The following is a 72,089-nucleotide window of genomic DNA, read 5'->3' as shown; positions in this document are numbered from 1 at the left end:
ATACAGAGAACTGATGGTTGCCAGAGGCGAGGGGGATGGGGGATGAGCAAAATGGAGGAAGGGGAGTGGGAGGCTTCCAGTTATGGACTGAGTAGGTCCCAGGGGTAAAAGGTACAGCACAGAAAACATAGTCAATGGTATTGTAAGAGTGTTGTATGGTGACAGATGGTAGCTACACTTGGTGAGCACAGCACATTCTATAGACTTCTTGAATCACTATATTATACCTGAAACTAATGTAACACTGTCAGCTATACTTCAATAAAAATAAAAAAATAAATTAAAAGTTTCTTTAAAGTTGGGGGTGAGGAGTTTGAATGAAAAGTAAATGCTGATAAGCATTGACACTTTCTTTCCTCTTTTTGCATGATTGAAAATTATTACAATAAAAAAAATTAAAAAGAAAAACCACAACAAAAAAATTGATCTGGTCTTGGTTTTTACCTTGTAGGACAATTTTATATAAATGATTTATTTTCTTTAAAAAAATTTTTTGACTATTACTTTCTATTTCCTCTTGAAAAAGTTTTGGTAAGTTATATTTTTCTAAGAACTTATCCATTTCTCTAATTTTCTTTTTTTTTTTTAAGATTTTATATATTTATTTGAGAGAGAGAGAGATCACAAGCAGGGGGAGTGGCAGAGGGAGAGAAGCAGGCTTCCCGCCAAGGAGGAAGCCCGATGAGGGGCTCAATCCCAGGATCCCGGGACCATGACCCGAATGGAAGGCAGCCGCTCAACCGACTGAGCCACCAGGTGCCCCAATTTCTCTAAATTTTCAAATTCATAGCCTTAAAGTTGTTCATAATCCTTCTTTTTAACCATTTAATTGTCTGCCTCAACTGTAGTTATGATCTCTCTTTTGTTTTAATACTTATCTGTAAAAGGCTTTTCAAAGGAAGAATTTGGGGCCTTGTTAATCCTTTTTTGTATTTTTTCTCTATTTCGTTGATTTCTGCTGTTAAATTTATCATTTCCACTTTTTTCCATTCTTTTATTTATTTCTTTACTTCATTATTGTTTTTCTAACTTCTTAGCTTATTGTTAGGTTTTCATCTTTCCTAACACATCTTAATTTCTAGTATTTTTGTCATCACACATTCTAAGTATTTTCTAATTTCTATAATTTCTTCTTTGACCCACAAGTTAGTTAGAAGAAGATATCTTAATTTTCCACATATAGGCCTTTTCTAGTTATCTTTCTGTTATTGATTTCTAATTTAATTGCATTATGGTCATAAACTATGGTCTGTATGATTTCAATCTTTTGATAAGTGTTGATATTTGCTTTATAACTCAGCATGTGGTCAATTTTCAAAAATACTCCAAAGTGCTTGAAAAGAATGTGTATTCTGTAGTTGTTAGGTGCAATGTTCTAAATACTTATTCAATTAGAGCGAGCTTATTAATTGTGTTGCTCTAATCTTCTACCTCCTCACTGATTTTGTCAGCTTGATCTAAGTACTTACAAGTTTAGGGAACTTCTTATATCTTCCTGTAGAACTGAACCTTTTATCCTTAATGAAATGATTCTCTTTAAAGCCTTCTGTTTTAAGGACTATTTTGTCTGATATTAATATATCAACATCAACCTTTTTTGGTTAGTGTCTGTATGGTATCATTTTTTTCACACTCTTATTCTAATTTTTCTGAATCTTATGTTTTAAATGTGACTTAAATAGAAGAATTTAGCTGAATTCTTTAGAACAGAATGCATATCGGGGCGCCTGGGTGGCTCAGTCGTTAAGCGTCTGCCTTCGGCTCAGGTCATGGTCCCAGGGCTGGGATTGAGTCCGGCATCGGGCTCCCTGCTCCGTGGGAAGCCTGCTTCTCCCTCTCCCACTCCCCCTGCTTGTGTTCCCTCTCTCGCTGTGTCTCTCTCTGTCAAATAAATAAAATCTTTAAAAAAAAAAAAAAGAACAGAATGCATATGTATACAATACATACACATACCATCTGTAAATTTTTGGCCTTATAAGTTGGGCAGGTAGTCTGTTTTTATTATTTTTTAAAGATTTATTTATTTATTTGAGAGAGAGAGAGTAGGGTTGGGGGGGGAACAGAGGGAGAGGGAGAGAGAGAATCTCAAACAGGCTCCACACCCAGTGCAGAGCCCCACACGGGGCTTGATCTCATGACCCTGAGATCATGACCTGAGCCGAAATCAAGAGTCAGACACTCAACCAACTGAGCCACCCAGGTGCCCCTATTTTTGCTTATTTTAATTCCTGATATATTTGAATTTATTTCTCCATCTTATTTTATGCTTTTTATGTGTTTTGAACATTCAATATTTTTTTCTGTTTTCATCTCCTTTTTTGGTATGGATTACTTTTTTCTTTCTACTTTTTTCCTTTTTAGTTAAAAAGTTATACACCCTTCTGGTGGTTATGCTACGAATTTTAACTTGGATACTAAATATCTTTACTGTTCTCCCAAACAATAAAAAATACAGAATACTTTAACTCTGATCATTCTCCTCCAAACTTACATGCTATAGATGGTTGTGTATTTCATTTCTAGCTACTTTTTAACTTCTTAAGAGATTATTCTTATTGTTGACCTTTTTAGCTGAAATTTACAATTAACTGCATATTTAACACTTTCCTTGATCCTCATTCCTTTAGTCATCTCTGACCTTCCATCTGTGCTCACTTTCTTTCTGCCTTTAGAATTTCCTTTAGTGAGAGTCTGTTGGTGGCAAACTCTCAGTTTCTGTTTGCTTGTTTGAGGATTTCTGCTTTTTCCTTTGTTCTTGAAAGATAATATTCAAATTTAGGTTGACAGTAATTTTCTTCCAGCACACTGAAGATTTTAACCTTTTTCTGGCTTCCATAGTTGTTAGGAAGTCTAACTGTTGTCCTGTTAAAAGTCATCTGGCTTTTTTCCCCTCTGGCTGCTTTTAAATTTTTTCTCTTTGTTTACAGTATTCTGAAATTTTGCTAGAATGTGTCCAAGTATAAATTTCCTTGTACTTATCCTTATTAGGATTTGTTGGGCTTGTTGAATCTGTGATTTGTCATTTCTTGGAAAGTCTCAGTCATTATCCCTTCACTTACTGCTTTTATCCCTTCCATCATCTACCTCCTGTCTGGAATTCCACTTAAAGGATTGTTATATTTCCTGTATATATCTCCATGATTTATAACTTCTTTTATATTTTCCATCTCTTTGGACTACATTATGTAAAATTTTGTGGATCTCTCTTTCCTAATCCATCTTCCAGTTATGGTTAGGCTGGTATTAAATCCATCCATTGTGTTTTTTATTTCAAATACTGGGCAGACCTTGCTTTATTGCATTTTACTGTATTGACTTGGCAGATGCTGTGTTTCTTACACATTGAAGGTCTGTGGCAACCTTGCAGTGAGCAAATCTACTGGCACCATTTTTCCAACAGCATTTGTTCCCTTCGTGTGTCTGTGTCACATTTTGGTAATTCTCAGAATATTTCAAGCTTTTTTTATTATTATGGTGTTTGTTTTGGTGATCTGTGATCAGCGATATTTGATGTTACTTTGTAATCCTTTTGGGGCACCATGAACCAGCAAGTGTGTTCTGACCGTTCTACTGAAGCCATTCCCCTGTCTCTCTCCCTCTCCTCAGGCCTCCCTATTCCCTGTGGCACCACAATATTGAAATTAGGCCAACTAATAACCTTACAATGGCCTCTAAGTGTTCAAGTGAAATAAAAGTCCTATGTCATCACAAGCTGGAAATGATTAAACTTAGTGAGGAAGACATGTCAGGGGCTGAGATAGGCCAAAAGCTAGGCCTCTTGAGCCAGTTAGCCAAGTTGTGAATGTAAAGGAAAAATTCTTAAAGGGAATGAAAAGTACTACTCCAGCAACACACAAATGATAAGAAAGCAAAACGGCCTTATTGCTGATATGGAGAAAGTCTTAGTGGTCTTGATAATAGATCAAATCAGCCACAACATTCTCTTAAGCCAAAACCTAATCCAGAGGAAAGCCCTAACTCTCTTGGATTCTATGAAGGCTCTGAGAGGTGAGGAAGCTGCAGAAGAAAAGTTTGAAGCTAGCAGAGGGTGGTTCATGAGGTTTAAGAAGCAATCTCCATAACATAAAAGTGCAAGGTGAAGCAGCAAGCACTGATGTAGAAGCTGCAGTAAGTTATCCAGAAGATCTAGCTAAGATCATTAATGAAGGTGGCTACACTAAACAACAGATTTTCTATACAGATGAAACAGCCTTCTATTGGAAAAAGGTGCCATCTAGGACCTTCATAGCAAGAGAAGAGAATGCCTGGCTTCAAAGCTTCAAAGGACAGACAGACTCTTTTGTTAGGGGCTAGTGCAGCTGGTGACTTTAAGCTGAAGTAATGCTTATTGCCATCCTGCAAATCCTAGGACCCTTAAGAATTATGCTAATTCTCCTCTACCTGTGGTAACAACACAGCCTGTGTGACAGTATGTTTACAACATGGTTTACTGAATATTTTAAGTCCACTGATGAGACCTACTGCTCAGAAAAAAAGATTTTTTTCAAAATATTACTGCTCATTGACAATATACCTGGCCACCCAAGAACTCTAACTGAGGGGCTGGCTCAGTCGGTAGAGCATATGACTCTTAATCTCAGGGTCAGGAGTTCAAGCCCCACACTGGGTGAGGAGCCTACTAAAACAAAACAAAACAAAAAAACCAAAAAACAATAAACTCCAAATGAGATGTACAATGAGACGTACATGTTGTTTTCATGCCTGCTAATGCAACATCCATTCTGTAGCCCATACAGCAAGGAGTATTTTCAGCTTTCAAGTCTTATTACTGAAGAAATACATCCGTAGGGCTACAGCTCCTACAGATACTGATTTCTCTGACAGATCTGGGCAAAGCAAATTGAAACGTTCTGGAAAGCATTCACCGTTCTAGATGCCATTAAGAATATTCATGATTCACGGGAAGAGGTCAAAATATCTACATGAATAGGAGTTTGGAAGAAGTTGATTCCAACCCTCATGGATGACTTTGAGGGGTTCAAGACATCGTGGAGGAAGGAACTGCAGATGTGGTGAAAAGAGCGAGAGAACTAGAACTAGAAGTGGAGCCTGATGATGGGACTGAATTGCTGCAAGCTCACGATAAAATCTGAACAGATCAGGCTTTGTTTCTTATGGATGGCAAGGAAGTGGTTTCTTGAGTTGGAACAAACTCCTGGTGAAGATGCTGGGAAGACTGTTGAAATGACAATGAAGGATTTAGAACATTACATAAACTTAGTCAATAAAGCAGTGGCAGGGTATGAGAGGATGGACTCCAATTTTTAAAGTTCTAATGTGGGTAAAATGCTATCAAACAGTATTGCATGGTACAGAGAAATTGTTCATGAAAGGAAGAATCCATTGATGAGGCAAACTTCACTGTTGTCTTATTTTAAGAAATTGCCACAGTCACCCCAGCCTTCAGCAACCACCACCCTGAGCAGTCAGCAGCCATCAATATCAAGGCAAGACCCTCCACCAGCAAAAAGATTACAACTCATTCAGAAAGCTCAGATGATGGTTAGCATTTTTTAACAATAAAGTATTTTTAAATTAAGGTATGTACTTTTTTTTAGACATAATGCTATTGCACACTTAATAGACTACAGTGTAGTGTAAACATAACTTTTATATGCTCTGGGAAACCAAAAAATTCATTTGACTTGCTTTATTGCAATATTCACTTTATTGAGGTGGTCTAAAATCAAACATACCATATCTCCGAGGTATGTCTATATTTTAAACTTCTAGAAGTTCTTTTGAGTCTTTTTCAAATCTGCTGGGTCATGTTTTATGTATATTTTCAATTCTTTCTCTTATTTCTTTAAATATATTTGACATAATTTATATTCCATGCCTCGTAATTCCAATAGCTAATGTTTTGTGGTCTGGTTGTGTTTGTTGTTTCTGCTGGCCCCTGCTCATGGTATATTATTTCCTTTTATATTTTGTGATTTTGACCATGAGCACATACTTCTTTGGAATTTACTGATGGGAATTCTTTGAAGCCTTTTCTTGGAGATGGGTTCCTTTGGGACAGATTTGCACCTGTTTCTTCCAGGTGCCTAGAAACTACACATTAAGGTTTACTTTAAATTTAATTCTTGACTTCAATTTTTTTGGACTCCCAGGTATAGTGTGAATTTGGGCTACAAGCCTGTGTGAGTGCTGGCTGTTACAAATTCTCAGTTTTTTCTCTCCCTCCATTCACAGTCAACTCTCAAGGCAGGTAATTTTCCTTGCAATTTGCTGGGGAGTGTGGGGGGATGGAGCAGAAAGTTTCTTTGTAGTTCATCTTTACACAAAAGGTGTAGTCTTTTGGGGATCCAGATTTAAGCAGAGGGGTCTATGCCTTGACTTCTCACTTTGTGCACACTTTAACCTTTGTATTCGCTCATTTGGCAAATGCCCTCAAGGCAAAGGCCTCTCCAGGTTTTTGCTTACTTGCTGGTCCCCACTTGCATTTAGTACTTGACTTCTAAGTATTTCTTACTTTGCTGTCAGCATAAAATGCATTTCAAAAGACTAAAAAATACTTTGTCAACTATTTTTAGTTGCCTTCAGTGAGAGGATTATTCAGGATATCTAGTCTGTCATATCGTAGAACAGGAATATTGGGAAGTCTGTCTCTGTCTGAAGGTTAAGAGTTGATCTCCAAGATCCCTTCTTGGGTCCTCCTAGCTCCTTATCCTACATGCTCTCTCTCCCCGCTAGATGATTTTATTCTAGGTGCTTCTTGCCAATTACTCCCTGAACTATACCTCTGTATTAGTTTCCTTTAACTGCCGAAACCAGTTTACCACAAAGCTGATGGTTTAAAACAACACATATTTATATTCTTACAGTTCTGGAGCAAAAGTCTGAAGTCAGTTTCACTGAGATAAAGCCAAGGGGTCAGCAGGGCTGACTTCTCCTGGAGGCTGTAGCAGAGAAGTCCTTCCTTGCTTCTTCTAGCTTATGGAGGCTTCCTGTATCTGTTGGATTATAACTTCTTCCTTGCACTCCAACATTTTGCTTCTGTCATTGCTTCCTGTTCCCTCTTCTGTAGTCACATCTCTCTCTGCCTCGCTCTTATAAAGATACTTGTGATTACATTTAAGGTCCACCTGGATCTCAAGATCCCTAACTTAATGGCATCTGCAAAGTCCCTTTTGCCATATAAGGTAACATTCACAGGTTCCAGAGATTAAAATCTAGATCTCTTTGGGGGCCATCATTCAGCCTCCCCCAATTTCCAGTCCTAATCTCCAGACTCAAATCACCAGTTTCCTTCTCAACATCTCCTGCTGATTGTCTCCTAGGCACTTTAAACTCATTTTATCTAAAACTGAACTATATTCACCAGCTCAGTTAGTGACATCATCATCTTCCCTAGCATCCAATTTCGAAGTTGATATACACTGCTTCTCCTTCACTGTTTACATCCAGTTGGTCACTGAGTTCCTGTCCAGTCTACGTCTAAAAGGTCTCTCAAATCCAGTCCTTTACTTTGTCCTAACGACCACTTCCAGACCTTGTTATCTACTGTAATTGTGACCTCACTGAACTCCTTACTTCTGTTTTTCTCCCACCTAAAATTACTCTGTTGTCATGAATTATTTTTTAAAAAGATGTATTTATTTATTTAAGAGAGAGAAAGGAAGGGAGGGGCAGAGAGAGAGGGAGACGATCTCAAGCAGACTCCTCACTGAGCACAGAGCCTGACGTGGGGCTGCATCTCATGACCCTGAGACCATGACCTGAGCCAAAACTAAGAGCCGGATGGTTAACCCACTGAGCCACCCAGGTGCCCCATGGATTATCTTTCTAAAACTCAAATGACTACGCTACTCTCCTGTTAAAATCTCTTCAATAGTTCCATCTTTTTCTACTCATTTAAATCCAAAATCATTCAAGGCCCTTTGCAATCTGGCCACAGTGTATGATAACAGCCTCATTGTTGCCAGGCCCTACCAAGTACCATGTGTTCTCACCATTCAAACTATACCCTGTTTCCTGAACAAGCCATGCTGCTCCTGCCTCAGGACCTTTACACATCCTCTTCCCTCTTCCTTGTGAAAGGATTCAAATCTATAATGGAACCAGGGAATATGATATGGAGAACCTCACTCATGCATCCTCAGGAAAATAAAACTTAAGGAATGAGAGACTGATTTCCCATAAATGCCTGATATATAGAAAACTGAAACTTATCCCTTGACCAATGAACATCCACCAAGAACCCCTCCCCACCTCAAGCCAATGACCTTGCTACTGGGACTCTAGCTAAACTCCCCCTTCTTTGCACTCCTTTCCCATAAATATAGCCTGCCTCAAACCCTCAGTGGACTCGCCTGTAGATTGCTAGTGTCCCAAGTTGTCATTCCACTGTTACTCCTGAATATATTCAATTTTTGGTAATTTGAGCTTGCCTTAGTTTACCTCTTTTATATAAATTGACAGCCTGGGAAATCTTTCCTTATCACCAACCTAGAAGTCTTTCCAAACCCTCAAGAACCAGTTGGATTCTTAATTTTTCTGGGAAGTATTATAGGACTCTACCACACAGTTAGGATTAGGGCTCTGTTAGCACTTTAGATCCTGATTCAATGATTCACAATATTTATTGAGAACCATCATATATGTCAAGGACACTATGGAAAGCATTGGGTATAAACTGGTGAATAAGGTGTAAATAGATCTTTCTCTCACAGGACTCATAATCTATAGGGGGATACAAGTGAATGAGTAAACAGGCAGTTATAACATCATGTAAGTGCTCTCATAGGAAAAGCATAAGATGATGTAGGATAAGACAGGAGGGGAAACATGTGCAGATATGGAGGATCATCAAGAGGTGACAGCTAATCTGAAACCAAGCCATGAGTAAGAATTAATGAGGGAAGGGGGTTGGAGAGAGAATGAATTCCATCATGAAGACAAGACACTGTGGTCTAAATGTCTGCCGCCCCCCCCCCCGTTCATATGTTGAAATCCTAACCCCTACAGGTGATGGTATTAGTAGGCAAGGACTTTGGGAAGTGATTCAGTGATTCAGGGCTCAGGGTAGAGCCCTCACGAACAGGATTGCTTTTATAAGAGATCCCACAAAGTTCCCTAGTGAAAATACAAGGAGAAGTCTGTGACCCCGAAGAGGACCCTCTCTAACCAAGCTGGCACACAGACCTCAGACTTCCAGCCTCCAGAGCTGTGAGCAATAAATTTCTGCTATTTAAACAAAACTGACACAAAAGTATCTAAACAGTTGTCGTAATGGAGGAACCCCCCGGGGATGGAAGCAACATGCATCGGCAGACCAGATTTCTTTCCAGGGTGGTCACAGGTGCTTCTGCAGGTACATAGAGCCTGCTTTCTCGAGGACTTTGGGCGGTGCCGAGGGCCCTGCGGAGCACATGGGGGCCAGGGATGTCTCAGAACCGCCATGGAACTTAGAAACACATCTCCTTGCCCTCATGTTTAAGTCTGTACAGAAACCTTCCTAGAGAGCCTTCAGAGGATTTTCTTTTTTTTTTTTTACACCATAAAGTGATTATTAAGTTTTCCTGTTTACTCTTTGGTTGTGTTTTTTTTCCCTTTTTTCTTTCTTAATTATCTCTTGGAAGACATTTACACTGATAACACCAGGCTGCTGTTAAGTCAGAACACTGGGACAGTATTTCTCCTCACAGGATGCACATGAATGAAATGTCTTAAATTAAACAAGGTATACCCACTTGTGCATCCTGTCCTAAATGTTTCTGGCTTTATGTGCATCTCCCCTACCCCATTTTATCTTACTTTTTAATTTAAGCCATTTCCAGAGAACTCTGCGTGAACCAATCGAGTCCGTCCCATGCCTGCCGTTCCTGGGCTCCCAGCCCTTGCCGCAGTGAGGGTGCCCCTGTACCAATATTTGGACAGAATCTAAATTCTTTATTTTTGGTAAGGTGTTACATTTTACATGTATTCAATAGAAATGTGTGTGTGTGTGTGTGTTGTGTTGTGTTTTTGTTTTGTAAAGGTGACATTTTCTATTATATATATATAATTATTTGACACAATAATATAATTATTATTAGATTAATAGATTAAATTAGTATCAGATTTAGCAAATATTATAATATAATATATACATACACATATATATATGTGTATGTATGTATATATATATATATATATATATATATATAATTATGTTGTTTACCAGCCACCCAGGGTGTGGTATTTCGTTACAGCAGCCCAAACAGACTAAGACACAGCATATATAAAAACCTAGATATAAAAGAAAACATGGCACACCCACAGAACTGAAGAAAACATCTGGAAGGCTGGAACCTAGACAGTGGGGTCGGGAATGTCAAAAGATGAGGATGGGGTAGGCAGGAGTCACACAGGGCCCTGAGGGCCATATTCAGAAGTTGGGTCTTTATTCTAAGAGTAAAGGAGAGTCACCGAAGAATTTTAAGCATGCCAGTAACATAATCCAATGAATGTTTTAAAAGATCATTCTGGTTGCAGCAAGGGTAATGGATGTAAATAGGACAGGAATATCAATTAGGAGGTTATTGCAGAAAGCCAATTAAGAGCTCACAGACAGCTAAGCAAGGCAGTACTAGTGGGGATGAACAAAAATCAGATGGATTTGAAAAATGTATAGGAGGGGTGCCTGGGTGGCTCAGTCGTTAGGCGTCTGCCTTCGGCTCAGGTCATGATCCCAGAGTCCTGGGATCGAGCCCCGCATTGGGCTCCCTGCTCAGCGGGAAGCCTGCTTCTCCCTCTCCCACTCCCCCTGCTTGTGTTCCCTCTCTCGCTGTGTCTCTCTCTGTCAAATAAATAAATAAAATCTTTAAAAAAAAGAAAAATGTATAGGACATTATGAAGAAGACAGAGTCAAAGATGCTGTTCAGGTGACAGGTTTGGGCTGCTGAGAGGATGGTGGAGCCAGTCCCTGAGAAAGGGATATAGGAAGAGGGTGAGCCTCGGGGGCTGGGGGGGGGGGGTCAGTTCTGTTTTAGCACTCTGTGGAGCAATGCTTTTTGTGCCCTGCTTTTGATCTCATTTTCTCCCCTCTGATTTCCATGCAGCTGGGGGGAACAGGCCCCTGCACTCTGACAGAATCCAATCTCTACTTTTCTGCCTCATGACTTTCTCCAGAGCTGGGGAAGTCCATTCAACCTGGCAAAGGTACAGCCCAGAAGTGCCTCAAGTTATCAGTTCCTGAGGGGCGATCTTCAACCAATGGGTGCTAGGAGCTGGTGGAATGCCCCAGCCTCCCTTCCTTCAGAGTGACAATTCTGATGGACAGAATTGTCCCTCAGGGACAATGATTGCTAGTCTATGCTCACAATGATTACCAGTCAGTCATTTATCAGCATTTCCTCCTTCTCTTACTATTCCTGCTCCCTCACTCCTTCCTGGAACTATCCTCCCAAATAAACTTCCTTCATGTAAGCCCTTGTCTTAAACTGTAATTGAGGGAGGGAAAGCCAAACTGAGATAAGTGACTATAGCACTTCAAAGTGAAGATCCAAGTTAGATCTTAAGGGGAAGAGATATGGAGTAGAAACATAAATGTGTGTTTTCTTCCCAACAGAGGCTGAAAACATAGCAGTAGATGAAATCATCCAATGAGAAGAGAAAGGGGCCTATGAGGGAAACTTGAGGAACAGTAATGTTTCAGGCTCAGGCAGAAGAGACAAGGAGATTGACAAAGGGATGACCAGAGAGAATGGAGAAGAACCAAGAAGGCTTGCAAACATGGAAGCCCAGGGAAGAGAAAGATTCAAGAAAAAGGGAGTGCTCAGTAGTGTTAAATGCTATTGAGAAGTCAAAAAAAAGTACAGAGAAGTAGCCATCAGATTTAGCAAACAAAGGCCAGTGGTTACTTGGTGAGAAAACAACTCTAAAGCATGATGAGGCTTAAGCTAGGTTACACAGAGTTGAGTGTTCATGGGGAAGTGAGAATATGAAGAGAGTGAATACGGGGAACTCTTTTAGGAAATTTGGTTTTAAGGGAGGAGGAGAAAGTCGAGGAGATAGCTGTTGAATGAGGTAGGGGTGAGAAACTTGAGCCTGTCCCAACTGTTTAAGCTCGTAAGAAACTAGGCAGAGAAAGAGGTTAAGGTAGGAGACAATTAGGAACAATAAAGATAATGAATTTCTGAAAAAGAAAGCTAGGATGAATTCCAAGTAGATAGATTAGATTTGGTATTGTGGTTACTTGCCTATTTCAGAGATGATATAGATAGAGAACTCCAAAACATGGCCACACTCCTTTTGTGCTAAATTGTCTTAGTGTAATAAATTTTAATTGAATTTAGCCATTGATAATACTTGATAACAAATATATATACATATATGTGCCCATCAACTAATTTACTGGATGCTGCCATGATATGAAGACTGGAGTCCCTCAGATGTTACATTGATATTTGTTTGACATCTGTGAAAAACCCATGTTTCTCAGGGAGAGAAAGGGAAGCATCGTTAAATTTCAGTCTAGCAATCTGGCATCATGTGACCACATCTGCCTTTTCTTAGGGGAAGTCAGCAAGTCATTTACTGCTTGGTGGCCTGTTCCTCATTTATAAACTGAGACTAATATAATAAGTATTTATGATACAAATTATTCCTGGATATTGGTCACAAGTTAAACTTCCTTACGTTAAACATTTATTATCTACAAGGTTATAAAGGAAGATAGTGTTCCTGAAGACCCATTTTATACTATAAAATACCAAAATCAATCATGAAAAGACAATTATAACAATGATTCTCTAAGTTTGTAAAGAAAAGGTCAAAGTTTTAAATGATCCTCTTGGAGGATTCTTCTTTATCCACTGGCTGAGGTTTCTTAAAATACAAATCCAAGAAAGTTCTTTTTTTTTTAAAGATTTTATTTATTTATTCATGAGAGACAGAGAGAGAGAGAGAGGCAGAGGGAGAAGCAGGCTCCCAAGGAGCAGGGAGCCCAATGCGGGACTCGATCCCAGGACGCTGGGATCTTGACCTGAGCCGAAGGCAGACGCTTAACCATCTGAGCCACCCAGGCGCCCCAAATCCAAGAAAGTTCTAATGAAAGGTATTTTATTTCTCCGATAAATCTCCCTGAAGCAAGTAAATGCTTCAGTGCTCCGAAGACCTTCAAACTGTGATCAAAATTAGGGCCATCTGTCTAAAAACTATCACTGCAGATTCAGTGGATAGAAATTTCTTTGAATGTTAACATTTTCCTTATTGTAGTGTTCTCTTCCTTTTTTTCTCCTCCTGCATCTCATCCTCTTCCCATCTCTGCTCCTGATTTGATCATCATTACATACCCATAGCACAGCAGCTTTCATCTTTCATAGACTTTGTAGGCGAATTATTTGATGCTACTCTACAGTAGCTGGCTTCTCTGAATGTTTTGCCAACTATCCTCTGAAACTGATCCAATGAGCTTTTACTTGCAATAAAAACTTTGATGTCTTGATGTAGCTCTTTTTCAATCTGAATGAACAATACCTTTGCAAGAGCATTGGCTAATTGTATGTATATGGATTTGCTTCACCTACACCTGCATCCATAAAATCAAATGTTTTTCTACTTTACTTCTAAGCACCAATCAACATAAAAGCAGCTTCAGTTTTCTTGTTACCTGGGATGAGAGTCATAGGCAGTCGCATGGCGAGATTTGGCCAATACGAGTAGAGTAATTTTTATAATAATAAAGGTCATAGAAGCAAAGGCCTAAAGTGAAGCGATTGTGAGACAGGAACCATCTGTACCCTTCTATCGGTGTTGATTGTGAGGATTAAGAGCATAACGTGCTTTAAAAACTACAAAGCCTCATACGAAACAGAGGAATTAATGTAATCCAAACCTGTGTCATATATACAAACACACACAAACCAAACAGCACTCGTGCGTGGCTCATACAGGTCTGTGTAGTTAGAATCTGAACCTTTTCATAAAAATCACAGGCTTCTGGGCGCCTGGGTGGCTCAGTTGGTTGAGCGACTGCCTTCAGCTCAGGTCGTGATCCTGGAGTCCCGGGATCGAGTCCCGCATCAGGCTCCCTGCTCGGCGGGGAGCCTGCTTCTCCCTCTGACCCTCCCCCCTCTCATGTGCTCTCTCATTCTCTCTCTCTCTCAAATAAATAAATAAAATCTTTAAAAAAAAAAAAATCACAGGCGTCTCGTTGCGTTAAAAAAAAGCATCTTGGTCACCACGGAAGAGGAACACCAAGGGAACAATGTCCCTATGACTAGGAAAGGAGCTGCTCTTCCTCCAGGCTCCTCCCTTGGCTCCCTCCATCCCTGTACATCAACCACCACCATCTATCTCTCCGGCCTTTTGCAGAGCTCACTGTCTGCAACTCCGGAATGACATCTCTCGCCCTGGACTTTTGGGGCTTGAAAAATTCTGACAGACACCCATGAAAGCACAAATAGCACTGTACCATTCAAATCTGAACCAGTCTTCTAGCTCAGTGACAGACGCTTAAAGAAAAAAGTGTGCCCCTCCCAAAAGCTTTTAAAGGATCAGTGTTCCCTTTGTTTAAATACAAAAGAAGGAAAGAAAAACTGAACTAACTTGCTATAAACAAAACAATTTGAAATTCTAGTCACATTCTGAAAAAAGTCAAGGGATCATTTTTCCACAGGAACCCCCTGTTAATGCCTCGTGTGACTTTCGAGAAGGCTTCAGGCAGCAGGATGCCTCAGAAATTCAATCTGGGTTTTGCTGTCCCACCTACTCCTGTAGTGCCGAAGTGCCAAAACTGGGTCTAAGAAAGGAAGCCTCAGAGCAACTGCCAAACCATTTCTCCCTTAAGGTTCCAAAAATTAACATAACAGGGGGGTGTTGGGTACATTCGTATGCATTAATTCAGTCATGTTTATTAAGACCCAACCACACCTGCATATACTGTCCCCTTCTCTTAGCCCCCCATGACTTGCTTCTAGTGTTTCTTACATCACCAGAACAACAGCTACAGTAACAACCACAGGAATTTTCATTAGAATAAACATGATCAGTAGCCCTTATAATCTTCCATGAAAGTTTAAATAAGAAAAAATAGAGAAACATGAAATATGTTTCCCTTGAGTCCTACCATGATTCATTTCCATGCTTATTTCCGTCGTTAGTTACTTAAAAGACAGTTTATATATTTTTTTGGGTTCCCACCAAAGACTAAACTATAAGAAACAGACTTTTGGACCTGACTTTGGTATGATGCTTCCTAGTTTACAGAGCACCTTTGTATTCTTGATTTCCTTTCATCTACACAATAACTGTTGGGGAGGCATTATTGTAGATGAAGAAATCGAATCTCAGAGAATTCAACTGCCACAGTTAGGAAGTAACACTCAAAATGGACCATCTGAGGCTTTCCACCGCCCCATGTTTCCTTAGGTAGATGAATGCAAAGATAATAAGACTTAAGGAGTGCTAATATGTGAGAAGCTCAACTATAAAGAATATAGAAAGATTAGAAAGTGAGAGGATCAGAAAAAACACCTTAAAAAGACAATCCTGATTTTCTTATACACACACAACACTGTTTTAGAATTTTTTTAAATTATAATCTATTTTTCTTCTAACAGCTCTGATGCTATTAATACATTGAAAAAAACTAAACAAAAACCATTTTAACTAATGTGTGTTTCTATTGATTTATTTGTGGTGGTGTTAACACTGGAGCTGCTTGTAGGCTATCTTCTCTCACATAATAATTATTATTTACTGATGGCAAAGCTCTGTGGATGCAACCAAAGTGTCAGTGACATAAAGAAAAGCCTGTTTAAATGATCTGCAGAGCAGGGCCACAGCTGTAACTTTGCCCGGGCAGAGCCTGTCAAGTAAATAGCATGATCTTTTCAAACACAGCCATATTATTTTCTTCCTGGCATTTGTAATTTGTTAAAATGCTCAGTGTACATGCCTTTCTTCCTAATAACAATGGCAAATGGCCAATCTCTGTACTTATCTCTTGCACACACACGACTTCTCTGTATATTTGATCTAGTTTCTCTATTTGAAGGAGATATGTGTACACACACACACACAGACACGAATGTACCTAGCTGCAAATTTTAAACAGCATTCTGTGACTGGTATGATATTACCTATAACTCAGTGATGTAAGTAACACTCAAAAATGCCAAATAAAAGAATTTCATTGAGATGCTATAAAAGTAGCCTAAGATCAACTGCTGGATCTGCTTAGAATTAAAACACACACACACTCACGCACATACACACACACACACACACACACACACACACCCCATGATGCTTCAAAACTGCTGATATTTGATTTTGTAAGACATACTCCATCTGATATTTATAGGCTTAATCTTATTGCCAGAGCCCCAAGAGCGTCTGTCTGGGATCCCAGCCATTGTCTACCAACTTATTTGTACCTTGGTAGATATGTGAATATCCAATTGCTTTCTAATTTAGAAATGATGGGTGGATTTTCAGTAACTTTTATTTTATTTATAACTCAGAGATTAGATACTAAAACAGGAGCCACCTAACATCTCTGCCAAAAAAAACTGATCTTTAATATAAATCCCTTTAGGCATGACTTTTTTCCACATAGAATTATACAATCTCAGGATTTGACAAAATCTTGAAGGTTATTGAAGCCAACCATTCTTCCCAGCCAATTCAGTGCATTGGTTAAGAGTTGCGGCTCTGGAAACAGATTGCCCAGGCCTGTCACATTTACCATCTATGGGATACCAGGCAAGCCTTCAGACTCTCCAAGCTTCTGTTTCATTTGTTAAATGGGAATAAAATAGAACGTCCCTTCTTGGGTTGCCATAATTAAATGAGATAGCACGTGGCTTGGTACATGCACACAGTGGGTGCTCAAGAAATGTGGGCTTTTTAGTTCCTATGACATGAGAGAATCCTACAGTTATCTTTCCACATGGCCACTCAGCCTTTGGTTGAAAACCTCCAGTGACAAAGAACTTTAGACCTCCTATGGCATACCTCTCCCAAGTCTGAATCACTTGGACTCTTAAATGTTCTGCTAGAGGGGCGCCTGGGTGGCTCAGTTGGTTAAGCATCTGCCTTTGGCTCAGGTTATAATCCCGAGGCCCTGGGATTGAGCCCCTCAATGGGCTCCCTGCTCAGAGGGGAGGCTGCTTCTCCCTCTCCCTCTGCCATTTCCATCTCCCCCTGCCCCCACTTGTGCTCTCTGGCTCTCTCTGTCAAATAAATAAATAAAATCTTAAAAAAAAAAAAAAAGTAAAGTTCTGCCAGAGCTTTTATCTCTCTTCCTCTTGCCTCTAAGTGACCCTGATTATGCTTCCTTGGACCTTTCAGGGAAAAAAAAAATCTGTTCTACATAACAATTTTCCTTTAAGTAGCTCAAGACAAGGTAATTTGGCTTCTTTTTTTCTCCTGTGAGTCTTTTCCCCCAGTTAAATATTCCCAAATCTTTTCCTCATGTGTCATGTTTTCAAAGTTCCCTCCTCATCACTACCATGATTATTCCCATATAAATCTCTTTTGGTTTACGTCCATACAATGTTCTTAAAAGGTGATAGACACAGCTAATGAAATAGCCCAGGTAAGGACTAAGTTAAAAGCATATGAAATTCTGATTCTGAATAGTGACAGCTTTATTTCTTCATTCCCAATCCTTACATCTTTTATTTCTTTTAATTGTCTTGTCTGGTTCAGTGCTGAATAAAATTGAGAGCAGGGGGCAGGCAGTAGTAAGTATCCTTGTCTTTTTTATTTTATTTAGTCTTTATTTATTTATAGTAAGCCCAACATGGGGCTTAAACTCACAACCCCAATATCAGAAATCACATGTTCTACCGACTGAGACAGCCAGGTGCCCCTGCCTTTTTGATTTTGAAAGGAAGGCTTGCATGAGCAAGCCCGACGATGTCAAGCACATTTTGGCAAACCTTGGGTTTGCTAAGGCCTACCGGTAATGGAGGTAGGACCACAGGAAGCATAGAAGTTTTCTGAAAAAGGTATAATGCCTGCGACGTTTATATCAGACAACCTCAAAAAAACAAAACAAAACAAAACCGTTGAAGCTGTATTTTTTATACTTTGTTTCGCTATGAAAATTGTCTACCTTATCTTGAGGATGAGGATGTATTTTTAATTACAGATTCCTCAACAACTGTTGAAATATGAGCTAATAAAATAAACAATCTCAAGCACATCTAAATCAAACATACACTGAGGTTTGATTCTCTTGACAGTGTTGTTGGACTATAGCTTTCCTGGTCCTGGAACCTAAGCTTTAGTAACAAAGCCTAATATTCCAATAGTTTTTTGGCAGCCAAAGCACACTGATGCTAGCAGCCTCAAGGCTCCCCCATCCAGAAATTATGTAATTAGTATTCAGAACCCAAGAGCTGGTCTGTAGTCTATTCAATTAAATATCATATGATAGAAGATGTAGGTAAATAGTTATATAATTGGAGGATATCATTGTAAGTAGAACATGAGAAGCAAAAACTATAAAGTGATTAACAGGTTTAACTTAAAAATTAAAATCTTCTTTGTGTCAAAAAAATAAAGTTCATAAACAAAATACAGATGACAGACTTGGAAGAAATATTTGCAACATGTATTTCAAAAAAAAGTTAATGTATTTAATATATAAAAGCTCTTAAGAAACATTAAGATACATACTGTAATTGAAAAATGCACAAAAGACATGAACATAAATGTCCCAAAACAATAAATACAGATGGTCAATATAGATATGAAAAAATGTTCAGCTTTACTAGTATTCAAAGAAAATAAAAATAAAGCAAGACTCTAATTTGTGCTTATAAAATTGGCAGGAACTTTGAAAATCATAATATCCAATGGTGAAGCAACAGGGAAATAAGCCAAGATTCTTATACACTGCTAGGGGCCTATCAGAAAGAAATAACTATAACATTTTTCCAAAAATAATGCCATAAGAATAGTTCTAGTAATCTTAAAGACAAGAAGTGGGGTGGTGGGGCAAGCATTCTAATTGCCTAAGGATAGCATATTGATTAAATAATAATGGTATAGTCATCCAATTGAGAGAATAATATTTAATTATTTGGAAAAATGTTTATAATTTTAAGCAAAATTTTAGCAAACAGTATTAGAGCATTATCCTGAGAGGAGATTGGGTAAATAAATGATGGTGTTTTAAAACAATATTGTAAAATAATATTTAGTCACTTGGAGATGAGTATGATTTCTAAGTGACAATGTTTAAAAAATAGTATTAAACTATTACCCTAATTATAATTTTCACAAAAAAATAGACTGTAAAAAAGAGAATCATTTTCTCAATATTTGGCAATAAGCATGTATTATTTTTGTAATAAAAAATGTTTTTTTTAATGTTATCTTGTTAGACTTAGCCATTGTTCCAGGTTGTAGGATCCTGCTAAACAATGCAGTTTTCCTCAGTGAATTTATAAGCATGCTTTCAACAAAGGTGGTGATAAAAATGTTAAATAAGAAGAAGGTCAAGGGAAGAACTTTATATTAAAAACAAAAGCAAAAGTAGAAATAAAAATAAGAACAAAAAACAACCTCCCTCAAGGCTGGAGCAATTCATTAATTAGTATCCTTTGGGTATGCTCACTTCATAAGTTTCCTATTCACTGATTTACACTCACATTTAGTGAAAATTTCTCAGTCTCGTCCAAAGGCATTACACGTCTTCATGAAATACTTTGCTGAGCTCAGATACACATTCAGCCACATTCCCTGATACATTTGCCTGTTGATTAAAAGAAAGACAAACTCATTTAGGTCACCTTAAGAAATGAAGTTTCTTATAATATTACATGTCCAGTACATAGAACTGAACAGATCCCAGGAACCAAAGCAGTTCTGGCAAAAATATGCCCTTTCAATCTGTCTTTTGCTTCTGTACAGGATTTGCTTTGCTCTCCTTTTGAAACTGATTAACCAATCCCTTCAACATTGTCCCACTCCAAATCACAGAGATAATCTGATTAGCCACCACTGTGCAAAGAATAGACCAACTCTGTTTCCCTGAGCAGGAGGCTGTGGGTGAGTCATTTTCATCTGGAAGGAAAGGCTGGGTAGGATAGGCACTGTGACTAATGTGTCTGATATTACCACTTTGCTAGTTCCGGCAAAAAAGAAAGTGAGGTTCGAATGACATGATTTGTTCATATTAAACACATTCTGCCTAATAATCATTAACTTTGCTTTAAAATGTACTCACTGACCAAAGCATAGGGAGAGGAAAAAAAGAAAGCATATTTTAAAAGCACGAGGGATATATGGAATGCAGTGAAAAAGTCTAATTTTAGATATGAAAGAAAGAAAGAGAAAATGGGAAGAAGTAATATCTGAATAAATAATGGCCAAGAATTTTCTAAAAATCCAATATATATCAGTCACAAGACGTGCTATGAACCTCAAGAGATATGAACTTTAAAAAATTACAAATTCATGGGGCGCCTGGGTGGCTCAGTCGTTAGGTGTCTGCCTTCGGCTCAGGTCATGATCCCAGGGTCCTGGGATCGAGCCCCGCATCAGGCTCCCTGCTCGGCGGGAAGCCTGCTTCTCCCTCTCCCACTCCCCCTGCTTGTATTCCCTCTCTCGCTGTGTCTTTCTCTGTCAAATAAATAAATAAAATCTTTAAAAAAAAATTACAAATTCACATCTAGATACATCAAACACTGAAAACCAAAGACAAAGTAAAATCTTCAAAGTAGTCAGAGAAAAAAGATACAATACCTTCAAAGGAATAAGAATGAGACTGACAGTTGACTTCTCATGAGAAACAATTGAATGGTACGTCATCTTTAAAGATTCTACCAACCGAGAATTCTATACCCAGTGAAATATTCTTCAAAAATGAAAGCAAAATAGACATTCCAGACCAATAAAATCTGATAGGATTTATTACTAGTAAACTGATACTGAAAGCAAAAGGGAATATAATCCCAGAGAGAAGCACAGAAGTTCAAGAAAGAAGAGCAATAGAATAAAAACCTACATAAATCTAAATGAACATTAACTACATAAAACAATAATAATAATAACATATTATGGGATTTCAACTTTTGTAGAATTAAAATATGTGACAATAATAACACAAAAGGCAGGACAGGGGCAAATATAATGCTCTAAAGTCCTTACATTATCTGGGAAGTGGTAAAGTATTCATGTGTATTAGATTCAAGGATGCTTTTTTCTTCAGGATAACTACAAAAGGAATAATAAAGAATGCATATCTAACACGCTAATAGGAGGAGGCATAAAATAATTTAAAATAAATCTAAAGAAACCAAGAAAGGAGAGGAAAGGGAGCAGAGAAAAGTGGGAAAAATAGAAAACAAATAAAATGATTGATTTAAACCCAGATATTTTAATCATTATTTAAAATGTAAATGGACTAAAATATTCAATCAAAAGACAAAGATTATCAGACTGGATTGAAAAAAGTCCTATATACTGCTTACAAGAGATATACCTTGTTGGAAGTAAAAAGATGAAAGAGGGGATGCCTGGGTGGCTCAGTTGGTTAAGTGTCTGTCCTGGGATCGAGTCCTGCATCAGGCTCCTTGATCAGTGGGGAGTCTGCTTCTCCCTCTGCCTGCCACTCTCCCTGTTTGTGTGCCCCCTTACTTGTGTGTGAGCTGTCTCTCTCTGACAAATAAATAAATAAAATCTTTTTTAAAAAAAAGATGGAAGAGGTTGGAAGTAAAAAGATGGAAAAAAAATATACCATCAAACATTTACCAAGAAACCTAAAAGAGCACACTGTAAAGCAAAAGAATTTCTAGAGTTAAAGAAAGACATTTTATACTGATAAAAGGTCAATTCACCAGGAAGGAATAACAGTTCTAAATTTCCAAGTTCCTAAAACATCATTTCAAAATATCATAAGGTACATTGACAGAACTAAAAGGAGAAATGGACAAATTCACAATCAGAATGGAAGATTTTTTAACATAACTTTCTCAGTGATTGACAGAACAAACAGACAGAATATCAGGTTTTGTTTAATAAACATGTTTAATAAACACGACCTAATTGAACTGACATAGAATGCTTCTATTAGTCAGGGTTCCCCAGAGAAAAAGAACCAAAAAGAGACATAGGAATAGAGATATATATGGAGATTTATTATAGGAATTGGCTCACTCAGAATTATGGAGGCAGAGAAGTCCCACAATCTGCCATTTGTAAGATGGAGAACCAGGAAAACCAGTGGTATAATTCAGTCTGAGTCTGAAGTAATTCAGGGGAGCCAATGTAAATTTAAGTCCAAGGTCAAAGGCCTGAGAACCATAGGGCCACTGATATAAGTTCCAGAGTCCAAAGACCTGATGTTTGAGGACAGGAAAAGATGGAGAAAAGTCACCTTTCTGTCCCCCTTTTTGTTTCATTCAGCCCTAAAAGATTGGTGAAGGTAGATCTCTTCACTCAGTCTACTGAATCAAGTACTAATCTCTTCCAGAAACACCCTCACAGACACGCCTAAAGATAATTTTTTACCAGCCCCCCAGGCATCCCTTAGGACAGTGAAGTTGACACATAAAGTTAATTAAACATCATAACACTGCATCCAACAACTGAAGGAAATACATTCTTTTCAAGTGTACCCGGACATCTCTCAACATTGAGCATATGCTGGGCCATAAAGCAAGTCTCAACAAATATCAAAGGATTGGAATAAGTAAACTGAGTATGTTTTCTGACCATAATGGAATTAAGCTAGAAATCAATTATAAAAAGATAATTAGAAGTTTCCTAATATTTGGAATAAAAACAATATACTCCCAAATAACCCATCCAGAGATCTAGATGGAAATTAGAAAATGTTTTCAACAAAATTATAACAAAAATACTACATATCAAAATTTGTAGAGTGTAGTAAAAGGAAAACCTATAACTTCTAATGCATATTTTAAAAATTTGAAAGTCTGGGGCACCTGGGTAGATTAGTCAGTTAAGTGTCCAACTCTTGACTTCAGCTCAGGTCATGATTTCAGGGTCATGAGATCGAGCCCTGCATAGGGCTCCACAGTTAGTGTGGAGTCGGCTTGAGATTCTCTTCCTCTCCCTCTCTCTCTGCGCCCCCCACTTGTGCTCATGCTCTCTCTCTCTCTTTCAAATAAATAAATCTAAAAAAAAAATAAGAAAGTCTGAAAACCAATGATTTATATATCCATCTAAAAAGTCATATCCAAAGAAAAAAAACAAAATTACAGTAAGTAGAAATAAGGAAATAATAAATAGAAAACACATATACAACAGAGAAAACCAATGTGCCAAATATTGGTTCTTTGAAAAGACAAATGCAATTCTAAACCTCTGCCAGAACTGATGAAGAAAAAAAAACAAGGTACGAAAAACAAAAACAAAAACAAAACAGTATCAAGAATAGGAGAGACATTGACATAGATCCTACCAGCATTAAGAATATATACCTTACACCTATCAGAATAGCTATTATCAAAATGACAAGAAATAACAAGTGTTGGCAAGGATATGAAGAAAAGGGAACCCTTGTGCACTGTTTGTGGGAATGTAAACTGAAAACCAATATGGAGGTACCTCAAAACATCAAAAATAGAACTATCATATGATCCAGCAATTCCACTTCTAGGTATTTATCTGAAGAAAACAAAAACACTAAGTTGAAAAGATATATGCACCCTCATGTTCATTGCAGCATTATTTACAATAGCCAAGACATGAAAGCAATCTACATGTTCACTGATGGATGAATGGATAAAGAAAATGTGGTACATAGATAGAGAGATAGATATAATAGAATATTATTTCACCATAAAAAAGAAATCTTGGCATTTGCAACAGTAAGAATGGACTTTGAGGGCATTTTATTAAGTAAAGTAAGTCAGACAGAAAAAGATAAATACCTTATAATCTCACTTGTATGTGGAATCTAAACAAATAAATAAACCCAAGCTCATGGATATAAAGAACAGATTGGTGGTTGCCTGAGGCAGGGGTGGGGAGTGGGCAATATGGGTAAAGGGGGTCAAAAGGTACAAATTTCCAGTTATAAAATGAATCAATCACAAAGATGTACAGCACAGTGACTATAGTTAATAATACTGTATTGCATATTTGAAAGTAGCTAGGAAAGTAGATCTTGAAAGTTTTCATCACAAGGAATAAATTATAGCTATGCATGATGATGAATGTTAACTTATTAACTGGACTTATTGTGGTGACCGATTTGCAATATATATATATAAGTACTGAATAATTACGTTGTACACCTGAAACTAATATAATATCAACTATACCTCAATTTTAAAAAGGAATATAGGGTGCCTGGGTGGCTCAGTAGATTAAGTATCCACCTCTTGATTTCAGCTCAGGTCATGATCTCAGGGTCCTGGGATGGAACCCCCTCCCCATTCAATGGGGAGTCTGCTTGTCTCCCTCTCCCTTTGCCCCTCCCCACTGCTGGTGTTCTCTCTCTCTCTTTCTAGAATAAATCTTTTTAAAAATTTAAAAAGAATAGAGTAAGAGGAAATTAGAAACAACTACATGCCAATGAAATGAACAAATTCCTAGAAATATACAATTTACCATAGTGAAAAAAGAGGAAATAAAATCTGAGTAGTTTTATACCTATAAGCAAAAATTAAATTCATAATTTTAAACTTTCCCACCAATAAAACTCCAGGCATAGAAGTCTTCTCTAGTGAATTCTTCCAAACACACAGGAAAAACATGGACCTTATACAAAATCTTCCAGAGAACAGAAAAACAGTATTTCCAACTATTTTATGAGATCAGTAAAACTGTGATGCCAAAAGTTAGCAAGAACATCACAAGACAGGAAAATTACTCTCTCTCATGAACATAGATGTGAAAGTCCTAGATAGAGTATTAGCAATTAAGTTTAGCAGCACTCTTTCTAATAGCCCCAAACCGGGAAAAAGCCAAATGTCCATCACCATTTGTGTAAATAAAATTCATGGTATATTAAAACAGCAAAATATTATGCAGCAGTGAAAGTGAATAGTTTTTATTTACTTCTATACACAACATGGATGCACCTCATAAATGTAATGTTAAGTGAAAGAAGAAAACACAAAAGATATATGATGTAGAACTTCATTTACATAAAAATAAAATCAGGCAAAATTAACCTACAGATACAGAAGTCAAGATAATAGAGATGTTAGGAGGAGGAGGGAGATAATGACTAAGAGGTGACTTAAGGGGGATTCCTGGGGTGTTGGCAGTGCTCTATTTCCTGATCTGGGTGCTGGTTTCACAGGTAGGTTCACTTTGTCAAACTCTACACTTAAATAATTTTTTACGTTTCTGTGTATGTTACATTTCAATAAAAGAAAAAATAAGGGGCGCCTGGGTGGTGCAGTCAGCTGGGCATCCCACTCTTGATTTCTGCTCAGGTCTGATCTCGGGGTCATGGGATCAAGCCCCTTGTGGGGTTCCACACTCAGCTCGGAGTCTGCGTGGGTATCTCTCTCTGTCTCCCTCTGCCCCTCCCCCCACACTCTCTCTCTGAAATAAATAAATCTTTAAAAAAAAAGAAAACCATTCTAGTCTCTTAACTTGAATTGGTATCAATCTCACCAGTCTGTGTTATTCCAGAATCGACCATCACACTCTCATAAAAACTATAGTGCTATTTTATTTTGTAACTATTTCTTTAAGGACTCTCAGTTCTTTGGGGTATAAATATGAAATGGCTTTATTTTTCCAATAATCCCTCCCCACTAATTGTGCTATGGCCCTGCCATTTTCTTGCTGGGTGTCAATTCTCTTAATATCACACTTTGGCTTCATTCCATGTATCAGCCTCTTCAAGTTATTAGGATCATCTCATTCTGGAAAGTAAGGTTCAGTTCTGTTCATTTTCAATTAAGCTTCAAACCGAATTAAAAACTATTTTCTTCCCTTCCCTCCAGAGAAAGGCAGACAAGTTTGTTGTTAGTGGCTTGGAGTATATGTGTGTGGGAGGAGTGACTATGAGGGCAGCAGTGCTCAAATCTTTATGCCCTTCCCTCTCCTTTCTAGTGTTTCCCTTGTGATGTGAGGGCAAGAGTAGGAACAGGGAAATAGATCTTTTATATGGCTCCCATATAGGAAGAGTGTAATTCCCTCTCTATAGGATGCTGCTGCTTCCCTAGTGAACCCTGTCAGACTTCCGATGTCTCTATACTGGAGAGTATCCATCATTGGCAAGGGTCCCTGGGGTGCTTCCCTGCTGTCCAGTTCCTTGAGGCATATCTTACACCTACTTGACCTCTTCCACAAGGGGCCCAGCTAGCAGCCTGTCTTAGAGAGGGCAATGTGGGCTACTGCCCCGTCCCTTCCCTCCTCTAGGCCCCTCTCCTTGTCCCAGAACATGAAGCTCTGTGGTCCAGGAGAGGTAAGAAGTGAGACAGTCACCAGTCTCTAACCTAGTAAAGTGGGAAGGTTGAGCATCTCTAAACTTTAAAAGCAATCTTCTTGAGGGCTTTTCTCTAGACTTTGAGAGAAAGAAGTAACTCCATCACTTCCCTTACAGTGAGAATGGAGTGAAGGGAGGGAATACAGTATTCTTACAAATATTCTACTTCACAAAAGGCTTCTCTACTCACTCTTATACTTCAGGGAGTAGGGGTGGGGTGGTTTGGGGAATGTTTGATGGTAGGGCTGTTTCACTGTACTAACATTTCTTAGTAGGCTGGCCTAACCATAGGAGGTCCCTGAATTTAGAATATGTGAACTTACCACCTTCTGGGCACAGCTCTGGGACTTAGCCAGGCCCAGGGAATATTTCTGTTGACATCCTATTACACTTGTCTCCAACCACCTGGAACTTCTGTTAATCATCACAGCATGTGTTGGGGAAAAAAAAAAAAAAAAAGAACAACAATTCTGTATTACTAAAAATACAGTAGGAAAGGGAATGGGATACAGGAATAATTACAATGATTTTCTATTTTACAAAGCAAATTTACCTTCAAGAAAATTTGGAGAGTTGTGTTATTCATCTACATAAATACAATAATTCAAATTTATTTGAAATCTTTACCTATGTGTACACTTTTTGTTTTAATACTCAACTGTCCGCTTACAGGCTCTTTTGTTTTCTGGGTTTTTTTATTTTTTTTAAGATTTTATTTATTTATTTATTTGAGAGAGAGAGAGCATGAGAGGGGGGAGGGTCAGAGGGAGAAGAAGACTCCCTGCTGAGCGGGGAGCCCGATGCAGGATTCGATCTCAGGACTCCAGGATCACGATGTGGAACTCGATCCCGGGACTCCAGGATCATGACCTGAGCCAAAGGCAGTCGCCCAACCAAATGAGGCACGCAGGAACCCAGGATTTCTACTCTTACAACCTTGATGTGTTTGGGGGTTAAAATTGAACATGACTAAGCAATGTGTAGCATGCTCTTACAGACAAGAGTACACTATGTTAAAAGCACAGAATCACAATTTATAACAAGCAAGATGTTACAATGTATCAATATTTAGTGCAGGGGGTAACATTGTATTATAGTCAACAAAAGGTAAAGATTAATTTTCTTCTATAAAGAGAAACATGATGTACATTTTACACAATGTAATATAAAAATATTATTAGTACAGTAATACTATCATTACTAAAAATGAAATTTATTACTTATTCAATAAAATGGCCACTTGCTTCTTTTTTTTTTTTTTAAGATTTTATTTATTTATTTGAGACAGAGAGAATGAGAGAGAGAGAGCACATGAGGGGGGGAGGGTCAGAGGGAGAAGCAGGCTCCCTGCCGAGCAGGGAGCCCGATGCGGGACTCGATCCAGGGACTCCAGGATCATGACCTGAGCCGAAAGCAGTCGCTTAACCAACTGAGCCACCCAGGCGCCCTGGCCACTTGCTTCTAATCAGTATCACAATTCACTTGACAGATCTGAGGTTTCCTGAAGGAGGCTTTGCTTTGCTGATCTTCCCAAGCTTGTCATTCCCATCTCCCACATAGTTTGATGCATGGAACAGCTGTTTGCCATAGCAGATGAGCAGTGTGTTTGCCTAACACAAAGAAATGCCACAGAACCAAAAAACTGTAATATACACAGCATCTTAAAAGGGAATGAATTTTCTAATAAAAATGTTCAATGGGGATGCCTTCAAAGACAAAATATTAGGGGGGCCTGGGTGGCTCATTCATTAAGCATCTGCATTCGGCTCAGGTCATGATCCCAGGGTCCTGGGATTGAGCCCCTCGTAGGGCTCCCTGCTCAGCAGGAAGCCTGCTTCTCCCTCTCCCACTCCGCCTGCTTGTGTTCCTTCTCTCGCTGTGTCTGTCTCTGTCAAATAAATAAATAAAATCTTAAAAAAAAAGACAAAATATTAAAGTCAGCCTTCAAGTATCATTTAATATGGTAAGAAAAAATCCTTTCATGAGATTTGACTTTCTATGTAATTCATAGCCTGATTCTTTCTTATAAACTTTTGAAAAATATTATGAATAGAATATACTGTACTTGAGATTCAAAAAGCTTTTGATTATCCATTAACAATTTCAAGATTATAAGATTACATTTCAGGTAATTTAGAGTAAGATTTTTTTTTTTTAAAGATTTTATTTGTTTGACAGAGAGAGAGACAGCGAGAGAGGGAACACAAGTAGGGGGAGAGGGAGAGAGAGAGGGAGAAGCAGGCTTCCCACCAAGCAGGGAGCCTGATGTGGGCCTCGATCCCAGGACCCTGGGATCATGACCTGAGCCGAAGGCAGATGCTTAACGACTGAGCCACCCAGGCGCCCCTAGAGTAAGATTTTTTTAAATGTGGATGCTGATGTAGAATCATATCGGAAGATGTTATACCCAAATATATATTTTTTGGATTTATATAAATTCTTAGAAATGTCTCACAGATCATTTTAAAGCAATAAATTGAGTAACATGTTCAATGTACAATATTGTTTCTGAAGTCTTTACTAGCATCAAAAGGTAAGACTTTATATCTTTATTATGCCAAGGAGTGATTTAAATAACTCCTCAAATCAGTTTCCTGTCACATGAGATAATACATTATTACCAGACAACTTTGCCTCTTGTCAAAGAGAGAGAAACTATTCCACTAAGCTCAAAATTTTTGTGAAAATAAATATTTAGGAAAGTAAACCATACATGTAATTAAACCCCAGTGAAAAACATTAAGCAATTATTGGAGAAGAAGCTATTACTCTGACCATCAACATTCATATAAAAAGTAAACAGTTTAACTTTATCGGGTTATTTATTAATCTTTCTGGGAATGATTCCCATGATTTTAAGAATGAAGACTCCATACTTGTCTTTAGATTGAGTAATATATCTAGGATATGGTAAACACAAATTATATTAGTCTGTTGATTCCATGAAGGTGAATTCCCTTCTTTGTTCTTCAGTATTTCACTAATGTGATTGCCTATAAATATTGTGAGCATGAAGTAACAAAATAATATTTGAAAGGTTTTCTCAGCCCTTTGGACATTTGTGACATCAATGATAGGATTCTTTTTAAACCACAATTTTTCCTCTTAAAACTCTTCTCTAATATATTTTTGTGCCATCATTGCCTCTTCCTTTCAGTTTATTTTAATAAGATTTATTTCGAACTATGAAATGCATGCTTATTATGGGAAATTTAAATAATAAATAAAATTTAAAGGGAAAATACCTATAAATCTATCAATTTTTTCCCCCACGATTTTGATGAAATAATTGCAATCTGAACAAGGTGTTCCACATCCTTTTTCAATGCTAGGAAAAGTCTTTAAGAGAATTCACTCAGGCTTTTGATAAATTCGGTTAACACACATATACTGTTTTGTGGTTCATCACATCCACGGTCTTTACTAGGAAAGCAATGGAGATATGGCCTAGCAGGTACAGTCGAATTCAGAAAATCAAATGATGGCATGATTTCACTCCACTGTAGGGGATTCCTCTTTGCAAACATCGTTTTAATAGATGTGTCAATGATAGCTATCACTAATAGAAAGCCTTTTCTATTGATACAATCTTCACATCAACCATAACAGTAAGTTACCATTATTCTCACTTTATAAAACAAAAGTCTGAAATCCATTGCACAGCTCTCAGGTGGTGAAGTGAGAATTTTAGATGATTTGAACCTGCTCTCTCTGCTTCCAGGGGTATTTTTTTTCCACTATAGCCCAAAACCTCACCATGAATATCATATTCTGCTTAACTAGGCCTGTGGTTGGGCACTTCAGATGTTCCCTCTCCTTCTTTTTTTTGTTTGTTTTAACTAATATTGATAATGTTGGAAGTAATATCTTGGTATATAAAACTTTATTATAGTGTTTATGATTATATCCCCAAAACAGAGCCTTAAAATTTGGATTATTGTGTTAAAGGCAGAAATATTTTTAAGACAATTTGTACATATTGTCAAAAGCTTCCCTCAATGAGATTGTTCAAATTATAATTCAATCAGCAAGCATGAGGCTTCCTACTTCACTGTGCCCTTTATAAAAATCTTGGCTAATTTAATAAATGAAAATTCTTTGTTGCTAAGTTTAAATTTTGAGGGGACACTATAACTCACTGTGTTTTAATATATCAATTCTCTATTCTATAGAATGAACCCTATGTAAGGACTGGCTAAATCCTTAAACTAGAAATGGGAAGATATGGGTCTTTAGATCTTTTATTCCCTTTATTCATTCAGTAATTATCCAGCTCCCACTCTAGGTCAGGCACTGTGCTAGTGTTCAGGATATAAAGGTGAAAGGTCATCCCTGACCATAAAGAGCTTGTGAACTAGCAAGCAAAACAGATACAGATAGACAATTCTAGGACAGCAGGGCTAGCACTGTGACCAAAGTAACACAGAAGAAGATGCTTTGCGAAACACTGAAAAGCCACGTAAGCCAGCTTCAGGGAGGTCCTGGAGCCTTTTTGGAGATGCCAAGGCTTAGGCTCCATGCTGAAGAGAAGCAGAAGTTAGCCATCTTTCCCCTCACATCCCCAATCAGAATTAAGTGCTTCCTCGTCTCTGTTCCTCTACTAATGTGTACATACTTATTTGTTTCTACATCTCTCACTGGGCTGAGCTTCTTGATGAGGAGGGACCATATCCCTAATTAGCCTAGTACAATGCCCCCCAAATAGTAGGAATGCATCAAACATTTGTTGAATTATTTTTGAAATTCTAGCCATGTAGCTATCTCCTCCCATACCTTCGTAAATATACCTTGACATTTATGTAAATATGTGTGGGTTTCCTTTTGATTGTAAAAGTAATACTACTCACCACACACCAATCAGAATGGCTAAGAGAAAAGGATAGAAGATAACAAGTGATGGTAATGGATTTGGAGCAACAGGAATGCCTAGACATTGCTGGAGGCAGTAGAAATTGGTACAACCAAAAACCACTGGCAGTATCTGTTACAGCTGAGTCATACCTTATAAGCCAGCAATTCTACTCCTAGAAATAAGCTCAACACAAATGCATGCATATGTTCGTTCACTCAGAGGAATATTTTCACCAAAAGCAGCATTATTCATACATAACAGCTCCAACCTAGAAAATACACAGATGCTCTTCCACGGTAGAATGGTTAAACTTATTGTGGTATGTCACAAACAGCAAGGAAAAAGAACCTACACTCAACAATAGGAAAGAATTTCTTAAAAATTATTTTGAGGACAAAGAGACAGATTTTTCTTTTTAAAAGCACTTACTATATGATTACTTTTGCAAAAAGCATACAAATAGGCAAAACTATTCTATGCTATTAAAAGTTAGGAAAGCTCTGTTACAGTCACTAACTGTAAGGGAATAGGAAGGGGAAGCTGCCTGGAGGTGCTGCTAAGGTTGTTTCTTGATCGGAGTGCTGGTTACACATGTATATTCAGTTTGTGTCCTTTTCTGTAAGTATACTATACTTAAATACCTTTAAAAAAAAAAGATTTTCAAAATTTATCTGGGAGAGCGTGGGCGGGGGGGGGGGCGGGGAGGCGGTGAAGGAGCAGCCGGAGAGGGACAAGCAAACTCAGCGCTCAGCGCAAAGCCCTACCCTGGGAGCTCCATCCCAGGACCCTGAGATCATGACCTGAGGGGAAATCAAGAATCCGCAGCTTAACCGACTTAGCCACCCAGATGCCCCACTTAAATAGTTTTTTAAAAAAGTAATACATCTTATTTGAGAAAAAGCTGGAAGATACAGAAATTTTTAAAGAATTTTAATCACCCACAACCCAGAAATAAATATTAACATTTGGATTATTTCCTTCTAGTCTTTTTTTTTTTAAGCCACAGTGCTTGTGCCACTTCCTCCACCTCTGCTTCTCACATATTCACACACACATTTTGCAAAATTAGGTTCACTTCTGTTTTTCTTATTTTTTTAAATTTTTACTTAAAGCTAATCCATTTAATCAAATTTTCATTGCAAGCATGTTTTTTTTAAGATGCAGCAATATATTCCATCAAATGTGGGGATGTGTGTGTATGTATATACATATATATACATACACACAGAGTTCTAGGAATATATATTATATATATATTATACATTATTTAAAATATTTTATTTACATGCCTACACAGTATATGTTAATAATAAAATAATACAAATTTAAAAATATATATTCCTAGGAAAGGAACCATCAGGTCGTGAACATTCTTTAAGCTCTACATTCGTTCTGTATTTCCTTCCAGAAAGCTTACATCGCACTGGCAAGGTGTGAGAGCTCCTTGTATCACAATCCAACCTCAGGTCATTTATTATTATTTCTATTGGTTTTTAAGATTAACAAAAAAAAGATGGTGGGGCTTAAAACAGGACTAAGGAATCTGCCGTTCCACACCCGGCTGAGGCGCTAGGCAGGACGCGACTCTCACCACACCTCTCCTTTCCAGGCGCTCGCGCCCCGCTCCTCTGCCTCGCAGTGCGGCCGCGCGTGCGCCTGGGCCCCAGCATCTCGCGCCGCCCGGTTGCCGTGGGAACCGCAGAAGGAGGCTGCGTCCGCAGACCTAGCTGTAAGCTGTACCGAGGCCCGGGCATGGAGCTGCCGGATCCGGTCCGCCAGCGGTTGGGAAATTTCAGCCGGACCGTGTTCAGTGACTCCAACCGGACCGGGCCGGAGTACAGCGAGGGTCCGGGTGAGTGGGCGAGGCCCAGCGCAGCGGGTATGGCCTGCGGAGGATTTGGCGCCGGTTTGGGAGTGGCCAGATTTTGCCCGGACCTAAAATGGCGGCCTCGCCTTCAGCTGGTTCTCCGCACTGCGGGGAAGCGCTCTGGAGGAGGGGCCGAGCCTTGGGCTGGGGTGGGGACTGGGACACCTCCAGGCCTGTATGCCCGACGGGTCCTGAGCTGGCGGTGCTGCGGCCTGGCCGGCGAACTGTAAGCCGAGCAGCTGAGGTGGCGCCAGCCTTCCTTAAGAACTAAAAATATAAAAATCCGCCTTCGCAGCCCATGTCCGGTTTCGCATACTTCGCGAAGGCCGACGGTGTTTTTCCTCTGCGACTGCCGCCCTGGCTTTTCGGGCCAGGTTAGAGTGAAAACAGCCCAGGCAGTCTCCTCTTCCCACTCCCCACCCTGGTTAAAATATCTTCTCCTTTTCTCTTATGGAAGAAGTGGAAAGAATTGCTTTAATGATCATTTTAAAAACCGCTATCCACTTCGGCATGGCAGCAGCCACACTAGCCTCGCTTTCAACAAAGCTCGCTCCCTTCCCTGCCGTCTCCAACCCCCATCCCCCATGTATAACTCTTACCCTAAATCTGGTAACAAAATACCACGGTGCTGCGTTCAACTTGACGGCAAGTGATCACTCAGTTTTCTCCCAGTTTCCCCTTCTTAAATCATGATGATAGCGTACTATCAACCAGATCCATGTGGTTTTTATCACTAAGCTCTGCTAGGGAATAGCAATCTTTTCCTCTTGCTTGGTTTAGGGATTTTTAAAAGAGAGCAGAGAAAAGTAAATTCCCATAGTTGCATTGTTCTCACCCTGAATTTAGGCCTCTTAAAGATTTAGGATGTACAGAGAAATCAATGTGAAAAATGAGGTTAAGTTTCTGATGCTAAAGCTAAGGCTTAACAGGCGCTGAAATCTGATGATGTAAGGTATCACTGGTCAGCGGACATTTTCTGTAAAGGGCCAGATAGCAAGTATTTTAGACTTTGCAGGCCATAGGTCCCTGTGGCATGCGTAGATAATGTTAAATGCATAGATGAGGCAGTGTTCCAATAAAACTTTATTTATGGACACTAAAATTTGAATTTCATATGATTTTCAGTGTCACCAAGTATTATTCTTTGATTAAAAATGTGAAAAACCATTTTTAGCTCACTTGCTATACAAAAACAGGCAGCTGGCTGGTAGTTTGCCTACCCCTGATTTATATAATGTTTTAATTTAAATTCCGTTTACAGAACTCAGCTTGTACTTTTGCAAAATTTAGTAAATTCATGTCTTGTGCTTTCAAGGTTCATTTACATATTAACTTGATTTTCAGTTGCTTGATTATAAGTTTGAAATGCTGAAATATAGACATAGCATAACTCTTAAGATGCTCATATACACAATTTCTTAACATAAAACTTCTTTGCAAAATTTGACTAGTTTCTGCTCCAAACATACTAAAATTTTCAGCTTAACTAATTTATCATTTTTTCCCACATTTTCTTCCTTGTGAATCCAAAGTAGGTTTGATTATTTGCACTGTATTTACAAGTGTATACCATTACCCTGTCCACTGACCAAGAGTTGTACTGTTGTTATGAAAAAAAATCCTAGGCTGGTGATTTGCCTTCAAGTTTAACAAATTTTAAGAATTCATTCTTTATCAGTGATAATTTAAAAAATAGGAATAAGCAAAATAAAAATAAATATAAGCAAAAGTAGATCATAATAACAGAAAAAAGCTAAAGGAAACCTTACTGTGAGAGTCCATGATTATTTCTTATATTTTAAAATTATTAAATGACATATAGTCAGCTGTAGAGAAAAAAATCTGTTTTTAAGAAATTTATTTTGGAGCCTTTATAAATTCTTACATTTAGGGCAATTGATTTCAAAATACATATCTGTTTTTAAATTGTTAGAATTTAGTCAAATTTAGGATGTATTTGAAGGGTTTAATTTAAAAAATCAAATTCTTAATTTGGGACCCTTCTCCCTTACATAGAAGCAAAAGGCATCTTGCAGTCAGCCTTAGATAAATGAAGCTCATGTATCACAAATGGCTACATTGATGTCTTTATGACATTACGTTTCCATTAATTCAGTCATTCTGCTTATGCATATTTGGTATGTACCCTGTATAAAGCAAGATTTTAGGTTCTGTGAGGGTCTCACATTTGGGTGGAATGTAGTCTGTGCTTACAATGAGGCTGTGTATTAAGTAAAAGAGAAGGAAAGGGAACTAATGTTATTGAGTGCCTACTAAGTACCAGGCGTGGTAGGGTGAAATAATTCTGTCTCTAATCTTCACAAGCAAACTGTGAGGTACTTTCAATGTTACCATTTTACAGATGAAGAAATTGAGACAATTTCTGATTGAGAAATTAATCAAAAAGGTTCAATAACTTATCCCAAGTCTGGCATCCAGGGTTACAGGGGTATTTGAGGAGTTACGGGTTTACTTGGACTCCAAAGCTCATGATCTCTTCAGCACACTAGACTGTGTCTAGAGTGAAGGGATGTGGTTCTTTGCTAACACTTTCTTACACACAGGTTAGAGATAAGTACCTAGAGGGGAAGAGATTTCTGCTGGGGTGCGAGAATAGGATCAAGAAAGGATTTGTGGGAAAAGTGGCATTAAATTGAGTATTAATGAATGGGTGGGATTAGGGTATGCTGAAGAGGGGTATGTCTATAATTTAGTTTTTGTATGAGATTAGTTTTTATGTGAGAGATTAGTTTTTATGTATTTTATAGGCTCTTCACATAGAACTCTACAAAAGAGGTAATGATCATTATTATCTGTTCAATAGGATTCATACTGATATTCCACATTTAATCTATACCAATGGTGTGTAAAAAAGTTGACAGGCTGTAATGGCAAAAATGATAAAGTAATTGAAAAATATGAAACATACCCCCAAGAACTCAATACATGAATTAAATAGTATTGTGATGAATATTTCCTTTCACTGTCAGTGATTATAAATAGGCTTAAAATTTGGAGTTTTGTTGAACCAACACTGTAGTTATTAATTTTAAGAAACTAAAGGACTTATAGGGCAGTGACCAAGATGAAGAGTTTGTTCTTTTTCTCTGTTTCTTTTGTAGATAATGAAATGGTGTCCAGTTTGGCATTGCAGATGTCACTTTATTTTAACACTTACTTTTTCCCACTTTGGTGGGTAAGCAGCATTATGATGCTTCAGTTGAAGGTAAGTCTGTGCTTTAATACTTCTGCTGAGATCTCTTCTGCCCATCCCTGGCATTGTTACATTGTCAATAAAATTAAAGTTCTTAATATTTGTTTTCTATTTCAGGTCAGTTTTACTACATGTGAGATTATACAAACATGTTTATTTTTGTGTGTTTTGGTTTTTTGGTTTTTTTTTTAGTATTCAATCCTGCCCGATTACTACAAATTCATTGTGGTCACTGTTATCATCTTAATAACCTTAATTGAAGCTATCAGGTTGTATCTGGGCTACATGGGGAACCTACAGGAAAAGGTAGGCTCTTCTTCCCTTTCTTTCAGTGCAACCTGTAAAGGCAATATGGTTTTCATAGCGAGGAAAAGGCAGAGAGAGGTGGTGGAAGGAGCAAAGGCCTGCCTCCAACTTGACTATTTCTGTCACTGTAGTCTGTTGGCTGAATCTCTTGAGCCTTGGTTTCTTTGTATATAAAATGGGGAAAATATTTACTCCAAGTTTTGTTGGGATTAAATGAAATAATTTGTATAAAGTACCTGAACATAGTAAATAAATACTTAAGAATTGACAGTTTTCCCTCTTCTCACCAGTCTTGAAAATACTTGGTCAACTAAACATGTTTAAATCCTGATTATGAAAATGGGGGGAAATTATAAATTCAGGAATCTTATGCCAGGCACACGTTTTCTGAATCGTCATGCTGCCTAAGTATTTACAGTTACCAGAGCTTAGGGATAATGCCTGAAGATTTCTCTAGTTTTCTAGGCCCTTCATAATTAGGTCCCACCCACAGGCCTCACTGTATTTTTTGCTATTTCCTAACGCAGGCATCCATTCCAGGCTGACATGTTGATTCCTAGTCATTCCCATTCCACATCTTTGCTTACTTACTTTCTTGTCTCTTCCTCCTTCTACCCAACTTTAAAAGCCTACATCCTTGGATTCTTTCTTTTACCTACCCTAATCACTCTCTTGTCTTATTTCTTTTAGTATTTAGTTCATACCACTAAGTGGTGCGTTTAATAATTCACTAAGGTATATCATTCTAGCATTGCTGCATCAGTTAGTTTTCACTTTTAATCTGGACTGTAAATTCTTTGAGGACAAGGACCATGTTATATTCCTTTTGAATTACAGAGCTCATAATGTAGGTTCATAGTGCTGATCTGTATAAACAAAAGACTGTCCTTTACTGATCTGATTACTCTTGCTATGTGTCATTGCAGGTTCCTGAGTTGGCTGGCTTTTGGCTTTTGAGCCTTTTATTGCAGCTGCCTTTAATTCTCTTCTTGCTCTTTAATGAAGGCCTAACAAATCTGCCCTTGGAAAAAGCGATACACATCATCTTCACTTTGTTCCTTACTTTCCAAGTTGTTTCAGCCTTTCTTACCCTGAGGAAAATGGTAAATCAGTTGGCAACTCGTTTCCACCTCCAAGACTTTGACCGGCTCTCTGCATATAGAGGGGGCATGACAAGAATGAGATCCTGTGTAGAAGAGATTTGACTCAATGCTGTTGAGTGAAAAGCTGAAAGATCAGCTTTTCTACCAGACTGTAAAGAGGAAAACATCAGAGTTCTAGCATGAGAAGGACAAAGCAAGTGTTTTGAACTGTATATTCTCTAGGTCTGAAATTCCAAAGTTGGGGGCAATGATGACTGTACAGTACATGAAAATAGTAAGTCAACCCTAAAGCCTAGATATTGTCCACCTTGTGCTAAATATCTTAATATTTTTGCCCACTTTTCAGGTGTGTAGAAACTGGTGTTGGTAGTCACAGTTTACCAGCCTTACGGGAATATTTCTAGTTAGCACCTAAAACTAGAAATGTGTATATTTCTTTTAAACTTGTTGGCTGTTCATGTCTTGGCAGTATATCTGAAGCACATGGCAATTCTTGTCAATATTCTGGTGTATTAAACTATATTTGTAAGTCAAGACACCAAATTTTCATGTCTGCTAGGGTTAAATTCTAACCCTACTCTTAGCTTGTATACTGAGGTCAAAAACAGGTGGATTATCATGGTATTTAGGAAATCATAAAATTGTAATTTTTATAAAACCATGTTCATGGTGGTGTGCAAGATGTCTTTATAGTAAATTATGAAATATTTATGTTAAAGTATTTGCAACAAATCATTCCTGTCTCGTATAATTCTTTCGGGCTATGGGTTTATTATTTTTATTACAGGGTTGTCAGGGAAGGAAAGAGAAAAATATATACATTAGAGAGCCTTTTATGTAGTGAGCACTGAACTAGGCACATTAACCCTTGTGATCTCATCTACTAAATCAGTGTTCACTGAAGAGCTCATAGCCAGTAAATTTACATGAGGCTTGACTTGAAAAGTAGGGTTCTTCTTAATACACAGTGAGTGCTGAGATGGGCAAGGGGACTATACTCATGATCTTAAATCAGCATGTTCCCTTGCTAATAGGAGAAACCTATTTAAGGAAGTTCTGTTAAGAATAAAGCTGCATGGGTGTATCTGAACATTATTTTTAGTGATTATTGGATTGTCTTCAGAGATATAATATTTTCTTCTTTCCTACAGGGAAATGTGCCTTTATAAGTAATGTATTTTACTGAGAGACAGTTGTAGTTACATTAAAAAGAATTCCTTTCAGTTTTCATTTTCTGTGATTCCGGCTTGTCCTAGTATCCCCCTGTTTTGCTTATTCTTATATTGCTTAATTTTTGAAAATGTTTTTACTTCCCATTCTTAATTACACCTGACTAAACTAATTGTGCTAATTTTATTATTTCTGCTTCCTATTATTATATATAAAGTTCAGTCAAAGACTTCTCCCCGGATGCACTGGCTGTTTAACTTCTCCCTTCTACTAAAGTAGTTACTCGATATACTCCAATAATTTGAAATTCAAAATACAATAATGTTTGGATATTTTTCTAAAACTTACATTTGTTTGCATTTGTTTCCAGATGGGAATAGATAGGTGATTCTATAAGAAAATATAAAATAAGAACATTAAGTCTTTGAAGCAGATAAACTAAGGGATGATCAAGAAAGACTATTTAACAGCTGTTTCCAGACTTTCATCTTAAATATCAGAGCCTCTGATACATTTAAACTTTAATTTAATTTTAAAAGATTAATAGCTAAAATATTAGGGTCAATCAAAAAAATTTAAAGGCTATAAAAATTTTGGTAAAATGATTTATTAAAATTTTCTATAAAATTTTTTTTGCTATAGTAAATATATTGCTTAAAATGCAAATATAATAAGGGTGGGAAAAAGAAAGAAAATCAGTTGAGAACATGACCAAGTCATTTGTTTTTTCCTCTAAACTATGAAACCCTGATTTTGTGTCAGGCTGAAAAATATTTCCTGTTGGAGGATACCTGGTTCCCTATGGAAGCATATGAAAATTGAGGGAGAGAAGATATTTACATGTCAACTTTTGGAGTTCATGCAGTCCTTGTTTTTATTTTATTTGAATAAGTTTGTCTCTTCTTAATTCCTACTACATCTCTCTCTAGGAGTCCACAACACTGTTCTGAAAATTTCTCGTTAGGATGTTGACCTTCACAAGTATTTTGTATTTCACATATTTTTTATTCCAGAGGCTTTTTCTCATCACAGACAAGGTGGATGCAAATTTCTGTAGATCAGAATGATTTTTAAAAATTGGATTTTCATCATCATGTGTTTGAATGCCTAGTATATGAAAGGGCACAGGGGAGGGTTCCAGACAACTAAGACCACTCCCGCTGCTCAGCTGTATGATGTGGGAGGTACAATATTTGCAAGACATCCCTAAGACAAAGTAGGAAAGTCTAACTTCATCAGGGAGATGCACTGAACAATTTCTACCTGATAAGTAGCTGACAGATAACAGTCCTTCACTTCCAGCACATCTCCCCTCTTTGTTCCTAGCATCTAGTATCCGGGATTATTAGTATGTTGGCCCTTCATCAACATTACTTAGCAGATGCTATTCCTCTCATTGTCAGAGCACAAGAAGGGAACATGGTGAGGGGTGCTGGGGGTGTGGTTAAACACATACATACTTGCACTTGCCTGTGAACAAGAACAAATGTACTGTCTGGTAGGAAAGGCAGATGAACAAATGAGTGATAGCACAATATAATGGGCACTGCGGGATTACAGAGAAGGGACATAGAGAAGATGGAGAATCTGAGAAGCCTTCCCAAAGGAACACTTGAGATTTGAAGAATGAGTAGGTATTAACTGTTCATTTCAGGATGAAGAGACAGAGATAATAGTGACTCAGAGTATGGTTTCAGGTACTACATGGAGTTTGGTGAAGTTGGTGGGGAGGGTACATGAGAAGAAAGGACACAGAATAAGATAGAGAAGCTTGCAGGGCACCTTGGTGGCTCAGTCGTTAGGTGTCTGCCTTCAGCTCCGGTCATGATCCCAGAGTCCTGGGATCAAGCCCCACATTGGGCTCCCTGCTCCGTGGGAAGCCTACTTCTCCCTCTCCCACTCCCCCTACTTGTAGTCCCTCTCTCGCTGTCTCTCTCTGTCAAATAAATAAATAAAATCTTAAAAAAAAAAAAAGAGAAGCTTGGGAGCAGCTAGTAAGCTAAAAATTTTAATATTCTGAATCCCTGAGTGATTTAAACAGTGGAGTATCACAAACAGATTGAGGTTCCAGAAAGATCTCTCTGAAGACTGTGGAAATGGATTGAAAGTTTGGATTAGATGTTGATTTGATGGAAGTAACTCTGGAGAGAACAAAGTTTTAAAAAAATCACTTTATATTTTAAAATAGGTATTGAAAGTTTTTTCCTAATGCAATTTTTTTGCGGATTACACACAATGCTAAACACAATGACGCCCTCACTGTCTTATTGCCCCTTGCCAGTTGTTAGTTTATTACTAGACTTAAATAGAGCTCTATCTGAAATAGTCTTACACATTTTATTTGACATAACCTAAATAGGTTCTTAATTTACATCAGTTAAAATTATAGCTTTTAAAAACTCAACTTTTAAAAGAAATTTAATCAAGATTTTGAGAGTAAAGAAAAATCATCTCTAATTTTACCACCCTAAAATAAGCACTTCAGCAAATGTCATGTTTCCCTGCTGTTTTCCCTTTGTAAATTCTAAAAACATAGTTGTGATCATTGGCACTTACAATTTTGCACTCTGTTTTTCTGAAAACATAAATATTTACCCATCTTTCTACCTGGTCACATAGCCATCATCTTAAATGATTGCACAATATTCCATCAAAGAGATAGATGCTAATTTTTTAAACTTCTCTCCTATTGGATATTTGCATTGTTTTCTTCTTTTGCTTTTATACATAACATTGTAATGAGATCTCATGTATGTTGCTTTTTCTACATCTTAAATGACTCTTTTTAATTAATAAGCTAGATTCTCAGAAGTGAAATTGCTGGATCACAGGGTATGAACATTTTTAAGGACTCTTGATGCATGATGCCAAGTTATAATATCCACTTTCTGCCATTTACCACTCACACTTCTAAAGATAGTACAATGAAAATTTTGATAAGGACAGACTTATGGACCTTGGTTACCCATTCATCTTTGTATTTCTGAGTGGCTACCACAGGTACACTGAATCTCCTAAGGAGGAAAAAAAACAAAACAAAAAACAAAACCTAAAAGCTGTGAAAGAAGTGCAAAGAATTAAAAAAAAAAAAAAGATTTTTGAATTAAGGGAAAACTGATAAGGGACAGGAAAAGGATTAGGCAAGCTGGTCGCAGTCAGCAACAGTGAGATGTGACACAATAAAAACTGGGTCATTGAGTTGGGACAGCCCTAGGACATAAAAAGACTGAAATGAAGTAAAGCTCTGGATTACTTTGTTCTTGAATATTGAATTTTTTCAGAAGCATGGAGCATGAAATATTATAGTGATAAGCCAAGATTGGAAACATAGCCAAGAAAAAGAGGTCTTTAAGGGATTGTTTAAAATGTGCTGGAGGGATAATTTGGTTTGGTCTTAAATGGCTCAAAAAGTAAATTGACATAAAGCTTTTGCATAGCAAAATAGGCATGGAGGCAGAAAGCAAGGAGGCAAAGGGAACAGTGGACCCTATTTGTAAATTTGTTATAGTGTAAAACATTAGATTTCGGTCCTAGAAAATGCTCCTCAGGAAACTTCAATGCTATATTTTAAAAGTACAACCAACACTAATTTATTATGGGTATATATCTTTATTCTAGTTTTAAAAGATTGTTAATTTGGAGATTTTAATTAAAAAAAACAAACAGTTAATTGTAAGAATCATTCTAAAAATCTTTTCCCCCCAGTGTGGAAGCATTTAAAAACATTCAGGCCCTGGAAAGATGTGTTTAAATACAGGTTTAACCACAATGTTTAAATTTATCCTGGTGCTTTCATAGATTTACATCTTTCTAAAAATGAGACCAGTCAAGAAAGTATAGAACTCTTCAAAACAAGATAAAAACCTGAGGATATAACGTATATTCTATGAAAAACCAAAGACACTCAGAAATTGATCTTATCAACATGCTCTATCTAAACAAGTTCCACAGCAAACACCCATGGCTAGAAGCAGCTTTTCAACCTCGCGTGGTATATGAAATCACAGTGCATATATCACAGCTATTAGTCCTTCATTGCTCCACAGACCCAAGTGTTTAGCACTAGGTTACATTAAAAATGCAGATTTTTAAAAACACCAAGAATGGCCTCCTAATTTTTCAGAACTGTAATAGCACTATATTCAGCTAATAGGGAAGTGGTATCATCGCTTAATTTTTAAAGGGTTCTAGTTCCTGATCCTGAGTTATTATATTCTAATCGAAACCATGTTGGAGACACTGCTCAATATTATAGCTTAAAAGAGAAAAATTTTAGTCAAATTCAAAATCACAATTCAAATTTAAAAAAATGTTTGCTATATACATTTACTAATTGTTTTTGTAAATGCTTGATCCATTAGTGCCTAGAAGGACTAAAATGATCACTAGGGAGGGTGGAAGTTTAGGACTTTGCTTCAATAGCTTTCCTAAAAAGAGCTAGTGAGAGTCAAATTTTTTGCTGTTCTAAAAACTAGAGCTCCCTATGGTCAATAAACCCTTGCTAAGGAAGGCAGCAGAGCAGTTAACTGTTGATTGTTCGGTAATTTACAAAGCAGGGCAACAAAAGATATTCATGCTTTTTATTTTTAGTATGCTATTATTTCATTCTGCAAAGTAAATGTAATTTAGTTAGCTCCAACAATATCCCATCCACTATGTTTGATGTTTCAGGACAGAAAGAAATAGGATTGAGCCCTCCCCTTCCAACCAAGGCCCACAGGAGACAAATTTAAGGTGATCATAATGGCTCAGGATAATATTGTATTAGAGCAATATAAAACATGAAGATAAGTGAGGAATCCTGTCTAGGGGGCAGGATGGTCTTTAGGATAGATGGAACAGCATGGGCAAAGGTACAGACATTTGAAAAGGCCTGAACAGAACCAAAAGTAGTTTGATGTGAATAAAACATAAGGTGTGTAGAAAAGGGCTTGAGATGAGCTGGAAAGATTGTCATCAAGATGTTATCAGTCTTTTATATATTATAATAAAGGGTTTGAACTTTATACTATAGACAGTGAATAGTGTATCTATATTGAAACAGAATTAGAAAGCATTGTTGCTGTATTTGAAAATGATCGAAAACTGAAAGGGAGAGCTAATTTGATAGATGATACAATCTCATTTCAAAAGAATCTCATAACAGGCTAAAATGCTAGACACAAATACATTTTACCCCCCCCACACACAATCCCTCCAACATACACCACTCAAAAAATCAGTTCACTTGTACATAATTAAGGAGGTTGTTGTGTGCTATTTTTCAAAGGAAGATATCCGGGTGGTCTTAGGAGAGCACAAGCATGTACTGTATTAATAGAAATATAATGACCAGATCATACACAGTAGCAAGCTCACCATAGTCTTCCATGTAAATGTCTCCACTTCGTAGTACCTTCCCTACAGTTGTGTTTATCGAGAAACCTAAAATCAAATCTAATCATGTTGCTACTCTCCTCAAAATTCCGTTCGACTCTCCATTTCCTGCCACGTAACACCCAAACTCCTTAGTGTGGCCCAAGAGGCCTCTTCCCCCCATCTGGCCTCCTCTTGCCACCCCTCCGATCAAACATCTGCAGCCCCTCCAGTGCACCATTCTGGATTTCACCTACGAACCTCTCCCCTCCACACAGCTCTCTTTGCCAGAGTAATCTTACCCACATGGTGACAGTTTATTTACCCTTTAATGGCCTGGCTCAGCTGTCATATTCTCTATGGAAATTTCCCACTGTCCCCTACCTACTTCCAAGTAACACTTGTAGAATTTTTTTGTATCTCTGTTGCTCATATTTTATGACTGCATCTAAAACAATTATATGTATTTTTATATTATACTCCTGGCTACTTAATTGTAAGGTCTTCACAGCAAGCGTTTTTATTCATCCTTATATTTCTAATGTTTAACACAGTGTAAGTGTCCAATAAATATTTGGTGAATAAGTGAATGAATGGACTTAGTTGATGGAGTCAGTGTTGCACAATGGTTAAAAGGTGGCTTAAAAGGTGGCTTTGGAGGGGCGCCTGGGTGGCTCAGTCGTTAAGCAACGGTTAAGCGTCTGCCTTCGGCTCAGGTCCTGATCCCAGGGTCCTGGGATCGAGCCCCGCATCGGGCTCCCTGCTCAGCGGGAAGCCTGCTTCTCCCTCTCCCACTCCCCCTGCTTGTATTCCCTCTCTCACTGTGTCTCTGTCAAATGAATAAATAAAATCTTTAAAAATAAGTAAATAAATAAATAAAAGTGGCTTTGGAGGCAGATAGACCTATGCTCAAATCACTTTTCCATTTATCAGCTTGGTCAGGTCAGTTAACTTACCTAATCTTTAATTTATTCATCTTTAAAATGGGTGCTCATAGGGCGTTTGCAAGAATTAAATGAGATAATCATGATAAGCATTCATAAATGGTAAATATTCTTATTATAATTTAATATTCTATATTTCCTGGGCAATTGAATTTCTGCTCACTTTGTTGCTTTATAGGACCAGCAGCTTTCCCCTCAGGCTTGATTAGGCTTTGATTACCTTCCTGTAAACTGGTAAGAGACTTACTGATATGGTATAATAGGAGCTATATCTGGTCTGACTACCCTAAACACTGGGCACAGGCATAAAGTTGTCCCTTCCTCTGGGGCCAGGCCCATTTAGGAGATCAAGTTATAATTGCAGAGGCTGCTTAGAAAGAAAAGCTTTAGAAGAAAGGAAATTAGATATTGTTACAAGGATGTTTTTAACAAGAAAATATGTATCTATTAGGGACATTCCACTAGAATAGGTCACATTCAAGTTTTTTGTTTTTTTTTTCTTCTCCCTTTCTCATGAAGTAGTGATGATCTCAGAACTGTAAAGATCTTTAGAAGTCATTGTTGATGTAGGGAGGTGAGATAAATCCATTGTCTCAGGAGGCCAGCGAATTTCTTTGGTGCTATGTGGGCTTAGCAGTTTTATCCTGGGCTTTTCTGTCCAGAAATTCAATTTTAACTAAGAGACTCAAAAGGAGTGACCACAGTAACTAAACTCATAGAAGATGGATGTGCAAACCAGGGTCTATCAATTTATAATGCAAACTACAACTGCCAGTATATTTTCTTCCTATAAAAAATCTATTTAAAAAGCCAAATTATAATCAAAGTTGCTTATTAATCACAAAATGGAAGAAATGGATATTCATATCATCTAGCTATGCTAATTTGAGGTACTCACCTCTACTCTAGAGATATGTCTGCCTAGAAACTGGCTACTTGAATCCATGCTGATCAGAGCTTCCCCCCACCCCCACCCCCCACAGGACTGGGGGATGCCATGAGCAAAGTCAGGGAGGCCAGAAATGTCATGGTGTGTGTAAGGAATTGCAAGCAGTGTGTGTATAATACTCAGTGTACAGGGAGAGGAAGAGAGCAGACAGATGAGGCTGAAGAGGTAAACGAGACCAGATCATGGGATGTAGAGACCAGTAAAAAGGAATGGCCAGGACCACAAGGATTTATTAAGTGGCTCTGAGAGCTGAGCTGGGCTATGTGCAGCAATTCCAACCTATGTAATTGCATCATTTTCTATAGCTATCTGGGTTATCTTGGACAGAAGGTAGATGGTTACATTGATCCAGAGTTAAGCATATATAAAGTAAATGCAGTGGGAAAACAACAACACAGAGATTTCCAGGTGTTGCTAAGGGTGGCAGAAGGAATGAACCATGGCATCTCTACTAGATAGAAGAGTAAGTGAAACCATGAAGGATAATCAGCAAACAAGGGTGGGGCAGAGGTCTTGATGAGTACCTGTCTGAAAAAGCATCTTGAGGACAAGAATCAGGTCTTATTCACTGTATCCCCTGGGCCAGAGACCATGCTTGGCACATTGTAGGCTTTGAGTAACGTTGACTGAATGCACAGATAAATGAATAAACCAACCATAGTAGAACTCAGAGGTCCTGCTTCCTGGTCTTAATATATAGTAATTTCTTTAATCAGTACAATCCCTAGAAGTTAGAATTGCCACATTTACTCATACCTATTTTGGGGGCATGAAAAATAATTCTAATTTTAAAACCAACAAGCACTCTCACACTAATAATAAACTTGGAAATTTGGCTGGACTCCCAAAACTAATACAAGTAACAGCCATCATTTAATTGAAGGCCTGCTATGTATCAGATGCTGTGTGCTAGGGCTTTATTGTAATCTCATTTGATTCTCATGACAACTTTGTAAAGCAGGAATTATTCCCATTTTATAGAAGCTGAAACTGGGACTTGGGAGAGGTTAAGGAACTTGTCCCGACTCACACAATAAGCAAACAGAAGACAGGAGTTAAACCTAAACCTGTTGGGCTCTAAAGAACATGCTTTTTCACTAAGCAATGCTCCCTCTCTCCAAACATAGCTCTGAAGATGTATTTCCATTGATTTAGACCTGTCCAATCTAGAAGCCAAAGCAGGAATAATGACACTATTTCTCAGCCTTGCACCCCTAGACTTCTAGGGGTCAAGGAAAGTAGTAAAAAAAAAAGGGGGGGCCCACAAGTTACTGTTAAATCGAATAACATGTTTATCTACAGAAAGGTTGAGCAGGCCAACTAAAAATCTGTGTTTTAAAATGTTGCTTGGAATTACACTCAGGGTACAGCCTTGGTCATTTCAGGACAATCAAAGTTGACTGGCAGTTAAAGAGATGTGTATTTGATTAATTTTTTAAATGGGGAACACTATTGGTAGATGAATTAAAAGGATTGTCATTTTCTGAAGCAGATCCTTGTGAAAGCAAAGTACTTCTCATGTGCTATTTTATTTACCCCTCCAAGGAATTATAAGTATTGTATTATTGTATTGTTTTATATATAGTAATAACATTTTCCAAATAAGAAAAACAGTATCACTGAGGTCTAATAAGTGAACCAAGATCATATAGCCTGTAATTAGCAGAACTGGGAATCAAATTACGTCTGATTCCAAAGCTTTATCACACAGTTCTACAGATCAGTTAAGGTCCTGTTGTTTGGCAGGCACAGAGGGCTCTAGGATGAGTTAGATACTGTTCAGGAGTCGTACAGTCTAGTACTAGCTTTCAACACTTGGGAGTGTAGGAGAGAGTAATCAAGAGGTCCTTGATGGGGGAAACTCTGGGCCCCACTGGAGGGGATTCTGTCCTATTTCGAAGAGCCAAGGGGTCCAGAGCATGAACCCACTGCTGGAGCCAGGAAGCCACAGGGCTTTTAAAGCAGCTGGTCATGAACATTTGCTTCCTTTTCCCTCTTCCCTTAGAATAAACCCAAAAGCTACATTTTATAAAGCAAAATTCCTACAAACGCAAATTAAGGAAATACAAACTGAGAGCTCACACAGATGCTGACAAAGGAGAAAAATGGTCATATGGGGTAGTAAATGGATTCTGAGAGAGGCAATTTGAATCATTGGTGGTTCTGTGCCAGTCAACGGACCCACGTCCTTTTCTGTTTCTCTGAGTAATGGGTTGATTATTAAAATTAACTTGAATCCTACAAATTTATTACTCAGAGTGTTTTTAAATTATAATCTTAAAAATATGAGAAGTTGCCAGATGTTACTCAGTGTTTCTACCTCAGCATTTATGAGTTTGTTTTTTAAATATCTGCATTAAATATTTTCTGAAATCAATTTTTGGTCCTATAGAAACAAAAAGGAACTCACTGGTCTTGGATTCCATAAATGTAAACGCCATGGAGCTCAAATGTACAAGCTTACCTGATAACATTTTGATGGACAGTTTTTGTTTTGTTTTGCTTTGATTTTTAAACGTAAAAAAAAAAATAGTTAAGGGTAAGGCATGTGTGCCCTTGGGGTGTTATTGCGTGGCTCCATATCAAACACAATCCGAATAACACCTGCAGCTTGTTCAGTTTCTTTTGAAAATGTCAGTCTTCTAGGTTATAAAACCAGTCCCCGGTAAGCTGCTGCCTTTACTGCATGAAATGCAATGAGCCCAATATTTCTTCCCTTTGCAAACAAGCCCAAATCAGCACACGAATTGGGGAGTGAAAAGACACAACAAAAATACAAGAATAATCCAGCCCCTCACAAAAATGCCCACTGCGACTGCAGGGCACAGGCAATCACGAGTCAATGCGATCCTCACCGAAGACAAAAACAATTTGCTCAAAGAAAATGCAGCTGCAGTTAATAACATGAGCAACATCAAGGGCAGATCTGAATGCACACATGCCAGTGAAGAGATTTTCATGATTTCAGCAGAGAAAACCCCCCTTCTACCCCATTCAGGGCCAAGAGCAAAGTCAGGCAAATGGAAAATATGCTGGAAACTGTGTTGGGGCTCTCCAACAAAAACATTCCTTCCTTTTTCGTTTTAACTGTTTGAGACAGCCATGCTTTGGAGCTAGAAGATGTGGGAGCAAAGTCACCACTGACCCTGGGGGCAAACCCACCCTGGGAGTGTTTTACTATAATTGCTTTCTGAGATGCTGGGCCACTCCAGGATACATTTACCATTTCCAAGCCTCCGGGAGGATGCGTGATGTATGCTGCCAACCTCCAATCACCTGGTAAAGGTGTCGGTGAAAACACACGGTTTTCCAGTTTTATTCCTGCCTTAACAGTATAAGCCTTTGCATTGTTGACTAACAGATGGCCAAATGCCTCAATAAGGTGGCCCAACTGTGTGTGTGTGTGTGTTTTTTGTTGTTCGTAAGTTTGGATCGTAAGCAGAGAAATTGTGCTAAGGTCGGGGAAAGTCTTTAATTTTACTCAAAAAAAAAAAAGAATAAAACAGAGGACGTGTCAGCAAGCAGGAACTCAGTGTAAACCTTTTAAATCCCGCCTCTTACAGGTTAGGGACTTTCTGTTTCTTTTGATTTCCCCAGACTCGGGATTCAATTCTTGAGTTCCCTCATCAAACCGCAAAAGGAATTTAGCCGTTAGGAGAACTGCATAATCGGGTCCTGTGTATTTGAATGGCAATCATGGAATGGCAGTCAGAACTCCTCCTTGCTGGTAGCTTTTAGTATCGCCCTAAATAGCTTAGGTTTTAAAATTCTTCTTCATAAGGCTCGTTCGTTATTTAAAAAAAAAAAAAAGTTTGTCCATACGTTGATTGCTTGAATAGCCTATTCCTCCTTCATGGAAAATTCAACAAGGTCAGTACCCGGGCCGTGGTTTTTATTCTCTGACATCTATTTTAATAAATACGAGTAGCTTTGCATTTAGGTCACACCTTTCTAGAGTAGCTATGTGTGTTAAAACTATCATGTTGGTCACTTACCAGGGCATCACAGAATCGGGAAGAGGAAATGACATAGCTAGGTCAAGTTCGTGTGAGCACAAAACTTGAATCCAGGTCTGACAGCTGGTCCTATAAGGTCACACTCCACACACACACACACACACACACACACACACACACACACACACACACACACACACACACACACTCCTTCTCTCCTATGTACTGTCATCTAGAGTTACAGCCTGGAAATGAACTGAATACCATGACCTGCATCTTAACTACGTCCCATCCTCTATTTCAAAGTAAACTCAGGGTGAGATCTGTGCGAGTTGAATTTGTTTACCTTGGTGTTTTGGTTCTTACTTCAGCTTCCTTATCCACTAAAAGACAATCCCACCCACTCACCTATTTTACAGGCATTTTCAGGGTCTATAAATGGCTTGGAGAAAGGTGAGCGTTTATTATTAAAGTGGGCAGAACAACAGTCCCCCAAAGATGTCTATGTCCTAATCCCTGTCAGTAAGAACCTGTGAGTAGGTTAGGTTACATGGCAAAGGGGAATTCAGTTTGCAAATGCAATTAAGGTTGCTAGTTGGCTGATTTTAAAAGAGGGAGATTATCCTGGATTATCCAGGTGGGTCCAAAGTAATTACAAGGGTCCTTGAATGTGGAAGAGGGGAGCAGAAGAATGTCAGAGCGGTATGATGTGAGAAAGACTCAACTGGCCCTTCCTGGCTGTGAGGATGGAAGGGGGTATAAGCCAAAGTATGTGGGCAGCCTCTAGAAGATGCAAAAAGAAAATGGATTCTCTCCCGGAGCCTCCAGAAAAGAACACAACCCTGCCCATATCTCGATCTCAGCCTGGTGAGATCCATTTGTGTTGTTTAAGCCACTAAGGTTGTGGTATTATTATGTATCCACAGGAAACTAAAGCAGTTACTAAAATGAGTAAACTTCTAAGGACTGAAACAAGTTCTAGATGGACTGGGAGAGCTGAATGAAATAACAGAGAGTTGCTGGCACAGTGTCTGCCTTGTAGGTCACCAAAACAAATCTGGTAAGAGAGCCAGCAAGACAACAGGGATCAAGGGAGCATACAGCCAGCAGGGGAGTGGTCACGGGCAGACTGGAGCTGCCCCGGGGTGCCCTGAGTGTGGACATGTGCTAAAAATGACAAGAGGTTGCAAATCATCCCATCTATTGGGTCAGAGACCCTCGCTGACACCAAGGTAGGCAGATGATCCTCCCCTTGTCCCCACCCCCAACCCCCCAGGCTGCACCCATTTTGTCTCTTTTAGGTTCCTGCTACCCTTTTCAACCCCCTCAGGGCTGCTCTCAGCTCACATCCCAGAAGCAGGAGTTGGAGCACTATGATCTGCCGTGGAGTCAAATCCCCCAAAATACCTTTGGGGGTCAGTTTCCAGATTCAGGGATGGGGCAGAGTCAGGGAGCAACTTTATCCTTATTCCGTTCTTGCTGGAAGATCATTCCGGCTTCACAGACATCTTATCACAGGGCCTCCAGGGACAGAAGCAGAGCAAATGCCAGATTTTAAAATTATTTCCTTCCAGCTGTGCATTAATATTTTATTTCAATCTTGCCCCAAAGCCTGCTCAAGATGAAAAGCTTGAGGGGGTTCCAAGGTGGATCGGAGCCAAACTGATTTTTGTCCATGTCTCCAGGCCCAACTCTTCCCCACCTACAGCAGCCGTATCATTAAAATGAAAATCCTGCCCCGGAGAATCCTCTATTCCTGCAGATTTGCACACACCTAGCACCCTAGCCAGGCCTCAGAGGCTCCTTCCTGGTCAATTCAGCAGCCACATGAGCGTCCACTCTGACCCACATTCCTGGAACAATTTCTTTTGCAAATCAGCAGGTCTTAAGCAAACAAGGGCACATTCAGGACACTGAACTACACAATTAGCTGAGGGTAAATCTGGCAAAGCATCTGGTCTGCTCACCAAAATGGAAAGGCAAAAAAAGTCCAGCTTTTAAAATTAAACATTAACTGTGTAAGGTTAATTCTGTGCAAGTCTACGTGAGGTGGCACAGAGAGACACTGGCTCTGTACGAGGGGTGGAGGGACTGGGATTCCTGGGACCGCTCGGGAGAATCATCGTCTGATTGGGACAGATGCTGAACATGGAGACAAATATAATTTAGCAGTGCCAGAAAATGAGAGCAAATAGCCAGTCATCTTTTGATGGCATTTCCTAAAGTCACCTTTCAGCGGGGTTTAGCATTTTACTAACTGTGAGCATTAGAACTGTGAAAAGGACACACCTGATTAATCAAATGAAAGATATACTCCCTGATCTCTGGGACCTTATGACACACATCTTATGTAAAACCCTGTACCCCTCTTACATAATGCAAGGTCAAAAACACAGGTCAATGAAACAATGAGAGGGCCACGGAGAGTAGAAAGGAGCGGTGGCAAAGGTATTCACTATTAGGTCCTTTGAGCCACCTCCAGCTTGGGAACATTTGTGTTGAAGTTCTGTAATCTCCACCCCCAACCCCCCACCCTCCCAGCCCCCACTCTGAGAATCAGAAAGATCAGTGTGACAGAATATTTCCAAACACTGGAGTAAAATAATACATATAAATATCAGGAAGATCAGTCAAGCTGGTTTTCAGGGAAATAAGGAAGTCAATATTGTCTTTTCCCCCACTTTTGCAGCAATAGGCAGCCCCTATAATAGAAATGATGAGTCAGATAGGAAAGTCATGACTACTTTTCTACTTCATTCTGCTCATCTGAGGAATTCTTATGTAATTCTCCACCAGCTGACTTTGCAGTATGACCATCTTTTTTGATCAAAGTCAGACTATTCTGAACAATATGAGAAAAGGGGGTAGAAAAAAGATTTCAGTGGCAATAAATACAGACTTGGAGATATGGAAAAATATCAAAACACTCAAACAGAAGCTGAAAACTATACAGAGGTCACCCAGAGTAAAGTGTCTTAGTGGACCACAAAATGAGCAAAAGTTGGCAGGTATTTAAAGGACAAGGATAATACTTGGGAGGCCAGAAATAAGATCAGAACACATATGCGCTATATACAATTGGGGGAGCTTCATGTGACTATTTAAGTTTAAATTAATTAAACATAAATGAAATGTAGAATTCAGTCCCTGAGTCACACTAGCCACATTTCAAGTGCTCGATGGCCACACATGGCCAGTGCCTACTGTACTGGACAGCACAGATAGAGCATATTTCCATCACTGCAGAAAGTTCTACTGGAATGCTTGCTACTCTAGAAATAGAGGAGCCCTGGAAATAATCTGGACAACTACCACCTAGATCGATGGAACCTTTGAGAGAGGCAATAGAGACTAAACTAAGTTTTTTAAACTTTGAAAGGAAAAAGGTGAAGGTGACTTTAGGCTTTAAAACTATGATAACTGCACGAAGACCAGATGTTTTTCACTTATTTGAAGAGCTAAAGCAGGAAGCTTCTAGATTCATCATAAAGAACCTCTAACTGTGAGGGGACTGGACACTGGAAGAGAATAAGAAGGAACACTGTCAAATTTGTATCCTGGGAAAGATGTAAAAATAAGGTAGTGACCTGGCATCCAAGATTTTGTATTAGGGGATTGACTAGAGTGAACTTTGTCTTCAGCATCAACTTGTTTTGATCAGTTCAAGTCCAACACACAGAGTAATCAAAGGACAGCCACAAATAAGCATTGCTGCATGAATCCCCAGAAGATTTTGTTTTGGTCTCTCATACCTACGGGGGCTGTCATCCTGAATCACAGCCTTAGATGTTGAACCCAAAGTCTGGCCACTTTTTCTCCCTCCTACAGTCTCCTTTGTTTCCAAAGAGAATTAGAGAAGCTCACCCCAGCCTTTCCTTTGAGCAGCCCCTCCATCCCCTTTGAGAAGCTACAAAGGCAGAGCCCATGGTGACCTCAGACGCACTGACTGAATTGGCACGGCTATGGTATGACCCAGTGGGTAAGAGCCTACGCTTTGAGTTCCAACACTTCCTCTTACTGGCTGGGCAACCTTGGGCCAGTCACTGAACTTTTGTATTAGACATTCTCTCTTGGTTGCAGGTAACATTTTCTTTTAAAAAATTGAAAATTTATTGGTTCATGTACCTGAGAACCCCAAGGGTCCTCCCCACATATAAGGAACCTACATTTTAGGATCTCTCACTCACAATACTCCTCTTTGTTACCAGTTTTGTTTATTAGTCTCTTTTGGTGGCACCTGGCAAAACTCCAACCCAAACTAGGTAACATAAATAGGGAATTTATAGGCTCATGTAACCTGGGTGGTTCAAGAGTACAGCGAACTTCAGGCATGGTTGAATCTAGGGGTCCAAATGATATCTTTCCATCCTCAGATAAGCATGTTCTATATGGTAAGTAAGATGAATATCAGAAGCCAAGACCTAGACTTAACTTGAACAACACCCGAGGGACAAAGATCATATCTTTCCTGGTAGAAAAGTCCCAGGAAGTTTCTAATTGGCTCAGCCTGGGTCAATGTGCATTTATGGACACTGTGACCAAGAGAATGGAGTGCTCTGATTGGTCATGTCAGGTCACATGGTTATTCTATGGCCTAAAAATAGACTGGATAACCAGTACCCAACTGCAAGGAATGAGTTCCTCATAGGAGAGAGGCGTCTTGAGTACTATATGGTCCATAAGAATTTATTCACGGCAACTTCTCAGTCTTGGTTTCCCCATCTGCAAAAATGGCAATAAAATGCTTTTCTCATAGGACTATTAAGAGATTAAATGAAGTAATTCCTGTAAAGCATTTGGGACATTGCTCAAAAGATAGTAGCTTATATTTTTGTCAAACAATAATTTACTATTACTTTGTTTAGGACACTTGGTGGCTTTTTAATCTGTCAACATGGCCGGGCTGAACTACATTTCCCAGAATTCCCTTTCCTAATGTTTCTGCTTAGACTGAGCTGCAAGAGAGATTCTTTTGTGACATGTGGAGGGTGGAAGTGAAGCAACAGCCATTTTGCAGTTCACACATGTCACGTATCTGCTAGCTCAACTTGTTGGTGTGGGGCAGCAGTCTAGCCTCATAAGAGTTCCACTTTCCCTGGAACCTTCTTCAGCTTCTCGGACTCCTGGGCCAGGTGTGTGTTTAGTTTTGCAGTGGAGGTTGCTGTCTTCTCCTGCAGCACACTCATACCACTGGTCAGAGGCAGCGCAAACTAGCTTGGGTTTCAGCCCTTCTGGGGTCCCACCCCATGCATGTGCGTTTCAGCTGTGTTTGTTCTCTGCTACTTTATACCCACCTGCCCTTCCCAACTATCTTCCCAACTCCCGTAATTGCATAAGGTCTCATCCCTGCCATATACACTCCCCATCTAAGTGGTTCTGCCTCTTTCCTTGGACCCTGACGGGTGAAACCAGAACTTCGTTTTTCTGAACTCCCCCCAATCTCCCTGTCGGGCTTAAAGGAAGTAAGACTTTTTGGAAATGGTTTCTCGAGAAACACGAGTTAGGATAAAACTGGAGCTGATGATTAAGGTAAACTTCAAAATAATAATTTTAAAAAAACAAAGAAAATTTGGGGCGGGGGAACAACACCACAGCATCAACCACATTCTAACTTCCACCCCAGAGGCACAGCAGATGAAATAAATGGGACTAGCAGCCTTTATTATTGATCCTGATTATTGGCTTGTACTTGCCCAAGGTCAAGCACAAAACCCATGCAAGAGGCAATGAAATGTTTGGGCCACGGAGAGGAGTTCATTTACTTAAATCAAGCAGTAATCCTTTTCTCTCTACTTACACATAAGCTTAAGGCCAGTGACTGAGGGTGTCCATCACACCCATGTACGTGCACCATGAGAATTTCTTGCCATGTACCTTTCTGTACTTGGAGACTTGGCTGGGTCCCCAGGGGCAGCTGCCCAGGACAGTGTTCTCTGGACTTCCTCACTCCCTCCCTTGCTACAGGAAACAACAAAACAGCACATGCTGCTCCCTTCTCTGCTCGGGAGGGAACTCATAACAGACAATGCTGGCTAAGAAAGGAAGTATTCCCATCCCGTCACATGAACGGAGGGGAGTTTAGGAAAAAATGAGTTCACTTTGGGACTACATCAAGGCACCCCTCAGGATAGGGAAGCTCAGTGGCTTCTTGACCCCCCCTCCCAACTCTGTCCACAAATCTCTCCTCCTTGGATGTCCCTACCTGAAATTTACCACTACAGTAATTTATTGTGGACTCAAGTCACTACCATGTAAGATAGTTTGATCATCTTTTTGTCTTTTAACAGTAAGTAGAGACAGCAAAGAGTGGGAGGGTTGATGGCAGCTGGTAAGGTTTTGGGGAATGGTGGTAGATAATAGGAGCCAGGTAGTTAGGGCAGGGAAGCTCTGAAGAAAGGGGACAATGAATGGTAGCTCCAGGAGCCACCACAGCATGAGTGCCTTGGATTGCTCAGTGATGTGTGGGGCTATGGGTCAGGGAGCCCCTCAAGGTAGGAGAGGGCACATAAAGGAATGTAGAAAGACTCTGAGCTTCCCTCTGCCGAAGCTTGGCCTAGGCCTACATATCTTTCCTCCACATACCCTTCCTGTCTTCCTGTATCTCGGTCGTTTCAAGGGTCATGTCAGGGGCCTGGCCCATGTTCTCTGTGATAGGTCAGATGCCTCTGGCTTCCTGCCCCCTATCCTTGACCTCATCTCTGATTCTAACCACAGCTGTGCCGGCCTCACCTTCATAGCCACTTGTCTCAAGGGCTGGCCCGTGTCCTTTGCTTCCTCTGTTTGGGGATTTCTAGGATGCTTTGACAATAGTGGGAGCCCACTTACCTCTCCCATGTGCACAGCCCTGACATACAAGGGAGTGAGTGCCTCCACGGGAACCTTCAAACAGTGGGTGAAGGGAACTGATGGATGAATGTCTCTTCTGACTGATTGTGTGGACAATCCTGAGAGATTACGTTTACATGCTCCTCAAAATGTCCTGGGTGGGATTAAGCTCCACCTGCACAGTGATGACCTTGATAACACACCCATACTGTCTTTTCTTCCTTCCTTCCTTTTTCCCAGTCCCGCATTTCTACTCTCTAGGATTACCTCCCAAATACACTACCTGCACACAATCTCTTATCTCAGGCTCAGCTTTCCAGAGGGGGGTACCCAGGACAGCAGAAATAACTTCTCTGTGTAATCCCAATAAATCCCAGGGCTCCACGAGGCTCAGTCTTGGCAGGATGTCCAACGCACAGTCCAGCAAACAATAGTGGCATCACGAAAAGGAATTTCAATCTTAAGCATGTATAAAGGTGCATCAAAGAGAATCTAACACTTTCTAAATTCTCCTTGTCTGGGCCCCAAACCATCTCACAGCTACTCCAGACCCCTTTGCTTGCCATTATTGCCCTTATTCTTTTCAATCTCTTTTATTGTATGAATGTTTTTAGCTTCTCTGGCTTAAATCAGTCACATACACATCCCCCTTTCCATCTCTCTACAGAAGCTATTCTGATTCGGCTCCCCAGAAGAGTAAGCAGCAATCTTCTTTGCTGGTGGTGGTGGAGGAATGAGGGACTCCTACTCCCTCCCAGTCCCTTCCCCCTTTGCTTCTGGGATAAAAGTTAGACTTCAAGCTTCCAGGGCATAAACCTAGGTATAAATACTGATCTACATAGTGCCTAGATAGAAGCCCACAGCAAACCTGCAGGGAGACCACCTTTTTCCTGTCATGACACACACAGAAGTGGGCATTCTTATACCATATACTCAGGTACATGGATAAAATTGCCATCCCAAAGGACAACAGGCTCCCTGTCTTGCTTGGCACAGTGTCCCCCATTTGCAGTGTGTCAGACCCCCCTAGCTGGGAAAGCTGTGGGGTGTGCAGGCAGTGACCAGGGCCCTCCACACTGTGGTAGGTCCTGAGAACACGTGGAGAGCTGGCTTGCTCTCTCGCTCTCTCTCTCTCAGCTTCTAATGAACACAAGCACTTGCTTGACATTTTCCTGTACATTCTTACATTTTCCAACTGCCTCCCTGCCCCCATCTACACATTCCACAACATGGCAATTAATTGTTCTCTGCTGTTCAGCAGCATGCACAGCCGTGACCACAGTCTTGCTTTGTTCCCAGTTTAATCAGTGGCTGTCCCTGGCCATCCCTCAAAAAAACAGACCAAACCAGCCAGCTGCAGCCCCAGCTGTCCGCGGGCACCAACACTGGCATTCATGTGGCCGCAAGAGAGCCCACACAGTGCCCAAAGAGAGCTCATTCTTCTCCTTTCTCCTCCTCACAATTGACAGGCTCTGAGGAAGGAAACCATGAGCTCTGGGCTTGGCAGCGGGGCAGGAGGCTCTTGTTAACAGCTTGCCTTCCTGTTTATACGGGGTCTGGCAAAACTGTTAATTTCTCTCACAGAGGTGACAAATGGGAAAACCAGAAACGCCAAGGAGTAGCAGCTTGGAAAACTGCCTCAGAGAGACTTCTTGAAGCAAGGCAGGGGTCGCAAGTGTGTTGGGGGGGGCGGGGGGGCAGGGCGCATCTTGGGTTTCAGTCCCAAGAAGAGGACATCCCTCCAGAAAGATGCGCTGAGCCCACTGTATGGGCCTGCCTAACCTGCTGTTCTGCTTTCCACCAATGGGTCCTTAGAGAGTAAGCATCTGGAATAGGACCTGCAGGGTCTCATGCCCATTATCCACGAGTGACTCTGATCTGGCCCTGAAATGGAAACCACTCCGGGAAATACACCAGGATTCAATGGCCCCCTTCCTGCTGCCTCCCCCTGGTACCTTAAACCCTGGGCAATGTTTCTCTGCCCCGGCTGTACATTGAAAGCACTTGGGGGAGAGTCTGATTCACTTGTTCTGGGGAGGGAGCTGGGCCCTGATCTGTTTTAAAAGCTTCTCTAGTGATTCTAATGAGCAAGCCCAGGTTGAGAATTTTGGGAAGGAAAAACTTTCCTCTACCCTCTTGGGTTCAGTAACTGAGGAACTGCAAATTTAACTGTCAAAAGATTAACAGGAGAAAAGGAATACAAGTCTATTCATATTTGACATGCATGGTAACTCACATAAAAGAAGTCCAACTCAAAGAAGCAGTTAGACTCAGAGCTTCTATGCCCTTCTTAACAAAGGTAAAGAGGTTTTGGGCTTTAAGGGGCAATCAATTATAGGGAAGTGACTAGGAAAGATATGGGGGAAAATGAATGTAAGACAGGGTCATTTTAGTAAGGCTTGTTAATGCAGACTCATCTTGGTGCTGACTCCAGGGAGAAGAGTTGTTTTTCTTTCCTGGTATGGGAGAGGAGTACATCTTCAAAAGGGAAATCTATGCCACCTTCACGAAGGGAAATTTATGCCCAACTTTTAGGTAGATACGGTGAGGGCAAAGAATTCTTCCTGCATCTATTGCTTCTCAATTGCTTTTAGCTCAAAATAATCCTTATTCCAAAATGGCGTATTTTGAGGTGGCATATCCTAATCTCCTTCAATAACTACTATAAAGGATAGATTGTTGTTGTGTTGTTTCCATTATTATTGTAAATTAAATGTGAGCTCATTTCAGAAAGCTGTTTATAGGGGTAGGGCTGGAGGCAAGGAATGAGATGATGAGCAAGTCATTCCAACAGGCACAGCCCCCTGCTAGGGTGACCAACTGTCCTGATTTGACAGGGACTGGGGGCACGGGTTTAGGGAAGTGTTCCCTGGATGTGGATCTTTGGGTGCTAAAACTGGGAGAGTCAGTCACCCTACTAGACCCCAGGGTGCCACGGACTGCCTTTTGTCATGGGTTCCCTGGGTCCCTGAGTCTCTTGAAGGCAGGCATGGAGTATTATTCCTGTTTATATCCTTAAGGATCTGCCATATAGTAGGTGCTCATTATTCAGTTCCTGAATTTGCTGCCTCCTGTTTAATACAACAAAGGTCCCTAGCTTCTGATATTTTATGTGGGAATGTTACCATGCTTTCATGGCCTGAAGAAAGACATAATGTTATTTGTTCTAGAGAGAGGAGCAGCTTCCGAGTGGGTGGGAGAGCAGGTTGTAGGCTGGCTTTGGGAGACTATTTGCAAGCCTGTGGACCCAGAATGCTGTGACTGCAGAGAAATGGAGCTATTCTCAGCCTAGATACAGAACTCACTTAAATATCCCTGTGCACACAATTCCCATCAAAGGCACTGGATTACAAAAATTAACTATTTTGGAGCTTTTTGTCTCTTATAGAAGGAAAACCAAGATATATTCTCCCTCCCTCTCTCTCTCCTTCAGTCTTACATGAAGAGGGTAAAACGAGGATTGGTAGCTTTGTGGAGAACACTGCAGCTTTCTACTAAGGCATTCTGAGGACTCGCAAAGCCTGACAGGCTGACAGGCAGGCCTTCCAGAAGCTAATAGTGAAGACCTCCCCATCCCACCACACTGGCCCCCTCCAATCCTTAGTGCAGCCACTTTGGCTTCCTGCAGAGCCCTGGAGACCTGCCAGGGTCCTGTGCATCTCCTGTTTGGGAGGCTCCTACCCAGCCCCTCTTATTTCTGCTCCTTCTGCAATGGTTGGCTCATGCCTAGGCAACTCCAGGAAGTCCTATCTCCCCCTCTCTCTTCTGGACATTTCTAAAGCAGGCAGAGTCCATATCACACTGTCCAGCATCCCTCTGTGTTCCTTTCTGGAAGTAACCAGGTAATTCATTCTGCCAACATCTCTCTTGCTGATATATGCTCTGCCCCTATACCTCAGTCTTGGTATTCCTGGGACTATGTGAAAACCTGGGTGGCTGTGGTCTGCCCACCTGCTCACCATGGTGTCTAACCAATAGGAAAGTGGTTTGAGTGGTGTTGGGGCGGGGGGCATAGTGTTGGCTCTGCTGCCATGAGGCCTTGGGTGTGAGTTCTCTCACAAGGTCGCCTTCCCTGGTTCTGTATTGTGGGCATCCCTCCAGAACCTCCAGGATTACAGGCTGTCTACCATCTCTGCTACAGTCTCTACTGTGTCCTGGGCCCCTAAATCCTGGCCAGATCCTCAGCTCAGCCCCACAGAGAGCAGCTGAGCACACAATCAGGAGCCTCACTCTGGAGTCAGTTACCCTGAGTTCCAGCTGTGTGGCTAGATCCTCCCAGTATCTGAGTTTTCTCATCCATAAAATGGGGATAAAAATAGAGTGACCCACTTTTGTTAAAGTGATTAGCACAGTACCTGAGACATAACAAATACTGGCTATTATTTAATATTATGTTAATGGAAGGGAGAGAGGCCACCTGATTAATATGAGTCCTATGCCCCAAAGTTTTCCCATCTTTGGGTTGGTTCTTATTGTTAGAGCAGTTCTGGTCTCTCTAGGAACTTCTAACCCCAGCCACTCCTGGGTTTCTGGCCTATGCCTCCCAAAGAGGCCAGCCAGGGCCAAGTTCTAAAAAGGTTTCCTTTAATTGCCACCGATATAGTCCATTTCTAATTTCTTTGTACATGCTCGTTTTGATCTCTCAAACCTCTGTGGGTTTGTTGAGGCAAGCAATTCTGTCTTGTGCAATTTCTTTATCTCCCAACTAAGCCTAACATAGTTCTAGGCACTGGCTGAGTGACACATTAGAATCTGGGAGAACCCAAAAGCAATTTTTTACCCATGTTGCCTAATGTCCCTGAAATAACACTAAAGGGAGCCCCCTACCCAGCCTTGTTAATCTTGGACATCTTCATCTGGAATAGGCGAGTTAACACCTGCCTTGGATTTTGTCAATTGGGATTGTGGAGTGACAATTAGGAGAACTTCCAGTCCTAGCCTTTGTCTACTCCCTGAGGTTTAGAATAAGCCCAAATAGCTTTACTGGGAGGCAGACAGGGGAGATACCAGCCAAAGTCAATAAATAGACATCCTTTCTCCCTCAGTTTTATTTCCTCAGCAGTGCACCATAATAATGCTGAGCCTAGAGTCTGCAGTAATAAAACAGACATGAGCCATGAAGAGGCTATAATTCTAGGCTGCAGGGAAAGCCCCCAGGCTTGTCCTCCATGGCCACCCTTCTTTTACTGAAAAAGAAGCTGTTTGTGGCATCTCTGAGGTCCCTCTGGCATTTTAGAGCCTTTGTTGGAAAATGCTTCTATATTAGCATTAAGTCTGTGCTATCCTTGAAAACACTGGCTCAGTAATAAGTGAGCTAACAACTTTCCATAAAGAACTCTAAATTCCCCCACTTGTCTGAACAAAATATCTGTATTCTGAGCTACCTGCTGTGAAAGCTGAAACCCCATCAAGTTTTGCTTTAACACTACTGCTCCTGGGGCTGAGGGCTGGTCCCCCATTCTAGCCAGGGTCCCCCTTTCTCTGAGTCCTTGCTCTGCTCGGAGATAGATACAGGCATATTAATGGGGCCAAGAGTCCTTCTGCCAGATGGAATGAAACACCAGAGACTTACTGCAGTCAGCAACCCTTGGAGGAGAGTCCAGACGTTAAATGCTTTGCTGTGCAGAAACTGACAACCAACAGCAAAGCCGACCAGCCCCAGCCCACCATGCACATCATATTCCTGCCTGGGCATCCAGGCTCAGCCTGTCCCTTGTCTGAAAGGCCCTCCCTTCTCCTAGGCACATGACAATCTTACGGTCTTTCAACACTCAGCCCTAACTCCTCCCTCTCTTCTCTCCATTCATTCAGAGTGCCTTTATTGAACACCTATTGAATTTCAGGGAGTAGGCTGGGGATGGGGATATGAAGATGAAACTCATAGGACCTACCTGCAAGGAGCTCCCAACCTAGGAAGCCTTCTCTAATGACTCCAGCCCACAGGCACATGCCCTTTTTTGAACTCCTGTGAACATCATCTGGTTGGTCCAGCCGTGGCTTTCACTAATATTATCCCCAACTTATAGATGGATTTAAATGAGTCCCTGGGAGGTTCAGAGCATCGTCCAAGGTCACTGAGTCAGTTGGTAGTTCTCCACCTATCTCTGTGTTGGTCTTATTTCCCCAACTGGCCTCCAAGCTTCCAAGGAAGTGGACAAGACACTTTAGCTTCTCTACCCTCATAGCCAACTCCTTTGCATGCATTTAGAGCCCAATAAAGGCTGATGCCTTGGTGATTGCCCTTGGGCCAGCCCAAGGTCACGGGACTGCTCTGCATGGGACCCCACAGCCCAGACCCTGCATCTTGAGAGGCTGAGTTAGTTCTCCGTTGCTCTGGACTCATGCTCACGTTGCCGTGGTGTGGCCTCCTTTTGAGAAGCAGCAGCTTTCAGCTTCCAGAAGTGGACCTGCATCTTAGGGTTTACAAACAGCTTTTGCTTACTCCAAAGTTGCTATTCTCAAGAGAGGCCACGGTAAGAAGGCCTCAAGATGGGAGAGGTTTACTTAAATAGGGGTCTTGGTTGCCATGTTCTTCCTCAGGGAAAAATCACATTACCCTGGTCTCTTTTGCCCATGAGCCATTTATGGGGAATAAGCGATAATGAAGAAAACGGAATTTTCCTCCCAGGAAACTTCTGGGACAGCTCGTGTGAGGGGCTGTGGTCTTACCAGGAGAGCACAATGTGCGGGAGGGATTAGTGGAACTGTGCAGGAAGCTCAAGTGGACCCGCCCCCCAATGGTGGGCCAGCCACGGTGAAGTCGCCAAGGACCCTGTGGGCTGGGCCTCTGGCCAAGAGGGGTCGGCCTGGTTGTCACCCAGCCAAAGGCTGCTGTGCCCATGAAACTGTTCCTCCACAGACCCGGACTCACTTGCGATCCACAGGCTATGGGCCATTCTGCCCGGTGGGTTATCCCTCTAAGGGCAGCCAGAGCAGGCAGGGGGATTTAGGAAGCAGGAAGTGAGGACTCTGCATGGGAACACTTAGATTTCAGGACTCAGGTCAGAACCTCATTGAAGATTTGGTTGATGTCTTTGCGGCAATTTAAATGTCCATCTCTCCAGAGCCAGCTCCAGAATCTGGTAAGCTGGGAGAGAGGTCTCAGGGCCTTGGAATGAAATCCTGGGGGTAGAGAAGCAGGGAGGGAAGTGCTCAGAGCAGAGAGAAAAGGTGTTCCCCCACCCAGAGGTGGTCAGTGTGGTGAGAGAATGTGACTAATAAGATCTAATTGTGCCAAAGGGAAACAAACCCACTCTAGGGGCATCTTCCTAGAGCTCAGAGACCAGGGAGAAGGAGCCACCCACAAGGTGACCTTGTTTTAGGGACCAGGGAGGGAAAGGAGAGGACACACTCTGGAAGAGTATATTCAAGGCACTGAGAACATCAGGATACAAAGGCGGAGGTCCTAGGGCTGGGCTAGGGATGGACTTTCTCAAGGGCAGGGGACAGGAAAGAGATAGGACACCTTGAGACAGACTTGCCACCAGTCAGCAGGACCCAGGCTGCCTGGGTGGCCGACAGCCAGGAGACAGCCTGCTTCTAGGGCAACAGACACCGCCTCTTCCCAGAGACCATGAAGTGTCAGCCAACAGAAAATCCACCTGGGCCTCCTTGTGCATTTTCTTATTCTCAGGAGCCAGGAATGTGCCACTTCCTTCTGTCTCCCTGACCTCAACTACACTCAGCAGAACAACTGGAGAGTCTCCAAAAGTGATTTGGCTCCCATCACCTGGCAACAGGCAACAGGCAGACTGAATAACCATCACCTTTAATTTTTGTTTTCTTGAAATAAAATTCCTTAGAAAGAGCTCTGAAAATGAGAAGAAATCCTAATTTGGCAACACCATTGAATGTTTCCATATTTCAGAGCAATTCAATCTCTGGATTTTTAGAGAAAGAAAGAAAGAAAAAGGAAAGGAAAGAAGGAGGGAAGGCAGAAAGGTGGGTAGGAAGGAGGGAGAGAGGGAGGGAAGGAAGGAATGAACTGGAAAGGACCTAAGCAAGAAGCTAAATTAGCCCGTGCGGTTTGATAATGAAGATAAAAGCCCTAGCAAAGTTCTCACTTCTCCAGATCACATGTGGGACAGGGCCAGGTGACCGCCCAGCCTTGCTCACCACATCACCCAACTCGGGGCCCATTTTGAGGGAAGAAGAGCTTAGCAGTCTCTACAAGCCCAACCACTTCTACTGGGCCTAGCCTGAGGCTGGAATATGCCACTAGCCAATTTATGGAAGTTCACTCTTGTATATTAAAAGTTGCCTGGGGGTGTCTGGGTGGCTCAGCTGATTAAGTGTCTGCCTTCTGCTCAGGTCATGATCTCAGGGTCCTGGGATGGAGCCCCTCGTCGGGCTCCCTGCCCAGCGGGGAGCCTGCTTCTCCCTCTGCCTCTGCCCTCCCCCCGGTGCTTTCTCTCTCTCTCTCAAATAAAATCTTTAAAAAAAATAAATAAAAGTTGCCTTATAGCATACGCAAATTAAAAATTAAGTGTGCCTGACATAACAAAGTATAATTGTACATTTTCTGGAACAATAAAGGTGTTCTTTGGCTTGGCCCTCCAGGGCTGCCTTGACAAAGGTAAAAGAGATGGCTGCCTGCTCTGGCTGACCCCATGGTCCACATCCAGGGATGGGGTGTGGGGCTCCTAGGTTGCCTCCTGTCCTGTTTGCTCCGTCAGACTCCCCTGTCCTCCCTCCACAAGTCCCCTCCCACCTCTGATGGCCCCTTTGTTCAGCTCTGTAGCAGTGAGCTCTGTCCTTGAGGTCAGATTTGCTGGCACACAGGACTAGGAGCATCTTTGGATCTCTCCCGTGTGTACGTGCCTGTTCTGCCTCATCAGCTGGGCTGGAAGATGTTACTCTTTATTTTTTTTTTTTTAGGATTTTATTTATTTATTTGACAGAGAGAGACACAGCGAGAGAGGGAATACAAGCAGGGGGAGTGGGAGAGGGAGAAGCAGGCTTCCCGCCGGGCAGGGAGCCTGATGCGGGGCTGGATCCTAGGACCCTGGGATCATGACCTGAGCCGAAGGCAGACGCTTAACGGCTGAGCCACCCAGGCACCCCAGATTTTCCTCTTTAGCTCACCCGTGTTCACAGGGGTGTCTGGGATGAACAGTCTGCACTCTGACAACCGTCCACCCCCAACACCCACACACACCTACACACCAGTTCTACCCAGAAATCTAGAGATTAAACACGGTGGTGACAGACCCAGGAACAGCTTAAGTCAGGACCCCATTTGTAGTTCTATGGAAAGGCACTGGTGTTTTGAGGTGACAAGTGACGGTCCTTTGGACTTTCAATTAAGTGTCAAATGATTCTTCCATCTGAGGGGTTCTTTCGTCCGTCCCGGAAACCCTGGCAGGGCAGGAGCTGGTGTGAAGGGCTGACACACCCATCACCTCCACCCCATGCAGCCTCAGCCCCCGCAGCAGCTTCTTTAAGAGCAGGGAGGCGGCGGGGCCAGCTGTCTTCACAGAATCGCGTGGAAGAACACCAGACCTGGGATCCATCCCGGCCGGGGATGAAGTGGAAAGGAACTGTCATAATGGCAGGGAAGGAAATAACTCTAGCCCTTACACATTGACCAAAGCCGCTGCAAGCCCAGGTGTCCCCAGCTCTGAGGCTGCGGTTAAACACCCGCAACCCCAAGCCTTCAGACCAGACCCAGCCGACCACACGGTGCTGAGAATTCGGTTCCTCTCAAAGAGGTCCCAAGTCACAAACACCTGTTTTCCCAATGAGCACCTGCTCTCTGACTAGAAAAGACAGCAGACATGGCATGTGAAAGCCCAGCAGCAAGCAGACATGCCTGTCACCAGGCCCCGCTGAAACTTGCTGGCTGCCCGAGGCCCTGCTGCCTGGCCCCTGGGGGAGTGGGAGGCTCCAGGGACGCGTGGCCTCCATGCCTCCGGAGCTGGGGGAACCCAGTGGGACAGAAACTCCCCCACTCTCCCAGCCCTGAGTCATCACAGCCCCACCTGGTCCTGCAGGCAGGAAAGAGAAACCACTGAATTTCAACCACAGGGCTGAGAGCTTAAGAGGCTCCAAGCAGGGCCATTAATAAGCAGCCTCGCAATGAGACTAAGCAGAGCAAAGTGAGACAGAACTCTGCCAGGAACCAGAAGAACATCAGTTGGCACCTGGGGCAGAGGCCTGTTCTGCCTTTGGGAGTCCTTGGCTTGGCACCAGGGTGAGGCTTCTCAGAAGTGTTTTGACAAGAATACTCCAGAAGTCTCTATGGTGCATCCAAGTTCATGCGTCCATAGAATGTTAAAGTGGGAAGGGACCTTTTGTGGGACTTTTCTAAGTCCTTTCCTCTGTGGGCCACAGTTCAGTTTGCTTATCTGTACAATGAAGGCCTTGGACTAGGTCCATGGGTCTCAACTCTTGTTTGCACATGGGAACTACCTGGGGATGCCATGATTATGAGCTTGTGATTTCCGAGATTGCTTCCAAGTAACCCGGGGAGCCAGGTGTTGGGGGAGTCAGCGGACATAGTGCTATCCCAAAACTGGCCAAGACTTGTACATTGTTTCAGTGGGACGAGGGGCTAATGGAGGGGGGATTATTCTGTTTACTGGACTATTTTTCTGAGTAAAAAGTTAGAAAAATGAAACTACTAGTGTCCTAAACCTACCTATTCCTGATTCTCACCTGGAATCTATTAAACTGGAACATCTAGGGGCTGAGGCCCTGGCTTGGGGTTTTCAAAAGGAGTCCCCAGGTGATTCTAGTGTGCATCCAGGGTCGAAAGCACTAGCTAGACGCTCTCCATGGTTCCCACATGCAGCTGAGCCCCTGAACCACCCACACCTTCAACCAGACATAGCAAGTCACATTCAGATCCCATTTGCTTTAACTGCACACTGCTGGAGCCCTTCCTCTCGGGACAAGAGGGGGGGCCTCGAACAAAGGCCCTCGACTGTGCTTAGAGTAAGGAGCCCCTGTTAGGCTGTTACCCCAGGTCCTCTAGTTAGCCCACTCTGCCTTGAATGCTGAGCCCTCAAACTGGCTGCTTCCTGAGGGCTCCAGGGCCACCTGTGCCAGCTCAGGGAGGATGGGGGGGCTGCCCCTGCAGGTGTCCCGGGAAGTTCTGGACAGGACTGATCCCGCTCACCTGTTACAGTGAGCTTGAACTGGAGCCTCGTTTTCAGTCTCCTGGCTGGAGACTCGTGTGACCAAGCTGCCAGGCCTCCCACCTCTCTGAACACAGCAAGTCACATTCCTATTGCATTTGGTTTGACTTCCCAGCAGACACTGAATGTTCCTGGATGGCTTCCCAGCATCCTTTCTTTCCCTGCTGCCTTTCGGCATCTGGGACCAAGCAGCAGCAAACAAGCTCAGTTTGGATTTCCCCTCAGGATGTGCAGCTTCCTGGGGCCCCTGAGAGGTTCCACCTGCTTTCACTGCCCCCTCACTCCAGAACACCAACTGCAGCCCCCTGGGCTCTGCCTCTGCCGCCCAAACTGATTTTCCTTCACTCTCCCCACTGGTACAGACCTTTACATTCCAAACTTAGCAAACTCCTCAGAAGGTTCCCCCTCTCTGCTGGACCCTTCGTCCTTTGTTAATGACAGATTAGCTCCACAGGGGAGAGGGTGGGCCTTTCTGAAATGCAGGAACTTCTTAGGTTATACTGCTATTTCGTTACATAGGTACCTCTTACTGCCTTTTCTGTAGCTGAAGTTGGTTCTCCAGTTTGGCATTTGAGGCTTTTCCTGTCTCATTTCCCAGTACTTTGCTATTAGCCTTCTGCTTTGGTCTGTCTGGTCTGCGTATGTCTCCCAAATGTTCCATGTACCTTTAGGTCTCTGCTCAGGCTAATCCTCCTGCTTTGAAAAGTGGATTGCCATTTTCTCTACCTGCCATCCTTAGTACTTGCCAAACCAAACAACAATAATAGATGTTAAAACTTTTTGAGCACTGTGCCAACAGTGCTAAGCACCATCTATGCATCATCTTATTTATTCCTCAGAAGACCCTCAGTCACTTAAAAAAAAAAAAAAGCAAACTTTAGACTTACAGAAAAGTTGCAAAAATAGTACAGGGAGCTCTGTGTACCCCTCACCTAGCTTCCGCTAATGTTAACATCTTATACAACCATAGTACAATTGTATTTTTTTCTCCCTAATGCCCTCTTTCTGGTCAAGGATCCCAAATTTAGTTATTGGGTCTTCTTGTTATCCAATCTGTAAATAGTTCCTTAATCTTTCATCGTTTTCTGTGACCTTGCCTTTTTTGATGGGTGCTGTTTAGCTATTATGTAGAAAGTCTCTTAATCTGGGTTGATCTGATGTTTTTCTCATGCATGGTTGAGGTTATGTGCTTGTGGCAAGAATACCCCAGAAGCAACGCTGTGTCCTTCTCAGAGCACCATACGAGGGGGTTCATGATGCCGATTTGTCAGCTTCCAGGTCACGTTAACCTTGAGCCCTTGATGAAGGTGGTATCTGTCAGGTTCCTCCATGGTAAAGTTCCTCTTTCTCTCTTCACAATTCATAAGTACCTTGGGGGAGACACTTCGAGACTATGCAAACATCCTTTTTCCCCTCTCATTCCTGACCACGGAGTTTATACCCACCCACGGATTTTCGCCTGCAGCAGCTATTACTGTGATGTGGGTCTAAAGGGGATTTTGTATTTCATGAGGGTCCCTGTTTTACCCCCTTGATAGAGGACAACACTGTGCCTCTAAGTCCACATCTGTCCATAATACAATCAATATTTACTGATCACCTTCTATGTGGCACCACAGTGCGAGCTACTGGGAATACAATTGTGAGCAAAACCAGGGTCCCCTTGGTGCAGTGGGAGGGGTTGGTTTGTCTGTCCTGTCTTTTCTGGGTGGTGGGTGGAGTAACTAAGATAGAAGAAAAAGAGGGACAAACATACTAAATAATGTCTTGTACAGGCCGGGGAGAAAGTCAGGGACTTGCTTAAGTTCACATGGAGCTGCAACTCAGGTCTTACAATGCCAATTTCAGGGCCTTCCCTATGCCAACATGTTCTTCATTTATCTTTGTTCACTTTTTAAAAGATTTTATCATTTATTTATTTATTTATTTGAGGCTGGGAAGGGGCCGTGGGGGAGGTAGAGGGACAAGCAGACTCCTCGCTGAGCACGGAGGCCGATGCAGGGCTCGATCTCACGACCCTGAGATCATGATCTGAGCTGAAATCAAAAGTTGGATGCTTAACCAACTGAGCCACCCAGTTGCCCCATCTTTGTTCACTTTTTGATGCAGGGGGCAGAAGGTGGACCACAGCATGGTGCAGGTGATTATGAAGATGTGCATGCACGTACGGCTGGGGCCAGGACTGAGGGCAGGGAGCTGGACATGTGGGAGGACTGGGGCTGAATGGCAGAGGGGATGGTTCATAAGGAAACCACAGGCTGAAAACACAGAAATAGCCTTCGGGAGCCAGTTTCAGACTTCCAGTTTCCAGCTCCTGGGTTCTTTGCTCTTACAGCAACTGTCAGCCCACTGACCTGGCTACGCAGGCCAAATGCCCAGGACCTGGACCCCAGGTCTTCACAGTGAGAGGACAGTGGAGGTGAAAACTAATGGTGCTGAGTGTGGTGACAAGCACTGGACTAGGAGTGGTCTTGGGGTCTCTTCCTAGCTCACCCAGAGTGTCTATTCCAATCCCTTCACCTGTCAGACTCCAGTCCACTCACTGGATGCCAAAGGAGGGCGGGCTCAGAGGTTTTCCATCTGAATCACCCAGAGAAATTGTGAAAATAGATCTCAGGCCCATCCCAGAGAAATGGGGTACAGGGGGCCTGGAAGTAGACTCAGGGACATGCCTTGTAACAAGAACCTCCAAGGAACTCTGGGGCCATTCTCAGCCCTGGGCCCCACTTCAACTACGAGTGCACTTGGTTACCTCTGGGTTCTGTGACAGCATTTCCTTGAGCAAGCCAGTTTCCTTGGGCCAAGTAGAGAGGAGGCCACATTTTCCAGGTGCTCCCTACCTGTTAGTGTAGGATAGGCCAGCAGAAGAGTCTGGGCTTCTCCCACTGACCAGGCAGGGTGGCCAAGCAGGCCACCTGCCTCCAGGGAACCAGCACCTGCGGTCAAGCTTGGGGGAGCTGAAGTGGCAGAACCTCCAGATGAGGGCACACTCTGCTGTTTCTTCAGGTGCCAGAGGTCATGCTCACCTCCATCTCCCCCCTTCTCTGGCCACGTCAAATCCCAGCCAGACCAAAGCTCATTTGAACATATTTGTATACCAGAGTTCAGGGCCTGAGTCCTGAATGCACTTTGTGTTTTCCCAGACTCCAGGAAATCAACAAGTTGAGGAGACCTATAGGTCTACAGGAGTCCAAGGGGCTAGCCAGAGACCCCAGGACCCAGTTCCTTTGTGGGAAATCACATACTCACCAATGGATAGCTTTGAATCTCAGTCTGCCCTCAAAGCTCCATCTTTCAAGGGCTTCTTCCTCGATAAAGCTGTCTGCACACCCCCAGCCATAATTACCTGCTTCCTCTTCTACAACTTGGCTAGTCGTTTTAGTGCCCATCTCCAACACCAGCTGGAAGTTGGGACTGTCCCATTTTCCCCCCCAGAGAGCTTGAGCAGGTGTTTAGCAAATTGAAAATAGAATTGAATGAGGCAGGGATGCCTGGGTGGCTCAGTCGATTAAGTGTCTGACTCTTGGTTTCAGCTCAGCTCATGATCTCATGGGTGGTGAGATAGGGCCCTGCACTCAGCAGGGAGATTTTCTCCCTCTGTCCCTTCCCCCACTTGTTTGAGCTCTCTATCTCTAAGCTAAATCTTTAAAAAAAATAATAAAATAGAGAAAGACAAACAAAGTCACACAATTGCACACACAGCTTATAATTATGTTAGAAGAATGACCTAAGAATAAGGGAGTGTCCTTTGACTCTAAGGACTCATTTCTCCCACAAAAGACAGAGACAATTAAGAACCTTGATGTAGCAGTGCTGGTGGAAGGCAAAACCTATTCACATCTGGGTGTGAGGTGGCCCCCAGCAGCGAGGGAGGCTTCGGGACACAGAGTTCTGCAAGCTAGTGGTAGTGCCTAGAGTCAGTGAGACTGGAGAGGGGCAGCTGCAGCCCATATGGAAAAGGCTTATCAAAAAAAATAATAAATAAAAATTAAAGAATCTAGTACTCAAAAATGTTTATGGCAAG

General features: G+C 41.0%; 1 protein-coding gene across 2 annotated transcripts; it reads left to right on the top strand.

The window, feature by feature from the left end:
• Positions 1 to 32,874: 32,874 nt before the first annotated feature.
• Positions 32,875 to 38,460, top strand: TMEM17 (transmembrane protein 17). Of its 2 annotated transcripts, XM_006733357.3 has the most exons (4): positions 32,878 to 33,090; positions 36,228 to 36,331; positions 36,512 to 36,625; positions 37,552 to 38,460. In XM_006733357.3, exons 1-4 carry the CDS (start codon positions 32,991 to 32,993, stop codon positions 37,828 to 37,830), a joined length of 597 nt encoding a protein of 198 aa, XP_006733420.2. In that variant the 5' UTR covers positions 32,878 to 32,990; the 3' UTR covers positions 37,831 to 38,460. The 2 variants fall into 2 exon arrangements, with proteins under 2 accessions (XP_030884061.2, XP_006733420.2); XM_031028201.2 differs by lacking the exon at positions 36,512 to 36,625 and having other exon boundaries at positions 32,875 to 33,090.
• The last annotated feature ends 33,629 nt before the right edge of the window (positions 38,461 to 72,089 follow it).

This window comes from Leptonychotes weddellii, chromosome 10, assembly GCF_054177405.1.
Source record: "Leptonychotes weddellii isolate Sample4059 chromosome 10, ASM5417740v2, whole genome shotgun sequence".
In the NCBI taxonomy this organism is placed as follows: domain Eukaryota; kingdom Metazoa; phylum Chordata; class Mammalia; order Carnivora; family Phocidae; genus Leptonychotes; species Leptonychotes weddellii.
This window is presented reverse-complemented; position numbering and strand designations above follow the sequence as displayed.

What these genes read in the sequence shown, in the direction of transcription:
- TMEM17 (XM_006733357.3), top strand. Translation starts at nt 32,991, where the DNA reads ATGGAGCTGCCGGATCCGGTCCGCCAGCGGTTGGGAAATTTCAGCCGG. An exon ending in TTATGATGCTTCAGTTGAAG is followed by an intron (nt 36,332 to 36,511) that starts GTAAGTCTGTGC and finishes TTTTTTTTTTAG; the next exon opens with TATTCAATCCTGCCCGATTA. An exon ending in TGGGGAACCTACAGGAAAAG is followed by an intron (nt 36,626 to 37,551) that starts GTAGGCTCTTCT and finishes GTGTCATTGCAG; the next exon opens with GTTCCTGAGTTGGCTGGCTT.